This window comes from Pseudophryne corroboree, chromosome 4, assembly GCF_028390025.1.
Source record: "Pseudophryne corroboree isolate aPseCor3 chromosome 4, aPseCor3.hap2, whole genome shotgun sequence".
Classification (NCBI taxonomy): domain Eukaryota; kingdom Metazoa; phylum Chordata; class Amphibia; order Anura; family Myobatrachidae; genus Pseudophryne; species Pseudophryne corroboree.
This window is the reverse complement of record NC_086447.1, coordinates 169151908-169223996: the sequence shown is the minus strand read 5'-3', so window position 1 is coordinate 169223996 and position 72089 is coordinate 169151908. Positions and strand designations below refer to the sequence as shown.

Sequence of the window (72089 nt, the reverse complement as noted above, 5' to 3'; positions counted from 1 at the left end):
CCCAAGCAGCACATGATGCAAAGAAGAAAAAGAGGTGCAATTAGGTAGCTGGATGGCTAAACTAAGCGACACAAGTGTGTGGCACAAACACTGGTCTATCTAGGAGTGGCACTGTAATGGCAGACAGTATGGCACTTAAAAAAACTAGGCCCCAAACAGCACATCATGCAAAGAATAAAAGAGGTGCAGTGAGGTAGCTGTATGACTAAGCTAAGCAACACAAGTGTGCGTCACAAACACCTGACCTATCTAGGAGTGGCACTGCAGTTGCAAACAGGATGGCACTTAAAAAACTAGGCCCCAAACAGCACATGATGCCAAGAAGAAAAAGACGTGCAATGAGGTAGCTGTATGACTAAGCTAAGTGACACAAGTATGCGGCACAAACCACATGGGACGTGCTGGAAGTTGCCCAGATGTAATACACGCACAATATTGGTGGCACAGGAGAGCGTACCCCTAAACCACACACACACACACACACACACACACGGCAAAGCCTGTAAAATTAATTTGCATACTAATAACCCTTTTATTTGGAGCTATTATAATAATATGCAGCACAGGCGAGCGTACCCCTACACCACACATGGCAAACCCTGAAAAATTATTTGGATAATAATATAAGTAATGTATATTAGTCTTTTATTTGGAGTAAATAATATACAGCACAGGACACCACCACTGGACTTATGGAGGCACAAGACACCACCACTGGACTGATGCAGCACAAGACAGCAACACTGGACTGGACTTATTCGGCAGCACCCCTGGACTTATACGGCAGTACCCTTGGAGTGGTACAGCAGAGTCAGACAGGATGGCACTTTAAAAAAACAGTCCCCAAACAGCACATGACGTCACACAGCTGTTTTAAGACCGCGCCCACAAAACAGCATCCACTGTGCCGCCCCCTCCCGCCCAGCGACCGCCTTTGCCTGTCAATTAGGCAGAGGCCATCGCTGGTCTAGGACACCTGCCGGCTGTCTGGCATGCGCCGGCGAACTGCGGAGCCGGCGCATGCGCACTTCTGACCTAATCACTGTGCTGCTATGAACGGCAGCGTGTGATCAGGTCAGAATGACCCCCATGGTTTTGCCCATTTGCTTGCTTTTTTTCTTTGCGTGCAAACTAAAATCAATCCCATTGTTTGGAACCGTTGTTGGAAGATTTATTTTTGGGGAATGTCCTTTTTTGCAAATGGTAGCAGTTGTTTATCTGAGATATCAGTTGAAAAAAAAAACCTGAAAGAACACCAAACCTCACCCTCCAAACCAGAGCAGGGACCTATCCAATTTGGTACTCTAGGCTAAATTTTGACTGGTGCCCCCTTGCAGATACTGCCCCCCAGTACACAATATGCCACTCATTGTTGCCCCAGTAAATAGTATGGCACACATCCCCCAACACACAATGGCCCTCATTCCGAGTTGTTCGCTCGCAAGCTGCTTTTAGCAGCTTTACACACGCTAAGCCGCCGCCTACTGGGAGTGAATCTTTGCTTCTTAAAATTGCGAACGAAAGATTCTCAAAATTGCGACCACACACCTCTTAGCAGTTTCTGAGTAGCTCCAGACTTACTCGGCATCTGCGATCAGTTCAGTGCTTGTCGTTCCTGGTTTGACGTCACAAACACACCCAGCGTTCGCCCAGACACTCCTCCGTTTCTTCAGCCACTCCCGCGTTTTTCCCAGAAACGGTAGCGTTTTTTCGCACACACCCATAAAACGGCCTGTTTCCGCCCTGAAACACCCACTTCCTCTCAATCACATTACGAACACCAGAACGAAGAAAATACCTCGTAATGCCGTGAGTAAAATTCCCAACTGCATAGCAAATTTACTTGGCGCAGTCGCACTGCGGACATTGCGCATGCGCATTAGCGACTAATCGCTCCGTTGCGAGAAAAAAATAACGAGCGAACAACTCGGAATGACCCCCTATATACACTATCAGGGGTGTAGCGAGGGTGGCTCTGTTGGAGTACAAGCTCCGGGCGCCAAAAAAGTTAGAGGGCGCAGAGGGAGTCTAAACTGACTGAGACAGTCAGACTCGGAGAATAGGTGGGGAACAGGTCAGGCCAGAGGTGACAGCTGGAGACAATGACAGCCAGCACATGCCACAGCTCTGCGATCCTCTTTATATGTCTCACTGTTTGCTTGCTGCTGTGCAGCAGAATTACTTCTGCCCTGCAATGCCACTCTCTGCCCCTGCTGCTGCAGCAACTCTTTCTGCCCTAGCTGCTGCACCACCTCTCCCTACCCCGGCTGCTGCAGCTCCTCTCTCTGTCCCGTCAGCTGTAGTACCTCTCTCTGTCCCAGCTGTTGTAGCACGCCTCTCTGCCCCGGCTGCTATAGCACCTCTTTCTACATTGATGCTGCAGCACATCTCTCTGCCCCAGCTGCTGCTGTAGCACCTCTGTCTGCATTAGAAGCTACAACGTAACATGTATAAGTGACTCTACTATGGAATAATGTGTATAAACAACTCTTCTGTGGTGTAACGTGTATATGTGGCTATACTGTGTGGCACAACTTTTAGAAGTAGAGACCATTTTTTCACATTACACCAGACAGTAGTACCCCTTATACACATTGCGCCAAGCAGTAGAGCAGCTTATACATGTTATACCACAGTAGAGCCCCTTATAAAGGTTATGCCACACAGTACAGGTTATACAGTACCCTTATACAGGTTGTGCCACACGCGGGTGTGAGTTGATAGATTGATAGATAGATAGATAGATAGATAGATAGATAGACAGTGTCTAGTTAGACAGTCAATAGATAGACACCATATGATAGACAGACATTAGGTCGACAGGGTCAAAAGGTCGACGGTCAATAGGTCGACATGAAAATGGTCGACACAAAAAAAGGTAGACACAATGTTTTTTGCATTTTTGTGGTTTGTGTGGATAGTTTTGTCATCTGGAACCCCCAGTTGTAGAAAGGCTTCGCTCGCCACGCTTCAGGCTCGGAGGCTCGCTGCGTTCACCACAAGGTTTATAACCAACTCTATCCTAACATGGATAGAGAAGGCATGAAATAGTCCAAAAACATGTAAGAGTTAAAAAAAAATGTGTCTATCTTTTTTGTCAACCATTTTCATGTTGACCTTTTGACCCTGTCAACCTTTTGACCCTATCGACCTTTTGTACTGTCTACCTTTTCATGTCGACCTTTTGACCCTGTAGACCTTTTGACCCTGTCAACCAAATGTCTGTCTAATATATGGGGGTTTATTTACTAATATTCGTGTTTTTGCCGTTTTTTAAGGGTGTTTGAACTCGAATGGTATCGGGTGCATTTTACTGCAACTTTTTGAATCCTGATACGGTTATTCACTAAGCTGCCGAGTTTTGCACAATCGTTTTTTCCGATGTCGATGTGATTCGTAATATCAGGCAGTGTTTTACGGGAGTGATGAGTAAAACACTGCCTGACAAAACACAAGGAATCTCGGCCGGATCTGTGAGATCTGTGCAGGGCTTCATTGTGTACCTTAAAAAGTTCATTAAAGTCTAAAAAAATCTGAAAAAAATTGCGTGGGGTCCCCCCCTCCTAAGCACAACCAGCCTCGGGCTCTTTGAGCCGGTCCTGGTTGAAAAAATATGGGGGGGAAAATGACAGGGGTTCCCCCATATTTAATCAACCAGCACCGGGCTCTGCGCCTGGTCCTGGTTCCAAAAATACGGGGGACAAAAAGCGTAGGGGTCCCCGTATTTTTGAAACCAGCACCGGGCTCCACTAGCTGGGGAGATAATGCCACAGCCGGGGGACACTTTGATATCGGTCCCTGCGGCCGTGCCATTAAAACCCAAACTAGTCACCACTGGCCGGGGTACCCTGGAGGAGTGGGGACCCCTTCAATCAAGGGGTCCCCCCCTCCAGCCACCCAAGGGCCAGGGGTGAAGCCCGAGGCCGTCCCCCCATCTAAGGGCGGTGGATGGGGGGCTGATAGCCTTGTGAGAAATTGTGAATATTGTTTTTAGTAGCAGTACTACAAGTCCCAGCAAGCCTCCCCCGCAAGCTGGTACTTGGAGAACCACAAGTACCAGCATGCGGTGGAAAACCGGGCCCGCTGGTACCTGTAGTAGTACTACTACTAAAAAAAAACAAAAAAAACAGGACACACACACCGTGACAGTACAACTTTATTACATACATGCACACCAACATACACACATACTTACCTATGTTCCCACGAGGCTTGTTCCTCTTCTCCATGTAGAATCCTAGGGGTACCTGTGAAAAAAATTATACTCACATAATCCAGTGTACCTTCTGTTCTTTGTATAATCCACGTACGTGGCAAAATAATAAAACAGAAATCCGACCACGCACTGAAAGGGGCCCCATGTTTACACATGGGACCCCTTTCCCCGACTGCCAGGACCCCCCTGACTCCTGTCAAAGAGGGTCCCTTCAGCCAATCAGGGAGCGCCACGTCGTGGCACTCTCCTGATTGGCTGTGTGCTCCTGTAGCACACAGCCAATCAGGAGAGTTCCCACCATTGTAGCCAATGGTGGGAACTTTGTGGTCAGCGGTTGACCGAAAGTAACCTCACCGCTGACCGCAAAGTTCCCACCATTGGCTACAATGGAGCGCATAGGCGCTACATTGTATCTGTGCCGTGTGCTGCCTGACAGACACTACATGAGCACACAGCCAATCAGGAGAGTGCCAAGATGTAGTGCTCCCTGATTGGCTGAAGGGACCCTCTTTGACAGGAGTCAGGGGGGTCCTGGCAGTCGGGGAAAGGGGTCCCATGTGTAAACATGGGGCCCCTTTCAGTGCGTTGTCGGATTTCCGTTTTATTATTTTGCCAAGTACGTGGATTATACAAAGAACAGAAGGTACACTGGATTATGTGAGTATAATTTTTTTCACAGGTACCCCTAGGATTCTACATGGAGAAGAGGACCGAGCCTCGTGGGAACATAGGTAAGTATGTGTGTATGTTGGTGTGCATGTATGTAATAAAGTTGTACTGTCACGGTGTGTGTGTCTTGTTTTTATTGGGGTATTTTTTTAGTAGTAGTACTACAGGTACCAGCGGGCCCGGTTTTCCACCGCATGCTGGTACTTGTGGTTCTCCAAGTACCAGCATGCGGGGGAAGTTTGCTGGGACTTGTAGTACTGCTACTAAAAACAATATTCACAATTTCTCGCAAGGCTATCAGCCCCCCATCCGCCGCCCTTGGATGGGGGGACGGCATCGGGCTTCACCCCTGGCCCTTGGGTGGCTGGAGGGGGGGGGACCCCTTGATTGAAGGGGTCCCCACTCCTCCCGGGTACCCCAGCCAGGGGTGACTAGTTGGGGTTTTAATGGCACGGCCGCAGGGACCGATATCAAAGTGTCCCCCGGCTGTGGCATTATCTCCCCAGCTAGTGGAGCCCGGTGCTGGTTTAAAAAATACGGGGGACCCCTACGCTTTTTGTCCCCCGTATTTTTGGAACCAGGACCAGGCGCAGAGCCCGGTGCTGGTTGATTAAATATGGGGGAACCCCTGTCATTTTCCCCCCCATATTTTTTCAACCAGGACCGGCTCAAAGAGCCCGAGGCTGGTTGTGCTTAGGAGGGGGGACCCCACGCAATTTTTTTTTCAGATTTTACACTAAACAGACCCTTTCCCATAGATAACCATGCACAGATCTCACTGATCCGTGCATGGTTATCCAAACTCGACTGGAAAAAGCAGGTCTATTTTTTTGCTGCTTTTTTTAACAAATCGAAAAAAACCAGACCCGCACTTGAGCACTCAGAAACTAACACCCAAATACGAATGAATAGTGAATGCCCGTATTCTATGAAATAACAGCCGCGTTTGACCGATGGTCTATTCATTCGTATTTCTGAATGTTGTCATTCAAACCATTACGAATAGTCCAAACACTGCCGAGATTGGTGCTTAGTGAATTCCCGGATTGGGACTTAGAAATAAAAACACAAATCGGACAAACTCGGATTCTTAGTAAATACTGGCCATGGTGTCTATCTATTGACTGTCTATCAAGACATGGGCCAGTATTTACTAAAAATCCGAGTTTGGCCGATTTGTGGGATTTTTTCTAAGTCCCAATCTGGGAATTCACTAAGCACCAATCTCGGCAGTGTCTGGTCTATTCGTAATGGTTTGAATGACAACGTTCCGAAATACGAATGAATAGACCATCGGTCAAACGTGGCTGTTATTTCATAGAATACGGGCATTCACTATTCATTCGTATTTGGGTGTTAGTTTCTGAGTGCTCAAGTGCGGGTCTGTTTTTTTTCGATTCGTTAAAAAAAGCAGCAAAAAAATTGACCTGCTTTTTCCAGTCGAGTTTGGATAACCATGCACGGATCAGTGAGATCTGGGCATTGTTATCTATGCGAAAGGGTCTGTTTAGTGTAAAATCGGGAAAAAAATTGCGTGGGGTCCCCCCTCCTAAGCATAACCAGCCTCGGGCTCTTTGAGCCGGTCCTGGTAGAAAAAATATGGGGTAAAAAATTACAGAGGTTCCCCCATATTTAATCAACCAGCACCGGGCTCTGCCCCTGGTCCTGGTTCCAAAAATACGGGGGACAAAAAGCATAGGGGTCCCCCGTATTTTTGAAACCAGCACCGGGCTCCACTAGCCAGGTACATAATGTCACAGCCGGGGGACACTTTTATACTGGTCCCTGCGGCCCTGGCATTACATACTCAACTAGTCACCCCTGGCCGGGGTACCCGGGAGGAGTGGGGACCCCTTCAATCAAGGGGTCCCCCCCTCCAGCCACCCAAGGGCCAGGGGTGAAGCCAGAGGCTGTCCCCCCCATCCAAGGGCGGCGGATGGGGGGCTGATAGCCTTGTGAAAAATTGTGAATATTGTTTTTAGTAGCAGTACTACAAGTCCCAGCAAGCCTCCCCCGCAAGCTGGTACTTGGAGAACCACAAGTACCAGCATGCGGTGGAAAACCGGGCCCGCTGGTACCTGTAGTACTACTATTAAAAAAAAAACAGGACACACACACCGTGACAGTATAAGTTTATTACATACATGCACACCTCCATACATACATACATACATACATACTTACCTATGTTCCCACAAGGCTCGGTCCTCTTCTCCATGTAGAATCCAAGGGGTACCTGTGTTAAAAATTATACTCACATAATCCAGGGTAGAATCCGACCTTTGAATAATCCACGTACTTGGCACACAAAAAAAACGGAAACCCGACCACGCACTGAAAGGGGTCCCATGTTTACACATGGGACCCCTTTCCCCGACTGCCAGTACCCCCCCTGACTCCGGTCAAAGAGGGTCCCTTCAGCCAATCAGGGAGCGCCACGTTGTGGCACTCTCCTGATTGGCTGTGTGCTCCTGTAGTGTCTGTCAGGCAGCACACGGCACAGATACAATGTAGCGCCTATGCGCTCCATTGTAGCCAATGGTGGGAACTTTGCGGTCAGCGGTTGACCAAAAGTAACCTCACCGCTGACCGCAAAGTTCCCACCATTGGCTACAATGGAGCGCATAGGCGCTACATTGTATCTGTGCCGTGTGCTGCCTGACAGACACTACATGAGCACACAGCCAATCAGGAGAGTGCCACGACGTGGCGCTCCCTGATTGGCTGAAGGGACCCTCTTTGACAGGAGTCAGGGGGGGTCCTGGCAGTCGGGGAAAGGGGTCCCATGTGTAAACATGGGGCCCCTTTCAGTGCGTGGTCGGATTTCCGTTTTATTATTTTGCCAAGTACGTGGATTATACAAAGAACAGAAGGTACACTGGATTATGTGAGTATAATTTTTTTCACAGGTACCCCTAGGATTCTACATGGAGAAGAGGACCGAGCCTCGTGGGAACATAGGTAAGTATGTGTGTATGTTGGTGTGCATGTATGTAATAAAGTTGTACTGTCACGGTGTGTGTGTCCTGTTTTTATTGTTTATATGCGCTCCATTGTAGCCAATGGTGGGAACTTTGCGGTCAGCGGTGAGGTTACTTTCGGTCAACCTCTGACCGCTAAGTTCCCACCATTGGCTACAATGGAGCAAATAGGCGTTACATTGTATCTGTGCCGTGTGCTGCCTGACAGACACTACAGGAGCACACAGCCAATCAGGAGAGTGCCACGACGTGGCGCTCCCTAATTGGCTGAAGGGACCCTCTTTGACAGGAGTCAGGGGGGGTCCTGGCAGTCGGGGAAAGGGGTCCCATGTGTAAACATGGGACCCCTTTTAGTGCATGGTCGGGTTTCCGTTTTTTTTTTTTTTTGCCAAGTACGTGGATTATTCAAAGGTCGGATTCTACCCTGGATTATGTGAGTATAATTTTTAACACAGGTACCCCTAGGATTCTACATGGAGAAGAGGACCGAGCCTCGTGGGAACATAGGTAAGTATGTATGTATGGAGGTGTGCATGTATGTAATAAACTTATACTGTCACGGTGTGTGTGTCCTGTTTTTTTGGGGGTATTTTTTTAGTAGTAGTACTACTACAGGTACCAGCGGGCCCGGTTTTCCACCGCATGCTGGTACTTGTGGTTCTCCAAGTACCAGTTTGTGGGGAGGCTTGCTGGGACTTGTAGTACTGCTACTAAAAACAATATTCACAATTTTTCACAAGGCTATCAGCCCCCCATCCGCCGCCCTTGGATGGGGGGGACAGCCTCTGGCTTCACCCCTGGCCCTTGGGTGGCTGGAGGGGGGGACCCCTTGATTGAAGGGGTCCCCACTCCTCCAGGGTACCCCGGCCAGGGGTGACTAGTTGGGTATGTAATGCCAGGGCCGCAGGGACCAGTATAAAAGTGTCCCCCGGCTGTGGCATTATGTACCTGGCTAGTGGAGCCCGGTGCTGGTTTCAAAAATATGGGGGACCCCTACGCTTTTTGTCCCCCGTATTTTTGGAACCAGGCCCAGGCGCAGAGCCCGGTGCTGGTTGAAGAAATATGGGGGAACCCCTGTCATTTTTCCCCCCATATTTTTTCTACCAGGACCGGCTCAAAGAGCCCGAGGCTGGTTGTGCTTAGGAGGGGGGACCCCACGCAATTTTTTTCAGATTTTTTAAGACTTTAAACAACGTTTTAAGGTACACAATGAAGCCCTGCACGGATCTCACAGATGCGTCCGGGATTCCTTGTGTTTTGTCAGGCAGTGTTTTATTCATCACTCCCGTAAAACACTGCCTGATATTACGAATCACATCGACATCGGAAAAAAACGATTGTGCAAAACTCGGCAGCTTAGTGAATAACCGTATCAGGATTCAAAAAGTTGCAGTAAAATGCACCCGATACCATTCGAGTTCAAACACCCTTATAAACGGCAAAAACACGAATATTAGTAAATAAACCCCACAGTTTATCTATCAACCGGCAACCTGTGTGGGTGTAATGTGAATTGGTACTGTTCTGTGAATACACCCATTTCCCATGAAGCCGCATCCCCATATATTTGTTGCGTGCCTTCGGCATGCACTTTCCCTGTTTTAAACATGTGGGGCGCTCAGAGGAATCCCTTTTGCCCTGAGTGCAACAAGGTCAAAATCGTCCCTATTACCAATTAAGGATTTTTAAATATTTTTTCTTTCCAAATGTAACATGCCCCCAAATTCAGTACAGGGGTGGGCTCAACAAAACAGACCCTGGCTCCGGGCACCATGACACCTAGCTACACCTCTGTACACTATGTAGACAAAAGTGATTGGACACAAATAACTCAGTAAGTTCTTAATGATGTCAGTACTTTGTAGGTCCACCATGTGCTGTGATTACTGCAGACACCCTTCATGGCAAACTGTCCACAAGTTCCTGGACAGCAGCAGATGGTATGTTTTGCCATTTCACCTTAAGTACAGTGGAGTTCATTCAGACACTGCCGTTAATGCGGCCCACAGCACAGTTTTCCAGTGGAGGCAAACTGCGCATGCACAGCGGCCGCGCAGACTCACATATTGCAGCCACATGGCCGATGGATGCGACCATAATGTGATTGACAGCGGCAGGCATTTGCAGGGTGGTGATGCGGCATTGGGGGGCAGAGTGAGACTGTTTTTGGGGCAGCTGCATGACATCACACGCAGCCGCTCTGATTAAAAAAATAGTGGCCGACCGCGGACCTAATTGCAGATGCTTCGGAAGGCAGCATCACACATGCTGGGTGGCCGTGCCCTGAATGCAGATCTGGCTGCTTTTGCAACATCTGCATTCATCTCTGTATAAGGTCCTGTGTCCAACTGTGACACTGAAGAAGGTTAAGTTGGCCTAGAACGCACCCGTTGCTCCAATTTATCTCAGAGGTTTGCAGTGGGGTTAAGATCTGGACTCTGAACTGGTTTTGACAGACATATCAAGTATTACCACGAGAGCCTTATGTGTCATCTGGGTGAGCAGCTAGACACCTCCGACCTTAGAAAAAGGTGCCGACTGCGGAGGAGAGACAGTCCCCTCAAATTGAAACACTCATACCTCAATGTGTTCAGTTGTGAACAATGCTATAATTTTATATAATTATTATATAATTGCATTGGAACTTTTACTTATATTGGTTGTGAATGTTAATATGCTGTAGCTGGTTGCTTGTACAAAACATATCAGAAAATCCTATTTTGCCAGGCACAATAATGTAAATTATAATAATGGCAGAATGCCACACCATGATCTAAGGATTTCTAGCATGTTTAGAATACAAGCATCAATTATAATCAGTTTTAGTATTCCACACAAAGGCTTCTCGCATTAGACAATGATGCACAGCTTGCAAACATTCACTTGTTTTACATTTCAGAAGGGAATTTGAAGACCGACATTTACAAGTAAGGCTTCTGTTCAGCATTTTTCTGAATATAATATGCTAGGAGACTTAATTTTACTCACATACCGTGATTATTAAGTGAAGTGTGTACCAAGAAGAACAGCTAAGAAAAACAAGTAACATTCTACTAGAATACTATATTTAACATGTTATTAGTAGTGATGTGCACCGGAAATTTTTCGGGTTTTGTGTTTTGGTTTTGGGTTCGGTTCCGCGGCCGTGTTTTGGGTTCGGACGCGTTTTGGCAAAACCTCACCGGAAATTTTTTGTCGGATTCGGGTGTGTTTTGGATTTGGGTGTTTTTTTTTAAAAACACTAAAAAACAGCTTCAATCATAGAATTTGGGGGTCATTTTGATCCCATAGTATTATTAACCTCAATAACCATAATTTCCACTCATTTTCAGTCTATTCTGAACACCTCACACCTCACAATATTATTTTTAGTCCTAAAATTTGCACCGAGGTCGCTGGATGGCTAAGCTAAGCGACCCTAGTGGCCGACACAAACACCTGGCCCATCTAGGAGTGGCACTGCAGTGTCAGACAGGATGGCACTTGAAAAAAATAGTCCCCAAACAGCACATGATGCAAAGAAAAAAAGAGGCGCAATGAGGTAGCTGTGTGACTAAGCTCAGCGACCCAAGTGGCCGACACAAACACCTGGCCCATCTAGGAGTGGCACTGCAGTGTCAGACAGGGTGGCGCTTGAAAAAAATAGTCCCCAAACAGCACATGATGCAAAGAAAAAAAGAGGCGCAATGAGGTAGCTGTGTGACTAAGCTCAGCGACCCAAGTGGCCGACACAAACACCTGGCCCATCTAGAAGTGGCACTGCAGTGTCAGACAGGATGGCACTTGAAAAAAATAGTCCCCAAACAGCACATGATGCAAAGAAAAAAAGAGGCGCAATGAGGTAGCTGTGTGACTAAGCTAAGCGACCCTAGTGGCCGACACAAACACCTGGCCCATCTAGGAGTGGCACTGCAGTGTCAGACAGGATGGCACTTGAAAAAAATAGTCCCCAAACAGCACATGATGCAAAGAAAAAAAGAGGCGCAATGAGGTAGCTGTGTGACTAAGCTCAGCGACCCAAGTGGCCGACACAAACACCTGGCCCATCTAGGAGTGGCACTGCAGTGTCAGACAGGATGGCACTTTAAAAAAATAGTCCCCAAACAGCACATGATGCAAAGAAAAATTAAAGAAAAAAGAGGTGCAAGATGGAATTGTCCTTGGGCCCTGGGCCCTCCCACCCACCCTTATGTTGTATAAACAGGACATGCACACTTTAACGAACCCATCATTTCAGCGACAGGGTCAGCCACACGACTGTGACTGAAATTACTGGTTGGTTTATGACCCCACCAAAAAAGAAGCAATCAATCTCTCCTTGCACAAACTGGCTCTACAGAGGCAAGATGTCCACCTCATCATCATCGTCCGATTCATCACCCCTTTCACTGTGTACATCCCCCTCCTCACAGATTATTAATTCGTCCCCACTGGAATCCACCATCTCAGGTCCCCGTGTACTTTCTGGAGGCAATTGCTGCTGGTGAATGTCTCCACGGAGGAATTGATTATAATTCATTTTAATGAACATCATCTTCTCCACATTTTCTGGAAGTAACCTCGTACGCCTATTGCTGACAAGGTGAGCGGCTGCACTAAACACTCTTTCGGAGTACACACTGGAGGGAGGGCAACTTAGGTAGAATAAAGCCAGTTTCTGCAAGGGCCTCCAAATTGCCTCTTTTTCCTGCCAGTATACGTACAGACTGTCTGACGTGCCTACTTGGATGCGGTCACTCATATAATCTTCCACCATTCTTTCAATGGTGAGAGAATCATATGCAGTGACAGTAGACGACATGTCAGTAATCGTTGGCAGGTCCTTCAGTCCGGACCAGATGTCAGCACTCGCTCCAGACTGCCCTGCATCACCGCCAGCGGGTGGGCTCGGAATTCTTAGCCTTTTCCTCGCACCCCCAGTTGCGGGAGAATGTGAAGGAGGAGCTGTTGATGGGTCACGTTCCGCTTGACTTGACAATTTTCTCACCAGCAGGTCTTTGAACCCCTGCAGACTTGTGTCTGCCGGAAAGAGAGATACAACGTAGGTTTTAAATCTAGGATCGAGCACGGTAGCCAAAATGTAGTGCTCTGATTTCAACAGAATGACCACCCGTGAATCCTGGTTAAGCGAATGAAGGGCTCCATCCACAAGTCCCACATGCCTAGCGGAATCGCTCTGTTTTAGCTCCTCCTTCAATGTCTCCAGCTTCTTCTGCAAAAGCCTGATGAGGGGAATGACCTAACTCAGGCTGGCAGTGTCTGAACTGACTTCACGTGTGGCAAGTTCAAAGGGTTGCAGAACCGTGCACAACGTTGAAATCATTCTCCACTGCGCTTGAGACAGGTGCATTCCCCCTCCTTTGCCTATATCGTGGCCAGATGTATAGGCTTGAATGGCCTTTTGCTGCTCCTCCATCCTCTGAAGCATATAAAGGGTTGAATTCCACCTCGTTACCACCTCTTGCTTCAGATGATGGCAGGGCAGGTTCAGGTATTTTTGGTGGTGCTCCAGTCTTCTGTACGTGGTGCCTTAACGCCGAAAGTGGCCCGCAATTCTTCGGGCCACCGACAGCATCTCTTGCACGCCCCTGTCGTTTTTTAAATAATTCTGCACCACCAAATTCAAGGTATGGCAAAACATGGGACGTGCTGGAATTTGCCCATATGTAATGCACGCACAATATTGCTGGCGTTGTCCGATGTCACAAATCCCCAGGAGAGTCCAATTGGGGTAAGCCATTCTGCGATGATCTTCCTCAGTTGCCGTAAGAGGTTTTCAGCTGTGTGCGTATTCTGGAAAGCGGTGATACAAAGCGTAGCCTGCCTAGGAACGAGTTGGCGTTTGCGAGATGCTGCTACTGGTGCCGCCGCTGCTGTTCTTGCTGCGGGAGGCAATACATCTACCCAGTGGGCTGTCACAGTCATATAGTCCTGAGTCTGCCCAGCTTCACTTGTCCACATGTCCGTGGTTAAGTGGACATTGGGTACAACTGCATTTTTTAGGACACTGGTGAGTCTTTTTCTGAGGTCTGTGTACATTTTCGGTATCGCCTGCCTAGAGAAATGGAACCTAGATGGTATTTGGTACCGGGGACACAGTACCTCAATCAAGTCTCTAGTTGGCTCTGAATTAACAATGGATACCGGAACCACGTTTCTCACTGCCCAGGCTGCCAAGGCCTCAGTTATCCGCTTTGCAGCAGGATGACTGCTGTGATATTTCATCTTCCTCGCAAAGGACTGTTGGACAGTCAATTGCTTACTGGAAGTAGTACAAGTGGTCTTCCGACTTCCCTTCTGGGATGACGATCGACTCCCAGCAGCAACAACAGCAGCGCCAGCAGCAGTAGGCGTTACACTCAAGGATGCATCGGAGGAATCCCAGGCAGGAGAGGACTCGTCAGACTTGCCAGTGACATGGCCTGCAGGACTATTGGCTTTCCTGGGTAAGGAGGAAATTGACACTGAGGGAGTTGGTGGTGTGGTTTGCAGGAGCTTGGTTACAAGAGGAAGGGATTTAGTGGTCAGTGGACTGCTTCCGCTGTCACCCAAAGTTTTTGAACTTGTCAGTGACTTATGATGAATGCGCTGCAGGTGACGTATAAGGGAGGATGTTCCGAGGTGGTTAACGTCCTTACCCCTACTTATTACAGCTTGACAAAGGCAACACACGGCTCGACACCTGTTGTCCGCATTTGTGTTGAAATAATTCCACACCGAAGAGCTGATTTTTTTTGTATTTTGACCAGGCATGTCAAGGGCCATATTCCTCCCACGGACAACAGGTGTCTCCCCGGGTGCCTGACTTAAACAAACCACCTCACCATCAGAATCCTCCTTGTCAATTTCCTCCCCAGCGCCAGCAACACCCATATCCTCATCCTGGTGTACTTCAACAGTGACATCTTCAATTTGACTATCAGGAACTGGACTGCGGGTGCTCCTTCCAGCACTTGCAGGGGGCGTGCAAATGGTGGAATGCGCAAGCTCTTCCCGTCCAGTGTCGGGAAGGTCAGGCATCGCAACCGACACAATTGGACTCTCCTTGGGGATTTGTGATTTTGAAGAACGCACAGTTCTTTGCTGTGCTTTTGCCAGCTTAAGTCTTTTCTTTTTTCTAGCGAGAGGATGAGTGCTTCCATCCTCATTTGAAGCTGAACCACTAGCCATGAACATAGGCCAGGGCCTCAGCCGTTCCTTGCCACTCCGTGTCGTAAATGGCATATTGGCAAGTTTACGCTTCTCCTCAGACGCTTTTAATTTTGATTTTTGGGTCATTTTACTGAACTTTTGTGTTTTGGATTTTACATGCTCTCTACTATGACATTGGGCATCGGCCTTGGCAGACGACGTTGATGGCATTTCATCGTCTCGGCCATGACTAGTGGCAGCAGCTTCAGCACGAGGTGGAAGTGGATCTTGATCTTTCCCTTTAACCTCCACATTTTTGTTCTCCATTTTTTAATGTGTGGAATTATATGCCAGTATCAATAGCAATGGCCTACTACTATATTTACTGCGCACAACTAAAAGGCACCACAGGTATACAATGTAGATGGATGGATAGTATACTTTATGGATGACGAGTGACGACACAGAGGTAGGTACAGCAGTGGCCTACGGTACTGCTATATACAGTATAATGGACCTGGTGGACACTGTCAGCAGACTGCTAAACTACTAGTATAAAAAAAAAAGCCACCACAGGTATACAATGTAGATGGATGGATAGTATACTTTATGGATGACGAGTGATGACACAGAGGTAGGTACAGCAGTGGCCTACCGTACTGCTATATACAGTATAATGGACCTGGTGGACACTGTCAGCAGACTGCTAAACTACTAGTAAAAAAAAAAAGCCACCACAGGTATACAATGTAGATGGATGGATAGTATACTTTATGGATGACGAGTGACGACACAGAGGTAGGTACAGCAGTGGCCTACCGTACTGCTATATACAGTATAATGGACCTGGTGGACACTGTCAGCAGACTGCTAAACTACTAGTAAAAAAAAAAGCCACCACAGGTATACAATGTAGATGGATGGATAGTATACTTTATGGATGACGAGTGACGACACAGAGGTAGGTACAGCAGTGGCCTACCGTACTGCTATATACAGTATAATGGACCTGGTGGACACTGTCAGCAGACTGCTAAACTACTAGTATAAAAAAAAAGCCACCACAGGTATACAATGTAGATGGATGGATAGTATACTTTATGGATGACGAGTGACGTCACAGAGGTAGGTACAGCAGTGGCCTACCGTACTGCTATATACAGTATAATGGACCTGGTGGACACTGTCAGCAGACTGCTAAACTACTAGTATAAAAAAAAAGCCACTTCAGGTATACAATGTAGATGGATGGATAGTATACTTTAAGGATGACGAGTGACGACACAGAGGTAGGTACAGCAGTGGCCTACCGTACTGCTATATACAGTATAATGGACCTGGTGGACACTGTCAGCAGACTGCTAAACTACTAGTATAAAAAAAAGCCACCACAGGTATACAATGTAGATGGATGGATAGTATACTTTATGGATGACGAGTGACGACACAGAGGTAGGTACAGCAGTGGCCTACCGTACTGCTATATACAGTATAATGGACCTGGTGGACACTGTCAGCAGACTGCTAAACTACTAGTATAAAAAAAAAAAGCAACCACAGGTATACAATGTAGATGGATGGATAGTATACTTTATGGATGACGAGTGACGACACAGAGGTAGGTACAGCAGTGGCCTACCGTACTGCTATATACAGTATAATGGACCTGGTGGACACTGTCAGCAGACTGCTAAACTACTAGTATAAAAAAAAAAGCCACCACAGGTATACAATGTAGATGGATGGATAGTATACTTAATGGATGACGAGTGATGACACAGAGGTAGGTACAGCAGTGGCCTACCGTACTGCTATATACAGTATAATGGACCTGGTGGACACTGTCCGCAAACTGCTAAACTACTAGTATAAAAAAAAAGCCACAGGAGTGTTTTTCAGGCAGACAAACGTATACTGGTGGTCACTGTCAGCAAAACTCTGCACTGTACTCCTGCTATAGCTGCTCCCCAGTCCCCACAATTAAGCAGTGTGAGCACTCAGCACAGATATATCATGCAGCACACTGAGCACAGATATGGTATGGAGCGTTTTTTTCAGGCAGAGAAGAGAACGGATAAAAAACTGGTGGTCACTATCAGCAAAACTCTGCACTGTACTCCTCCTAACAGCTGCTCCCCAATCCTCCCCACAATAGTAAAATAAACAAGCAAAGAAAGCAATCAGATCAACTGTCTCGTATATAAACGGAGAGGACGCCAGCCACGTCCTCTCCCTATCAATCTCAATGCACGTGTGAAAATGGCGGCGACGCGCGGCTGCTTATATAGAATCCGAATCTCGCGAGAATCCGACAGCGGGATGATGACGTTCTGGCGCGCTCGGGTTAGCCGAGCAAGGCGGGAGGATCCGAGTCTGCTCGGACCCGTGTAAAAAAAGGTAAAGCTCGGGTGGGTTCGGTTTCTCGGAAACCGAACCCGCTCATCACTAGTTATTAGTACTTCAATGTTACCTTTTTAGGGCAAAACAAGCATTCAGAACTTGTTCTCCAAGCTCTCTTACAGCAAAGTGTACTTAGGGTATGATTTACTGATGGACCCAAATGCTGTCACAGCTGTGAATGTGTATGCAGATGTGGTCCAAAAATATGCAAATGTCGCTGCCACCGGAATTTGTATTGTAGCCCCCGCTGCATTCACAAACTATTACACCTTAGATACTGTATGATCGTCACAGGTTCGGTATGTGGTCCTGCTGCACGGGATGCCGAATGTCATTTTATCGGCATCGGCATACCAGGATCTAGTATTCCAGCAGGGGGCGAGCGCATCAAAGCTTGGTGGCTCTCTCTATGGGTTTCGTGGACACCCATAGAGGGGAAATCACCTAGTACTCCAGTCGGGATCCCGGCATCGGAATTGAGACAGTCAGGATCCAGACGGGCTGTAGTAACTAACCCTGTGTCTCAGTGACGTGCGGTGGGGTGAGGCAGGTGAGGCAGAGACTTTCCGGTCATACTTATGTTTAAACAAGAGTTTTGATTGAATAAAGTATATGAAAAATACTAATAATTTGTTTGAAATATCTTCTTTGCATTATTCTAATAATTTTTATAGCCAAACCTCTGGAGTAAAAAGTCTATGGCAGGTGAGGCAGTGCCACACCTGCTTATCTTTTCTGCACATCTCTGATCAAAACTCACCAAATTTCCAGGAGTTTATACTGCAGCACCTGTGTATAATGCCCAGATGTACCCTTTGGCTTATATACAGTAGTGTATGGAAATCTGGCTCTGGGGTTAGCCAGTGCCTCCTGAGCCATTTAGCTCACCGCACATCCCTGCTGTGTCTTACCTCAGCCTCTTGTCATACAGGCCTAGATTTATTGCAGTATCCGAGTTTACTCAGCCTTGCTTAATTCTCTGACTCCAGTATCTGCTGTGCCTACTAGTTTCCAAGCTGTAGCACCTTCCCAGGATGATTGCACAGGTGTACAGACTCCAGATTGCAGCAATGTTCTCAAACCAGCTGGTAACTATTTGTGTACCTGAGGTTTATTCAAGCAACTCAATCACAACCCTACTGTGACTGCTGAAGTCCTGCTACCTGAGTTACAGAATTTGCCATCTATGCAACAGGCTCTCACCGGTTCCAGTCCGGTTCTACAAGCCTCACTGGTTCCAGTACAGTTCTACAAGCCTTCCAGTTCCAGTCAGGTTCTACTAGTCTCACCGGTTTTACTAGCTTTACTTATTCCAGTTCAGTTCTACAAGTCTCACCGGTTACAGTCCGGTTCTACAAGTCTCACCATTTCCAGTATGGTTCTACAAGTCTCACCGATTCAGTCTTGTTTTCCAAGCCTCACCAGTTCCAGTCCGGTTCTACCAAGCTTCACTGGTTCCAGCCCGGTTTTACCAAAGCCTCACCGGTTCAGTCTGGAATTACCAGAGTTTCACCCCTCGGTTCCTTGGCTCATCCTGGTTCCAGTCTGGCATCCATTCTAAGTGTCATCAGCTGGGTACAAGCCCGGTCAACACCATAGTCCGGTATTATCCCAGTTCAGCTCGGAACCTCTTCACAAGTGATCCAACATCTTTAGTACTACCTACTGCAATATCTTACCAGAGATTCCTTGAGCTTAAACATTACAAGGTAGTTTTCACTGCCACCACCCATTCATGCAAAGAGCTATATTCTGCCTCCTCGTTTCATTCCAGTTCCGGTGTCCAAAAATCCATGCCGAATTCATCCACAGGTAAGCCTGAGACACAATTCATGACATGACGATGATGACTTATAGAAAACCATCTCATAGTACAGGTGATTATACACCCTCCCATGCACAATAAGACTTTCTCCAAACCTTCAGGCATTCCCTGAAAACTCATCTGGTTGGTTCAAATTCCAGAACCAATCACATAACTTCCCTAAGCCAACCTATTGTAATGGGGGTTATCCCAGCTAGATTTTGAATAACAGTATTGAATTATGCTAGTGCCTCCTCCAAAGCCTCAAAGGCTATATTCCCCAGGAGTAGGGTTGGGACAATACCCTGAAGTCAGATAATATACAATACCAATCGGTCTAGCAAGAGTCATGTAACAGCAGTTACATTAGTATAGGAATTCTTGCATACCTCCCAACATGACCCTCTCCAGGAGAGACACAATGCTCTGCTCCTGGACTGTTATCTTAATGTATGATTGTCTGCACCTGTGTTGAACAAGTTAATGGATAAGAAAGGTGTTTCAGCACATGTGATGACAATCATAAATTAAAAGGGAAGTCCAGGAGCAGAGCATTCTGTCCCTCCTGGAGAGGGTCATATTGGGAGGTATGTTATTGAAGTAAAAATAAAGTTTTATTTTCTCAGGAACCCTTCTTAGTCCTTGACTTCTTTAAATTAAATCAGAGATAAAAAATATAAAGTTACAGCAAATGAACAATAATATCCTTTATCACAGAACTGACTTTTGTACACAAAAGCATTACTTGCAGTTATTATTCTGTTGTTGACAAACCTTCTCGATCTTTGTCCCCTTTCTGACACTGAACCCTCTAGTAACCACTTTGGTGGTCATTCCGATTCGATCGCAGTCAGCAACTTTTAGCTGCTGCTGCGATCAACTAGTCCACGCCTATGGGGAGTGTATTTTATCTTAGCAGGGCTGCGATCGTTTGTGCAGCCCTGCTAAGCTAAAAAAAATTCAAGCAAAGCTAGACTAGCCCCATACATACTTACCCTGTGCGACGATCCCTGCGATGCTGGAGCCGGCTCTGATGTCAGAGACATCTGCCCTCCGTTCTGCTGGGCACGCCTGCGTTTTACTCACCACTCCCCGAAAACGGTCTTCAACGCTCCAGATCCACCCAGGTACGCCTTCTTCCTGTCAATCTTCTTAGCGGTCCGCTCTGCAACCGCTTTCTTCTCTAGACGCGACGTAACCCGGCAACCCCTGTCGCCGGGCAACATCGCGCATGCGCACTGCGCCCGCCGCACATGCGCATTCTGCACCTGTTCGCACCGCAGCGATAAATCGCTGCGTGCGAATGGGTCGGAATGACCCTCTTTGTCCCTTTCCTGAAGGTATTTCTCTTACGGTCACTTACAGGGCTACATACTGTACCTCCCAACATGACCCTCTCCAGGAGGGACAGAATGCTATGCTACTGGACTTCCCTCTTAATTTATGATTGCCGTCACCTGTGCTGAAACACCTTTCTTATCCATTCACCTTTTCAAAACAGGTGACAGCAATTATAAATTAAAAGAAAAGTCCAGAAGCAGAGCATTCTGTCCCTCCTGGAGAGAGTAATGTAGGGAGGTATGGGGCTGTCTAGCTACATGGCATCCATTTTGTAGCTTCTCTATACCTACGTCACCTCCCCCAACTCTCCACACTCACTCTTACACACACCCAATATTAGTTTTCTGACAATATAATTTAACAGAGTCATTATAATTCAAAATATTTGAGATCTCAAATTACCCCTGCAATTTAAATGTTGACTGAAGTCCGATCTGAGGATGTCCTGAAGAGTTAATGCAATGGATGATATGGTTATCAGTTACGTCAGGGATGGGGAACCTTCGGCTCTCCAGCTGTTGTTGAACTACACATCCCAACATGCCATGCAACAGTTTTAGCTGGGCTAAATAGCAAAACTGTAGCAAGGCATACTGGTATGTGTAGTTCAACAACAGCTGTAGGGCCAAAGGTTCCCCATCCCTGTGTTACGTCAAGGAAAATGATGGTTAGATGTCTATAATCCTGCTAATTAGCTGTATTTTATAGATGCTAGGAGTTTATACTCTATCAGCTCATAGAGAGTTATCATCTAAAATAAATACAATACATTCCTTAATCTTGGTTACTGGTTAGATAACTTAAGCCACTGATGAAGTGTGTTTTATTGCCTTGTGGAGAAGTTATAGGCCATCCACCTTTAGTGATATATATATAACCTGTATAACTCCTATAGTTCTCACAGGGATATTCAATTTGGCCTGGGGTGCCGGCTGATAAGTATCGGCCGGCGGGGGATATTTAATTGGCCCCGATAAGCCGGCGCGTGCAGCGGCTTTTCGGGGGTTTTGCTTCACCTGCCTCCGGCAGCCCAGTTTTCAACCGAAAACGGGGCTATTTCACCTGAAAACACACAGGTTTCACTGAACCTGTGTGTGTTCGGGTGTAAGAAGGCTCGTTACCGGCCGAGCGAATTAAATAGCCCGACCGCAGCACCCGAAGAAACATCGGGGTTTTTTACTCCCGATGTCTCTTCGGGCCAAATTGAATATCCCCCTCAGTCTCTAATATTTAAAGAGGGCGGATTAAGGTTATACTGTAGTTTGCGGGAGATGTGAAGCTGATGGCTGTAAGACTGTATATGAGTTTCCTCCTGTCTCAGTGCTCTCTGATCAAGAACAGTCAGGGGTGCTATTGGCGATGCCAGGTTTGTCATACAGAAACAATATCCAATAGTATTATCCAGATGATTTAGTGCTGCAGAAAAGGGTGACTTTCCCTGGTAGGTAGCAGTCTTGTATAATTACTAGTTTTACACAGCTGAGAAGCTTCCTCATTCAAGGTGAATTGTAGAATCAGCTGTTTCTATCCTCCCTTATGTGCTATACTTCTTCAAGGAATGCACTATCCAGCACGCATATAAACTGTGTATGGCTCTTTATGCTAGAGGAAGCCTTTTAGTATCACAATTAGTGAGGGGGGTTCTTTTTAACTTAGGATCCTTTCACTGGGAACCGCTCTATATATGTGAATTAACAGTCTGCATAGACATAGGGATGGCTAACAGTCTTGTTGGTAGAAGAGACAGCACTTTGGACTGCTGATAAACCCTAGTTAGTGTGCTTTGTTTTGAGGGTTACTTTAAAGATCCTCTTCTCGGGATACGTACTATTTGCCGGCAGATAGGATGCCGGCTGTCATGAGGCTGACAGTGGGATCCCGCCCCCCAGAATGCATACAGTATTTACATATATAATGTATATATTTTTTCTGAATGGAAACCTAACAGATTGATAAACTCATATAAGGTGTTACACTATGCAATTACTTCCCCTCTATACAGTCCACACTTAACTTCATAAACAGTACTATATTTCTATTTCTTTACTTTCACATCTTGCTGACCCTAGGCCAACATGTATCCCTATAGATATTTCCATATAGATTGCAAGCTTGTGAGCAAGTCCCTCTTACCTCTGTCTTTCTGTTATTACCCATCTTATTTTATTACTGTGTGCTCCCAATTGTAAGGTACAATGAATTTGCTGAAGCTATATAAGTAACTGTTTATAAAAAAACTATTATAAATCATTTTCCGTGCTTATTTGTAGCAATGTTGCCTGAATTTACTTAAACTCTGCATCATGCCCTTAGGGGGCCTATTTATTAAAGAATATTTGCGGGATAACTGCAAATATTAAGGATCCCCAGAATATAACTACAGGAGACATCTGAGATATCTGCTTCAATCCTCCGTTTTAAATCTCAAAATCAGCCCCATAGGATGCTGTGATTAAATGCAGAATTTAATTTTATTTATTATCAGATATTTATATAGCGCGCACATATTCCACAGCACTTTACAAAGACTTTTTGACCATTGACATCAGTCCCTGCATCAGTGGAGCTTACAATCTATGGGGGTCATTTCGAGTTCATCGCTCGCTAGCTAGTTTTAGCAGCCGTGCAAACGCTATGCCGCCGCCCACTGGGGAGTGTATTTTAGCTTAGCAAAAGTGTGAACGCATGTGCAGCCGTGCTCTGCAAAAACAGTTTGTGCAGTTTCAGAGTAGCTCTGAACCTACTCAGCGCTTGCGATCACTTCAGCCTATTCGTGTCCGAATTTGACGTCATACACCTGCCCAGCGAACGCCCAGCAATGCCTGTGGTTTTTCAGACACGCCTGCGTTTTTGTAAACACTCCCTGAAAACGGTCAGTTGACACCCAGAAACGTCCCCTTCCTGTCAATCTTCTTGCGGCCGCCAGTGCGAGGAAAAACTTTGCTAGAACCTGAGCACAACCACAAAGAGCTTTGTACCCGTACGTCGTGCGTGCGCATTGCGGGGCATACGCATGCACAGAAATGCCTTTTTTTCACCTGATTGGGAGCGAGCGATCAACTTGGAATGACCCCCTATATTCCCTACCACATGTGCACGCACACACATATACTATAGGGGTGTAGTACTGCTGACCGCCGGTCAGCTTACCGACGCCGGGATCCCGTCAGCATACCGACGCCGGGATCCCGGTGGGGAGGGGCTAGTGCAGCAAGCCCCTTGCGGGCTCGGTGGCGACCTGCGGTCGCCACGGGTTCCATTCCCACTTTATGGGTGTCGTGTACACCCACGAGTGGAAATAGTCCCTGTTGGTCGGCATGCCGACCATCGGGATAGTGAGCGGTCGGGCTGGTGGAGGAGGTCATGTGACTAAAAGTTTGTTTTGCACAAGTCAAGTCTCTGAGTGCCGCCTTTTATATCTGATATATATATATATATATATATATATATATATATACGTTGCAATGTAGCTTGGCACTCCGGACTCACGAAAGTTCAAATTAGGGGTGCCCTCCTACTTAAATTCATATTTACCAATGTCCTTACTTGAAAGAACGAGGCGGCACTCCCAAGTATATCCAAAAAACGTGTTGTATTCAATCAAACAGCATCATATGTCAACGTTTCAAAGCCCGCAGGCTTTTTCGTCAGGACGTGAACAGTGCATAAAACAAAGCATAAAACCATGCCTTACCCCATCATACCTTTATATGCTGTGTGCAGCTCCGTGACTAGACGCCCGCCGCTCCCGTCCGGTCGCTTCCACCCGGCCGCCAGTGCTACAGGATATCCGCTCTGACGTATCTCGAGTCAGAGCGGGTAAGGCATGGGGTAAGGCATGGTTTTATGCTTCGTTTTATGCACTGTTCACGTCCTGACGAAAAAGCCTGCGGGCTTTGAAAAGTTGACATATGATGCTGTTTGATTGAATACAACACGTTTTTTGGATATATTTGGGAGTGCCGCCTCGTTCTTTCAAGTAAGGACATTGGTAAATATATATATTAGTGATGTGCACCGGACTATTTTCGGGTTTTGTGTTTTGGTTTTGGATTCGGTTCCACGGCCGTGTTGTGGATTCGGACGCGTTTTGGCAAAACCTCCCTAAAAATTTTTTGTCGGATTCGGGTGTGTTTTGGATTCAGGTGTTTTTTTACAAAAAACCCTCAAAAACAGCTTAAATCATAGAATTTGGGGGTCATTTTGATCCCATAGTATTATTAACCTCAATAACCATAATTTCCACTCATTTCCTGTCTATTCTGAACACCTCACACCTCACAATATTATTTTTAGTCCTAAAATTTGCACCGAGGTCGCTGAATGACTAAGCTAAGAAACCCAAGTGGCCGGCACAAACACCTGGCCCATCTAGGAGTGGCACTGCAGTGTCAGACAGGATGGCACCAGGGGTGTATCTACCCATTGGCCAGGATGGCACTCGCCAGGGGCGCCAGGCAAGGAGGGGGCGCCGCCTGGCAGTGCCACCCGCGGCCAAAGGGTAGAAGAGTAGTACTGTCAGATTGTACCTGGTGAGAGTCTGTTACTGCCGGCACGGCACCGGTGTCCGTCAGCACCGCACTGCACTAGTGATCAGACTAGTGTCTGGCAGCACCACACTTGTAATCAGACTCAAAATAAACTACAGCTCCCAGCAGCCCTTGTGGGGGAAGGGGGTAATGACACTGCTATGTGGGAGTGGGAGACCTATGGGGAGTGGGGGAAGAGGGGTAATGACACTGCTATGTGGGAGTGGGAGACCTATGGGGAGTGGGGGAAGAGGGGTAATGACACTGCTATGTGGGAGTGGGAGACCTATGGGCATACCTCCCAACTTTGAATGTTCATAAATCGGGACACTCCGTGCGGCGTAGCCGTGCGCATCCCGAAAAGGGGGCGTGACCTCGTATGGGAGGGGCGTGGCTACAATCGAGTGGGCATGGCCACGCGCCGTGGGTCCGTTTTAGTCATTTTGGGGGCGTGCCCAGCGCTCCCTGAGCAGCTGGGCAGCCCCCGGCTCACTCCCTGCACTGAATAGATGCTGTGCGCGTGCGCACAGCATCTATTTAGAGATCACTCGCTGCTTTGCATAGCAGAGCAGCGGGTGATCAAAGCCTCCCCAACTGCCCCCCCGCCCGCGGGACACTGTGACCCGCGGGAGGGACAGCGGGACAGTGTCTGAATAGCGGGACTGTCCCGCTGAAATCGGGACAGTTGGGAGGTATGCTATGGGGAGTGAGGGAAGAGGGGTAATGACACTGCTATGTGGGAGTGGGAGACCTATGGGGAGTGGGGGAAATGACACTGCTATGTGGGAGTGGGGGGAGGGGGTAATGACAGTGCTATGTGGGAGTGGGGGAAGGGGGTAATGACACTGCTATGTGGGAGTGGGAGACCTATGGGGAGTGGGGGAAGAGGTGTAATGACACTGCTATGTGGGAGTGGTAGACCTATGGGGAGTGAGGGAAGAGGGGTAATGACACTGCTATGTGGGAGTTGGAGACCTATGGGGAGTGGGGACAGAGGGGTAATGACACTGCTATGTGGGAGTGGGAGACCAATAGGGAGTGGGGGAAGGGGGTAATGACACTGCTATGTGGGAGTGGGAGACCTATGGGGAGTGAGGGAAGAGGGGTAATGACACTGCTATGTGGGAGTGGGAGACCTATGGGGAGTGGAGAAAGAGGGGTAATGACACTGCTATGTGGGGGTGGGAGAGGGCGACCAATGGGAAGTGGGGGAAGGGAGTAATGACACTGCTATGAGGGGGAGAACTATGGAAAGTGGGGGCACTCCCCTGTGCCCTCACTTTCCATAGTTCTCCCCCTCATATGACACTGTTATTGGGGGGGAGACATGGGGGTGTAGGAGCAGCTGATAACACTGCTATTAGGGGGTAGGGCATGAGGCAGAGAGGGGGGGGCTTGGGGGGCTAATTGCTCTGCTATGGGGGAGGGGGCATAGGCATGCACACGGTGGGTGGCATGTGTGCACAGGCACACCCTGATGTTGGGCACCTCCCACATGCCTAGTCAGACACTGCACAAATATTTAATATAGAACCAACCCTGGCCAGTACTTGCTGACTAATTACACATAATACACACTATGCAGTCACAATGTGCAGGTACCATCTCTTCCCGGCTCCCATTGTGAAACTGTCCACCGTGATTCCTAACCTGCCAGTGGAGCGGACACCGCATACCAGTAGAAGGTTCTGTGTGAGCTGTACTGGCTGATAAGGGAAGATTAGTCTCAGGGGGACGGGGGATTCTTCTATATTGGGAGGAGGAGCTATTCTGTGCTAAGGGAGATAATGTGTCCGAGAGGAAGGGGGATCCCTGTACTAGGGGCAAATAATCTGAGGGAGCAAGGTGCAGATGTGAGAGATGGAAAGTGGGAGTGAGGTGCAGGGGAGATGGAAGCTGGGACCAAGGTACAGGTGTGAGACATGGAAGGTGGGAGTGAGGTGCAGGGGAGACGGAAGGTGGTAGTGAGGTGCAGGGGAGACGGAAGGTGGTAGTGAAGAAGAGGTGTGAGAGATGGAAGGTGGGAGCGAGGTGCAGGGGAGATGGAAGGTGGGAGCAAGGTGCAGGGGAGACAGAAGGTGGGAGTGAAAACAAGGTTTGAGAAATGGAAGGTGGGAGTGAGGTGCAGGGGAGACGGAAGGTGGGAGTGAAGAAGAGGTGTGGGAGATGGAAGGTGGGAGTGAGGTACAGGTGTGATGTGAGAGATGGAAGTAGAGAGTGAGGTACATGGGTGATAGAGGGAGGGAGTGAGAGGTGCGGGGGAGATGGAAGGTAGGAGTGAAGAAGAGGTGTGAGAGATGGAAGGTGGGAGCGGGGTGCAGGGGAGATGGAAGGTGGGAGCGAGGTGTGCAGGGGAGACGGAAGGTGGGAGTGAAGTACATGGGTGATAGAGGGAGGGAGTGAGAGGTGCGGGGGGGGGCGAGACAGAGATGAAAAGAGGGAGTGAAAACTACAGGGCTAAAGAGGAACAGGGGGCATGAGAGGTGCAAGGGGGTAAGTAAGGGAAGGAGGAAGTTCAGGCAGGGGTGACATATGAGACATTAAGGCGTTTGGCATCCTGGTGGTCGGAAAGCTGACGCCAGCATCCAGAAACTGCTCGGAATGCTGATACTGGCATCCCAACATAGATAGCGATGCAGAAAGCCAAAAACAGGATTGAGTTGGTGCCAAAGTCTCCACTGACAAGCCATGTGGGAGGGTTAGGGTTAGGCTGTGAGGGTGGGAGGGTTAGGGTTAGGCTGAAGGGAGGGAGATTAGGAAGGGTGGGTTAGGGTAAGGCACCACTGAAGAGGCTGTGAGGGTGGGAGGGTTAGGGTTAGGCTGAAGGGAGGGAGATTAGGAAGGGTGGGTTAGGGTAAGGCACCACTGAAGAGGCTGAGGGGGGGGTGTTAGGGTCAGGCTGTGGGAAAGGTGGGTTAGGGGGGAGGGATGGTGTAACGTGAATACAAGACACTACTGTACGGTGTAATGTGAATAAGGGACACTACTGTGTGGCATAATTTCAATTGGAAGTACTATTGTGTCCACGCCCTTCCCCCACAAGACCATGCCCCATTTCCAATACTCACACCTTATTTCAAATGTGTGTAGGGGGTGGGGTGGGGGAGCCAGACCCTTACTTTGCCAGGGGCGCTTGGACCCCTAGAAACACCCCTGGATGGCACTTCAAAAAATAGTCCCCAAACAGCACATGATGCAAAGAAAAAAAGAGGTGCACCAAGGTCGCTGTGTGACTAAGCTAAGCGACCCAAGTGGCCGACACAAACACCTGGCCCATCTAGGAGTGTCACTGCAGTGTCAGACAGGATGTCAGATTTAAAAAATAGTCCCCAAACAGCACATGATGCAAAGAAAAAAAGAGGTGCAATGAGGTAGCTGTGTGGCTAAGCTAAGCGACACAAGTGGCCGACACAAACAACTGGCCCATCTAGGAGTGGCACTGCAGTGTCAGACAGGATGGCAGATTTAAAAAATAGTCCCCAAACAGCACATGATGCAAAGATAAATTAAAGAAAAAAAGAGGTCCAAGATGGAATTGTCCTTGGGCCCTCCCACCCACCCTTATGTTGTATAAACAGGACAAGCACACTTTAACAAACCCATCATTTCAGCGACAGGGTCTGCCACACGACTGTGACTGAAATGACTGGTTGGTTTGGGCCCCCACCAAAAAAGAAGCAATCAATCTCTCCTTGCACAAACTGGCTCTACAGAGGCAAGATGTCTACCTCCTCCTCATTGTCCGATTCCTCACCCCTTTCACTGTGTACATCCTCTCCTCACAGATTATTAATTCGTCCCCACTGGAATCCACCATCTCAGGTCCCTGTGTACTTTCTGGAGGCAATTGCTGGTGAATGTCTCCACAGAGGAATTGATTATAATTCATTTTGATGAACATCATCTTCTCCACATTTTATAGAAGTAACCTCGTACGCCGATTGCTGACAAGGTGAGCGGCTGCACTAAACACTCTTTCGGAGTACACACTGGAGGGGGGGCAACTTAGATAAAATAAAGCCAGTTTGTGCAAGGGCCTCCAAATTGCCTCTTTTTCCTGCCAGTATACGTACGGACTGTTTGACGTGCCTACTTGGATGCGGTCACTCATATAATCCTCCACCATTCTTTCAATGGTGACAGAATCATATGCAGTGACAGTAGATGACATGAAAGTAATCGTTGGCAGGTCCTTCAGTCCGGACCAGATGTCAGCACTCGCTCCAGACTGCCCTGCATCACCGCCAGCGGGTGGGCTCGGAATTCTTAGACTTTTCCTCGCAGCCCCAGTTGCGGGAGAATGTGAAGGAGGAGCTGTTGACGGGTCACGTTCCGCTTAACTTGACAATTTTCTCACCAGCAGGTCTTTGAACCTCTGCAGACTTGTGTCTGCCGGAAAGAGAGATCCAACGTAGGTTTTAAATCTAGGATCGAGCACGTTGGCCAAAATGTAGTGCTCTGATTTCAACAGATTGACCACCCGTGAATCCTGGTTAAGTGAATTAAGGGCTCCATCCACAAGTCCCACATGCCTAGCGGAATCGCTCTGTTTTAGCTCCTCCTTAAATCTCTCCAGCTTCTTCTGCAAAAGCCTGATGATGGGAATGACCTGACTCAGGCTGGCAGTGTCTGAACTGACTTCACGTGTGGCAAGTTCAAAGGGTTGTAGAACTTTGCACAACGTTGAAATCATTCTCCACTGCGCTTGAGTCAGGTGCATTCCTCCTCCTTTGCCTATATCGTAGGTAGCTGTATAGGCTTGAATGGCCTTTTGCTGCTCCTCCATCCTCTGAAGCATATAGAGGGTTGAATTCCACCTCGTTACCACCTCTGGCTTCAGATGATGGCGGGGCAGGTTTAGGAGTGTTTGCTGGTGCTCCAGTCTTCGGCAAGTGGTGGCTGAATGCCGAAAGTGGCCCGCAATTCTTCGGGCCACCGACAGCATCTCTTGCATGCCCCTGTCATTTTTTAAATAATTCTACACCACCAAATTCAATGTATGTGCAAAACATGGGACGTGCTGGAATTTGCCCACATGTAATGCACGCACAATATTGGTGGCGTTGTCCGATGTCACAAATCCCCAGGAGAGTCCAACTGGGGTAAGCCATTCTGCGATGATGTTCCTCAGTTTCCGTAAGAGGTTGTCAGCTGCGTGCCTCTTCTGGAAAGCGGTGATACAAAGCGTAGCCTGCCTAGGAATGAGTTGGCATTTCCAAGATGCTGCTACTGGTGCCGCCGCTGCTGTTCTTGCTGCGGGAGGCAATACATCTACCCAGTGGGCTGTCACAGTCATATAGTCCTTAGTCTGCCCTGCTCCACTTGTCCACATGTCTGTGGTTAAGTGGACATTGGGTACAACTGCATTTTTTAGGACACTGGTGACTCTTTTTCTGAGGTCTGTGTACATTCTCGGTATCGCCTGCCTAGAGAAATGGAACCTAGATGGTATTTGGTACCAGGGACACAGTACCTCAAGCAAATCTCTAGTTTCCTGTGAATTAACGGAGGATACCAGAAACACATTTAACACCGCCCAGGCTGCCAAGGCCTGAGTTATCCACTTTGCAGCAGGATGACTGCTGTGATATTTCATCTTCCTCGCAAAGGACTGTTGGGCAGTCAATTGCTTACTGGAAGTAGTACAAGTGGTCTTCCGACTTCCCCTCTGGGATGACGATCGACTCCCAGCAGCAACAACAGCAGTGCCAGCAGCAGTAGGCGTTACACTCAAGGATGCATCGGAGGAATCCCAGGCAGGAGAGGACTCGTCAGACTTGACAGTGACATGGCCTGCAGGACTATTGGCGTTCCTGTCTAAGGAGGAAATTGACACTGAGGGAGTTGGTGGTGTGGTTTGCAGGAGCTTGGTTACAAGAGGAAGGGATTTAGTTGTCAGTGGACTGCTTCCGCTGTCACCCAAAGTTTTTGAACTTGTCAATGACATCTGATGAATGCGCTACAGTTCTTTGCTGTGCTTTTGCCAGCTTAAGTCTTTTCATTTTTCTAGTGGGAGGATGAGTGCTTCCATCCTCATGTGAAGCTGACCCACTAGTCATGAGGAACATATGAGAGGGCCTCAGCCGTTCCTTGCCACTCCGTGTCGTAAATGGCATATTGGCAAGTTTACGCTTCTCCTCAGATGCTTTTAATTTAGATTTTTGGGTCATTTTACTGAACTTTTGTTTTTTGGATTTTACATGCTCTCTACTATGACATTGGGCATCGGCCTTGGCAGACGACGTTGATGGCATTTCATTGTCTCGGCCATGACTAGTGGCAGCAGCTTCAGCACGAGGTGGAAGTGGATCTTGATCTTTCCCTATTTTACCCTCCACATTGTTGTACTCCATTTTTTAATGTGTGGAATTATATGCCAGTAATATATCAATAGCAACGGCCTACTGTACCGTACTGCTATATATTATATACTGGTGGTCAGCAAAATTATGCACTGTCCTCCTACTACTGCGCACAACAACTAAAATGCACCACAGGTATGGATGGATAGTATACTTGACAACACAGAGGTAGGTAGAGCAGTGGACTACTGTACCGTACTGATATATATTATATACTGGTGGTCAGCAAAATTATGCACTGTCCTCCTACTACTGCGCACAACAACTAAAATGCACCACAGGTATGGATGGATAGTATACTTGACAACACAGAAGTAGGTAGAGCAGTGGACTACTGTACCGTACTGATATAATACTGGTGGTCACTGGTCAGCAAAATTCTGCACTGTCCTCCTACTATATACTACAATGCAGCACAGATATGGAGCATTTTTCAGGCAGAGAACGTATAATACTGGTGGTCACTGGTCAGCAAAACTCTGCACTGTCCTCCTACTATATAATACTGGTGGTCCCCAGTCCCCACAATAAAGCACACTGAGCACAGATATTTGCAGCACACTGAGCACAGATATGGAGCGTTTTTCAGGCAGAGAACGTAGATATTTTCAGCACACTGAGCACAGATAATTGCAAGCACACTGAGCACAGATATTTGCAGCACACTGAGCACAGATATTTGCAGCACACTGAACACAATTGAGAGAACGCTGCACACGTCCTCTCTCTATCATCTCCAATGCACGAAGTGAAAATGGCGGCACGCGCGGCTCCTTATATAGAATACGAATCTCGCGAGAATCTGACAGCGGGATGATGACGTTCGGGCGCGCTCGGGTTAACCGAGTAAGGCGGGAGGATCCGAGTCTGCCTCGGACCCGTGTAAAATGGGTTAAGTTCGGGGGGGTTTGGATTCTGAGGAACCGAACCCGCTCATCTCTAATATATATATGCACTGCTCAAAAAAATAAAGGGAACACTAAAAAAACACATCCTAGATCTGAATGAATGAAATATTCTTATTAAATACTTTGTTCTTTACATAGTTGAATGTGCTGACAACAAAATCACACAAAAATTATCAATGGAAATCAAATTTATTAACCCGTGGAGGTCTGGATTTGGAGTCACCCTCAAAATGAAAGTGGAAAAACACACTACAGGCTGATCCAACTTTGATGTAATGTCCTTAAAACAAGTCAAAATGAGGCTCAGTAGTGTGTGTGGCCTCCACGTGCCTGTATGACCTCCCTACAACCCACACAAGTGGCTCAGGTAGTGCAGCTCATCCAGGATGGCACATCAATGCGAGCTGTGGCAAGAAGGTTTGCTGTGTTTGTCAGCGTAGTGTCCAGAGCATGGAGGCGCTACCAGGAGAATGGCCAGTACATCAGGAGATGTGGAGGAGGCCGTAGGAGGGCAACAACCCAGCAGCAGGACCGCTACCTCCACCTTTGTGCAAGAAGGAACAGGAGGAGCACTGCCAGAGCCCTGCAAAATGACCTCCAGCAAGCCACAAATGTGCATGTGTCTACTCAAACGATCAGAAACAGACTCCATGAGGGTGGTATGAGGGCCCGACGTCCACAGGTGGGGGTTGTGCTTACAGCCCAACACCGTGCAAGATGTTTGGCATTTGCCAGAGAAAACCAAGATTGGCAAATTCGCCACTGGCGCCCTGTGCTCTTCACAGATGAAAGCAGGTTCTCACTGAGCACATGTGACAGACGTGACACAGTCTGGAGACGCCAAGGAGAATGTTCTGCTGCCTGCAACATCCTCCAGCATGACCGGTTTGGCAGTGGGTCAGTAATGGTGTGGGGTGGCATTTCTTTGGTGGGCTGCACAGCCCTCCATGTGCTCGCCAGAGGTAGCCTGACTGCCATTAGGTACCGAGATGAGATCCTCAGACCCATTGTGAGACCATATCCTGGTGCGGTTGGCCCTGGGTTCCTCCTAATGCAAGACAATGCTAGACCTCATGTGGCTGGAGTGTGTCAGCAGTTCCTGCAAGACGAAGGCATTGATGCTATGGACTGGCCCGCCCGTTCCCCAGACCTGAATCCAATTGAGCACATCTGGGACATCATGTCTCGCTCCATCCACTAACGCCACGTTGCACCACAGACTGTCCAGGAGTTGGCAGATGCTTTAGTCCAGGTCTGGGAGGAGATCCCTCAGAAGACCATCCGCCACCTCATCAGGAGCATGCCCAGGCACTGTAGGGAGGTCATACAGGCACGTGGAGGCCACACACACTACTGAGCCTCATTTTGACTTGTTTTAAGGACATTACATCAAAGTTGGACCAGCCTGTAGTGTGTTTTTCCACTTTCATTTTGAGGGTGACTCCAAATCCAGACCTCCATGGGTTAATAAATTGGATTTCCATTGATAATTTTTGTGGGATTTTGTTGTCAGCACATTCAGCTATGTAAAGAACAAAGTATTTAATAAGAATATTTAATTCATTCAGATCTAGGATGTGTTATTTTAGTGTTCCCTTTATTTTTTTGAGCAGTGTATATATATATATATATATATATATATATATGCATCCTGGATCCTGCGCCTTGTTGGGGGACAAGCCAATTCAATATAGGACTTCAATACATTAATAAGCCATGCTGCGACCACAGCAATTGTGTTCTAACTAGAGATGTGCACTTGAAATTTTTCGGGTTTTGTGTTTTGGTTTTGGGTTCGGTTCCGCGGCCGTGTTTTGGGTTCGAGCGCGTTTTGGCAAAACCTCACCGAATTTTTTTTGTCGAATTCGGGTGTGTTTTGGATTCGGGTGTTTTTTTCAAAAAACACTAAAAAACAGCTTAAATCATAGAATTTGGGGGTCATTTTGATCCCAAAGTATTATTAACCTCAAAAACCATAATTTCCTCTCATTTTCAGTCTATTCTGAACACCTCACACCTCACAATATTATTTTTAGTCCTAAAATTTGCACCGAGGTCGCTGGATGACTAAGCTAAGCGACCCTAGTGACCGACACAAACACCTGGCCCATCTAGGAGTGGCACTGCAGTGTCATGCAGGATGGCCCTTCCAAAAAACACTCCCCAAACAGCACATGACGCAAAGAAAAAAAGAGGCGCAATGAGGTAGCTGTGTGAGTAAGCTAAGCGACCCTAGTGGCCGACACAAACACCTGGCCCATCTAGGAGTGGCACTGCAGTGTCACGCAGGATGGCCCTTCCAAAAAACACTCCCCAAACAGCACATGACGCAAAGAAAAAAAGAGGCGCAATGAGGTAGCTGTGTGAGTAAGATAAGCGACCCTAGTGGCCGACACAAACACCTGGCCCATCTAGGAGTGGCACTGCAGTGTCACGCAGGATGGCCCTTCCAAAAAACACTCCCCAAACAGCACATGACGCAAAGAAAAAAAGAGGCGCAATGAGGTAGCTGTGTGAGTAAGATAAGCGACCCTAGTGGCCGACACAAACACCTGGCCCATCTAGGAGTGGCACTGCAGTGTCACGCAGGATGGCCCTTCCAAAAAACACTCCCAAAACAGCACATGACGCAAATTAAAAAAGAGGCGCAATGAGGTAGCTGTGTGAGTAAGATAAGCGACCCTAGTGGCCGACACAAACACCTGGCCCATCTAGGAGTGGCACTGCAGTGTCACGCAGGATGGTCCTTCCAAAAAACACTCCCCAAACAGCACATGACGCAAAGAAAAATGAAAGAAAAAAGAGGTGCAAGATGGAATTGTCCTTGGGCCCTCCCACCCACCCTTATGTTGTATAAACAGGACATGCACACTTTAACCAACCCATCATTTCAGTGACTGGGTCTGCCACACGACTGTGACTTAAATGACGGGTTGGTTTGGACCCCCACCAAAAAAGAAGCAATTAATCTCTCCTTGCACAAACTGGCTCTACAGAGGCAAGATGTCTACCTTATCATCATCCTCCGATATATCACCGTGTACATCCCCCTCCTCACAGATTATCAATTCGTCCCCACTGGAATCCACCATCTCAGCTCCCTGTGTACTTTGTGGAGGCAATTGCTGCTGGTCAATGTCTCCACGGAGGAATTGATTATAATTCATTTTAATGAACATCATCTTCTCCACATTTTCTGGAAGTAACCTCGTACGCCGATTGCTGACAAGGTGAGCGGCGGCACTAAACACTCTTTCGGAGTACATACTTGTGGGAGGGCAACTTAGGTAGAATAAAGCCAGTTTGTGCAAGGGCCTCCAAATTGCCTCTTTTTCCTGCCAGTATAAGTACGGACTGTCTGACGTGCCTACTTGGATGCGGTCACTCATATAATCCTCCACCATTCTTTCAATGGGGAGAGAATCATATGCAGTGCCAGTAGACGACATGTCCGTATCCGTAATCATTGGCAGGTCCTTCAGTCCGGACCAGATGTCAGCATCAGCAGTCGCTCCAGACTGCCCTGCATCACCGCCAGCGGGTGGGCTCGGAATTCTGAGCCTTTTCCTCGCACCCCCAGTTGCGGGAGAATGTGAAGGAGGAGATGTTGACAGGTCGCGTTCCGCTTGACTTGACAATTTTCTCACCAGCAGGTCTTTGAACCCCAGCAGACTTGTGTGTGCCGGAAAGAGAGATCCAAGGAAGGTTTTAAATCTAGGATCGAGCACGGTGGCCAAAATGTAGTGCTCTGATTTCAACAGATTGACCACCCGTGAATCCTTGTTAAGCGAATTAAGGGCTCCATCCACAAGTCCCACATGCCTAGCGGAATCGCTCTGTGTTAGCTCCTCCTTCAATGTCTCCAGCTTCTTCTGCAAAAGCCTGATGAGGGGAATGACCTGACTCAGGCTGGCAGTGTCTGAACTGACTTCACGTGTGGCAAGTTCAAAGGGCAGCAGAACCTTGCACAACGTTGAAATCATTCTCCACTGCGCTTGAGACAGGTGCATTCCTCCTCCTATATCGTGCTCAATTGTATAGGCTTGTATGGCCTTTTGCTGCTCCTCCAACCTCTGAAGCATATAGAGGGTTGAATTCCACCTCGTTACCACTTCTTGCTTCAGATGATGGTAGGGCAGGTTCAGGCGTTTTTGGTGGTGCTCCAGTCTTCTGTACGTGGTGCCTGTACGCCGAAAGTGTCCCACAATTCTTCTGGCCACCGACAGCATCTCTTGCACGCCCCTCTCGTTTTTTAAATAATTCTGCACCACCAAATTCAAGGTATGTGCAAAACATGGGACGTGCTGGAATTTGCCCATATTTAATGCACACACAATATTGCTGGCGTTGTCCGATGCCACAAATCCACAGGAGAGTCCAATTGGGGTAAGCCATTCCGCGATGATCTTCCTCAGTTGCCGTAAGAGGTTTTCAGCTGTGTGCGTATTCTGGAAACCGGTGATACAAAGCGTAGCCTGCCTAGGAAAGAGTTGGCGTTTGCGAGATGCTGCTACTGGTGCCGCCGCTGCTGTTCTTGCGGCGGGAGTCCATACATCTACCCAGTGGGCTGTCACAGTCATATAGTCCTGACCCTGCCCTGCTCCACTTGTCCACATGTCCGTGGTTAAGTGGACATTGGGTACAACTGCATTTTTTAGGACACTGGTGAGTCTTTTTCTGACGTCCGTGTACATTCTCGGTATCGCCTGCCTAGAGAAGTGGAACCTAGATGGTATTTGGTAACGGGGGCACACTACCTCAAGAAATTGTCTAGTTCCCTGTGAACTAACGGCGGATACCGGACGCACGTCTAACACCAACATAGTGGTCAAAGCCTCAGTTATCCGCTTTGCAACAGGATGACTGCTGTGATATTTCATCTTCCTCGCAAAGGACTGTTGGACAGTCAATTGCTTACTGGAAGTAGTACAAGTGGTCTTCCGACTTCCCCTCTGGGATGACCATCGACTCCCAGCAGCAACAACAGCAGCGCCAGCAGCAGTAGGCGTTACATGCAAGGATGCATCGGAGGAATCCCAGGCAGGAGAGGACTCGTCAGAATTGCCAGTGACATGGCCTGCAGGACTATTGGCATTCCTGGGGAAGGAGGAAATTGACACTGAGGGAGTTGGTGGGGTGGTTTGCGTGAGCTTGGTTACAAGAGGAAGGGATTTAGTGGTCAGTGGACTGCTTCCGCTGTCGCCCAAAGTTTTTGAACTTGTCACTGACTTATTATGAATGCGCTGCAGGTGACGTATAAGGGAGGATGTTCCGAGGTGGTTAACGTCCTTACCCCTACTTATTACAGCTTGACAAAGGCAACACACGGCTTGACAAATGTTGTCCACATTTCTGTTGAAATACTTCCACACCGAAGAGCTGATTTTTTTGGTATTTTCACCAGGCATGTCAATGGCCATATTCCTCCCACGGACAACAGGTGTCTCCCCGGGTGCCTGACTTAAACAAACCACCTCACCATCTGAATCCTCCTTGTCAATTTCCTCCGCAGCTCCAGCAACACCCATATCCTCCTCATCCTGGTGTACTTCAACACTGACATCTTCAATCTGACTATCAGGAACTGGACTGCGGGTGCTCCTTCCAGCACTTGCAGGGGGCGTGCAAATGGTGGAAGGCGCATGCTCTTCACGTCCAGTGTTGGGAAGGTCAGGCATCGCAACCGACACAATTGGACTCTCCTTGTGGATTTGGGATTTCGAAGAACGCACAGTTCTTTGCTGTGCTTTTGCCAGCTTGAGTCTTTTCATTTTTCTAGCGAGAGGCTGAGTGCTTCCATCCTCATGTGAAGCTGAACCACTAGCCATGAACATAGGCCAGGGCCTCAGCCGTTCCTTGCCACTCCGTGTGGTAAATGGCATATTGGCAAGTTTACGCTTCTCCTCCGACAATTTTATTTTAGATTTTTGAGTCCTTTTTTTACTGATATTTGGTGTTTTGGATTTTACATGCTCTGTACTATGACATTGGGCATCGGCCTTGGCAGACGACGTTGCTGGCATTTCATCGTCTCGGCCATGACTAGTGGCAGCAGCTTCAGCACGAGGTGGAAGTCGATCTTGATCTTTCCCTATTTTTGGAACCTCAGCATTTTTGTTCTCCATATTTTAATAGGCACAACTAAAAGGCACCTCAGGTAAACAATGGAGATGGATGGATACTAGTATACTTATGGATGACGAGCGACTGCCGACACATAGGTAGCTACAGCCGTGGACTACCGTACTGTGTCTGCTGCTAATATAGACTGGATGATAATGAGATAAAATTAAAATATATATATATATATCACACTAGTACTGCAGCCGGACAGGTATATATTATGTAATGACGGACCTGCTGGACACTGTCTGTCAGACTCAGCACTGCAGACTCCTAAAGTAAGCTACTAGTATCAAGAAGATAGAAAAAAAAAAAACACGGGTAGGTGGTATACAATTATGGATGGACGAGCGACTGCCGACACAGAGGTAGCTACAGCCGTGGACTACCGTACTGTGTCTGCTGCTAATATAGACTGGATGATAATGAGATAAAATTAAAATATATATATATATATATCACACTAGTACTGCAGCCGGACAGGTATATATTATGTAATGACGGACCTGCTGGACACTGTCTGTCAGCACTGCAGACTCCTAAAGTAAGCTACTAGTATCAAGAAGATAGAAAGAAAAAAAAACCACGGGTAGGTGGTATACAATTATGGATGGACGAGCGACTGCCGACACAGAGGTAGCTACAGCCGTGGACTACCGTACTGTGTCTGCTGCTAATATAGACTGGATGATAATGAGATAAAATTAAAATATATATATATATATCACACTAGTACTGCAGCCGGACAGGTATATATTATGTAATGACGGACCTGCTGGACACTGTCTGTCAGCACTGCAGACTCCTAAAGTAAGCTACTAGTATCAAGAAGATAGAAAGAAAAAAAAACACGGGTAGGTGGTATACAATTATGGATGGACGAGCGACTGCCGACACAGAGGTAGCTACAGCCGTGGACTACCGTACTGTGTCTGCTGCTAATATAGACTGGATGATAATGAGATAAAATTAAAATATATATATATATCACACTAGTACTGCAGCCGGACAGGTATATATTATGTAATGACGGACCTGCTGGACACTGTCTGTCAGCACTGCAGACTCCTAAAGTAAGCTACTAGTATCAAGAAGATAGAAAAAAAAAAAACCACGGGTAGGTGGTATACAATTATGGATGGACGAGCGACTGCCGACACAGAGGTAGCTACAGCCGTGGACTACCGTACTGTGTCTGCTGCTAATATAGACTGGATGATAATGAGATAAAATTAAAATATATATATATATCACACTAGTACTGCAGCCGGACAGGTATATATTATGTAATGACGGACCTGCTGGACACTGTCTGTCAGCACTGCAGACTCCTAAAGTAAGCTACTAGTATCAAGAAGATAGAAAAAAAAACCCCACGGGTAGGTGGTATACAATTATGGATGGACGAGCGACTGCCGACACAGAGGTAGCTACAGCCGTGGACTACCGTACTGTGTCTGCTGCTAATATAGACTGGATGATAATGAGATAAAATTAAAATATATATATATATCACACTAGTACTGCAGCCGGACAGGTATATATTATGTAATGACAGACCTGCTGGACACTGTCTGTCAGCACTGCAGACTCCTAAAGTAAGCTACTAGTATCAAGAAGAAAGATAAAAAAAAAACCACGGGTAGGTGGTATACAATTATGGATGGACGAGCGACTGCCGACACAGAGGTAGCTACAGCCGTGGACTACCGTACTGTGTCTGCTGCTAATATAGACTGGATGATAATGAGATAAAATTAAAATATATATATATATATATCACACTAGTACTGCAGCCGGACAGGTATATATTATGTAATGACGGACCTGCTGGACACTGTCTGTCAGCACTGCAGACTCCTAAAGTAAGCTACTAGTATCAAGAAGATAGAGAAAAAAAAAAACCACGGGTAGGTGGTATACAATTATGGATGGACGAGCGACTGCCGACACAGAGGTAGCTACAGCCGTGGACTACCGTACTGTGTCTGCTGCTAATATAGACTGGATGATAATGAGATAAAATTAAAATATATATATATATCACACTAGTACTGCAGCCGGACAGGTATATATTATGTAATGACGGACCTGCTGGACACTGTCTGCAGAATGTTTTTATAAAAACACCACACAACGAGTGTTTAACTTTTTCAGGCAGACAATCACAATATACTGGTGGTCAGCAGACAATCACAATACTGGTGGTCAGTGGTCACTGGTCAGTCACACTGGCAGTGGCACTCTGGCAGCAAAAGTGTGCACTGTACTTAAAATATGTACTCCTGCTATAACTGCTCCCCAGTCTCCCCCACAATTAAGCTGTGTGAGCAGTGAGCACTCAGCACAGTCAGATAATGATATACAGTATTACATATGATGCAGCACACTGGGCTGAGCACAGATATGGTATGTGACTGTGTCACACTGTGTATCGTTTTTTATCAGGCAGAGAACGGATTAATTAAACTGGTGGTCACTGGTCACACTATCAGCAGCAAGTAGTACTCCTAATAATATGCTCCCCAAAATTTGTGTCTCTCTCTAGTACTCTAGTCTAAACGGAGAGGACGCCAGCCACGTCCTCTCCCTATCAATCTCAATGCACGTGTGAAAATGGCGGCGACGCGCGGCTCCTTATATAGAATCTGAGTCTCGCGATAGAATACGAGCCTCGCGAGAATCCGACAGCGGGATGATGACGTTCGGGCGCGCTCGGGTTAACCGAGCAAGGCGGGAAGATCCGAGTCGCTCGGCCCCGTGTAAAAAAACCTGAAGTTCGGGCGGGTTCGGATTCCGAGGAACCGAACCCGCTCATCTCTAGTTCTAACATTTCCGAATTTTATTACTTCAGGCTCTCTGAAGAAGGAATAAAATTCTGAAATGTTACACATTTGCTGTAATCGCAGTATGGCTTAATAATGTATTGAAGTCCATTTAAATGCCGCCTCCCTGAATATTACTATTATTTAATTATCTTTGGATGGCACCGGGGCACCTTTAACCGTGACGGATTCATTGGATCATATACATGTAGATAAGAATAAAAACATAAGGAATTGTGAAGAAGGGAGCATCGGTCTGTAACAATTTGAACCTATGGACTCTAGCACCTACATATAGTATTGATTTTTATGTGTGAACACTTTTCCTTGTGTGCGGCTTTTAATAGCTTCAAGGGCTGGCTTATGAGCCCGGTGGCTGAAATTTATTTGTATATATATATATATATATATACATACACGCACACACACATATGTGTGTGTATATATATGTATACTGTGTAAGCACTACTATGTGGCATAAGATGAATAAGGGGTACTACTGTGTACAATAATGTTAATAAGGGGCTCTAGTGTGTGTCGTAATGTGTGTAATGGGTACTACTGTGGGGATGCGGTCAACATCCCACGGATGGAATCCCGGCGGTCGAAATAATGACGCCGGAATCCCGACCGGCACAATCCCGACATATTCTTCCTCAGTGGGTGTCCACGACACCCATAGAGGGAGAATATAATAGTGTGCCGAGCGTAGCGAAGCACCGTGCCCGCAAGGGGCAGCGTTCCGCTCGCCACCCCTGTCGGGATTGTGTGGTCGGGATTCCGGCGTCGGTATTTCGACCGCCGGGATCCCGTCCAGCGGGATTACATACTGATCCCCTACTGTGTGGCATAATGTGAATAATGGATACTACTGTGCAGTGTAATGTGAATAAGTATAAGTTCCAATACTGTGGTTAATTTGTTTCAGGGGTACTATTGTGTGGCCAGTGGCCACACCCCTTTTTCAGCACAAGCACCTTCCCCATTTCAAATATGGGGGGGCACTAGTCCCTTACTTTGCCAGGGCGCTCGGACTCCTAGATACACCCCTACGAATCGGTATCGCAAGCTGCCTAACACCATGAGATGTGCACTAACTTTCCTTAAGATTTTGACTATATAGTCAAAATCTTACAGATTTATCTCACCGTGTGTACACACCTTTATTCTCTACTTGCACATACACAGTCATCACACCACACATGCAGAAGCATGGCTGATCAAGAAACTGAGCGATCACTTAACCTTTACAAACTGCAGGAACAGTATTCAAATCAATGGGGGTGACTCCGCAACAGTCTAGAATAAATCCAAATTATTATGGATAGAGAGAAACCAGCATTTACTAATTTATGTGGCTAGGTAGTCACTATCAATCCTGCTGGTGGCACACCAAAAAGTCAGTATACAATTTAAAGTACAAGGAAAGAAGAAGAAAGAAGACTTTTGGTTGGTGCACTCTTAGGAAAGGGACGTATGTCAATGTGTATTGTAGTGGAGGTATAAGAATTAACTTTTATTCATTATTAGTTAAAATATAGTCCCCTAACAAAATTAAAACACATTGATGAATATCTGTATAAAAATAAGCAGCAGTAGTGATGGGAATGATTAACCCGTATTGACAATCCTAGATTGGATTGTTTTGCGCAGCCTGTATGAGCTTGTGCTACCCTATAATGTTGGCTCACTTATGCCTCACACTGTATCTGCTTAGCCACATGCAGAATGTGGGTCTGATTGCATCCGAGAGTGAAGGTGATGGTCCTTATCTTCCAAACGATATGTGGTAAGATGGCATCTGGGTTATCCGCCAGAGGTTAGTAATGGGAAAAGGTATAGTAACAGAGTGAAGCTTGCTGTCAATGTTAGACCGGAGTGTCCCCGAGTCTCCAACCTACTACACCAGGTATTCCCAGGTGGTCTCCCGCCAGGTACTGACACGGACCTATACTGTATAGCTTCCAAGATCGGACGAGATTGGGCACATGCAACTATGGTGTGGTAGTAGGTCACAGGAGTCCTAAATCACCTCTTCTCCAGAATCATTGATGAGAGTTCATGGAAAATATCCAGATAGAAGATATAAGATATAGAGCGGGATCTGATGTTGGTGTTAGGCAGTAGGATAAACCTACCAGTTGGAAAACTGCCGTAGGTGAAGGTTCTGGATCACCAATGAGAGTCTATGATGGTGAAGAGGGAATATGAGTGGTTTTATTCTCTTTTCCAACCTGTTGGCGGTGAAAATACCATTACCTGACCTATAACCAAACTAAAGGTAAATTGAATAAACAGTGTGAAACATATGACAATTTTTATACAATTATACCTGTGGATAAGAATTCCACCTGCGGGCAAGCATGTAGTAGCTACGGATAGAAGCCCATAAGAGTGTAACTAACAAGCTACACAGTCCTATACTATGATATGGTCATAACACATAAGGCAATAAAGAGTTTGAACAGCACTTGTGTGTAAACACAGAGGTATAGCGTCACCGCGGTGAGTTATAAACATTTATACAGTTAACCTGTGGATAAGCAGCTGTACCTGTGGATAAACAGCTGTAACAGTTACACCTGTGGATAAGTAGCTGTAATTGCACCTATGATATGATCATAACACATAAGGCAGTAAAGAGTTTAAACAGCACTTGTGTGTATACACAGAGGTATAGAGTCACCGTGGTGAGCTCAAAGCATTTATACAGTTACACCTGTGGATAAGCAGCTGTAATTACACCTATAGATAGCGTGTACTGTCTGCAGACAGAAGCCTCAAAAAGGTAGAACAGCCAGTGGGCTACAAGGTGTTATGAATTACACCTATGGTTAAGTATGTGGGATTACACCTGTGGATAAGCATATAATATCTGCAGACAGAGGCCCTCAGAGTTTATGACCACCGGGATACACAATCCTGCTGAATGATGTGATCAAAACGGATAAGGTTGTTAGAAAGTTAAACAGCTTATATTGCTGTTGTTGTGAAACTAACTTATAGGGTTCTGGGTTAGCCTCCTCTGATTATCAGGCTACCTATGAATAGTGTGCCCAGGCTGACACCCAAGCACGGTCCTACTGTGTTGGGTGAAATCGGTTAGCCCACCCTTGGCTCCTGCTGGTAGGCTCCGTTTTTCTCTCCTGGTCCCTGCAATGAATTATACATGGAGTGTGTGGTGTATGGCCGAACCCCCCCGAACTTCACCTATTTTACACGGGTCAGAGGCAGCCTCGGATCTTCCCGCCTTGCTCGGTTAACCCGAACGAGGACGAACGTCATCATCCCGCTGTCGGATTCTTGCGAGATTCGTATTCCATATAAAGAGCCGCGCGTCGCCGCCATTTCACTCGTGCATTGGAGATTGAACGGAGAGGACGTGGCTACGTTCTCTCCCTGAAAAGCTCCGTATCTGTGCTCAGTGTGCTGCAAATATCTGTGCTCAGTGTGCTGCAAATATCCGTGCTCAGTGTGCTGCAAATATTTACACACAAGTGCTGTTCAAACTCTTTATTGCCTTATGTGTTATGACTAGAGATAAGCGGGTTCGGTTTGTTGAGATCCGAACCCCCCCGAACTTCACCTATTTTACACGGGTCCGAGGCAGCCTCGGATCTTTCCGCCTTGCTCGGTTAACCAGAACGAGGACGAACGTCATCATCCCGCTGTCGGATTCTCGCGAGATTCGTATTCCATATAAAGAGCCGTGCGTCGCCGCCATTTTCACTCATGCATTGGAGATTGAACGGAGAGGACGTGGCTACGTTCTCTCCCTGAAAAGCTCCATATCTGTGCTCAGTGTGCTGCAAATATCTGTGCTCAGTTCTAGACAGTATCCTGATCATCAGTGCTCAATATCTGCTGCATTGTTGTATGACCAGTATAATATATATATATATATATATATATATATATATAGTACAGTGCAGCATTTTGGTGACCACCAGTATAGTAGTACAGTACAGTAGTCCATTGCTGTATCTCGTAGCTCCGTGTCACTTCAAGTATCCATATCTGTGCTGCATTGTTGTGAGCAGTATATAGTAGTACAGTGCAGCATTTTGGTGACCAACAGTATATAGTTGTACAGTACAGTAGTCCATTGCTGTATCTTGCAGCTCCATATCACTTCAAGTATCCATATCTGTGCTGTATTGTTGTGAGCAGTATATAGTAGGACAGTAAGAGTAGGCCATTGCTATTGATATAATAATATTACTGGCATATAATTCCACACATTAATAAATGGAGAACAAAAATGTGGAGGGTAAAATAGGGAAAGATCAAGATCCACTTCCACCTAGTGCTGAAGCTGCTGTCACTAGTCATGGATGAGACGATGAAATGCCATCAACGCCGTCTGCCAAGGTCGATGCCCAATGTCATAGTAGAGAGCGTGTGAAATCCAAAAAGCAAAAGTTCAGTAAAATGATGACCCACAAATCTAAATTAAAAGCGTCTAAGGAGAAGCGTAAACTAAACATGCCAATGTGCCATTTACGACACGGAGTGGCAAGGAACGGCTGAGGCCCTGGCCTGTGTTCATGGCTAGTGGTTCAGCTTCACATGAGGATGGAAGCACTCATCCTCCTGCTAGAAAAATGAAAAGAGTTAACCTGGCAAAAGCACAGCAAAGAACTGTGCATTCTTCTAAATCACAAATCCCTAAGGAGAGTCCAATTGTGTCGGTTGCGATGCCTGACCTTCCCAACACTGGACGGGAAGAGGTGGCTCCTTCCACCATTTGCACGCCCCCTGCAAGTGCTGGAAGGAGCACCCACAGTCCAGTTCCTGATAGTCAAATGAAGATGTCACTGTTGAAGTACACCAGGATGAGGATATGGGTGTTGCTGGCGCTGAGGAGGAAATTGACAAGGAGGATTCTGATGGTGAGGTGGTTTGTTTAAGTAAGGCACCCGGGGAGACACCTGTTGTCCGTGGGATGAATAAGGCCATTGGCATGCCTGCTCAAAATACCAAAAAAATCACCTCTTCGGTGTGGAATTATTTCAACAGAAATGCGGACAACTGGTGTCAAGCCGTGTGTTGCCTTTGGGGGTAATTCTGAGTTGATCGCAGCAGGATCTTTGTTAGCAGTTGGGCAAAACCATGTGCACTGCAGCGGAGGCAGATATAACATGTGCAGAGAGAGTTAGAATTGGGTGTGTTGTGTTCAATCTGCAATCTAAATTGCAGTGTAAAATAAAGCAGCCAGTATTTACACTGCACAGAAACAAAATAACCCACCCAAATCTAACTCTCTGTTATATCTGCCTCCCCTGCAGTGCACATGGTTTTGCCCAACTGCTAACAAAAATCCTGCTGCAATCAACTCAGAATTACCCCCTTTGTCAAGCTGTAATAAGTAGGGGTAAGGACGTTAACCACCTAGGAACATCCTCCCTTATATGTCACCTGGAGCACATTCATCAGAAATCATTGACAAGTTCAAAAACTTTGAGTGACAGCGGAAGCAGTCCACTGGCAACTAAATCCCTTCCTCTTGTACCCAAGCTCCTACAAACCACACCACCTACTCCCTCAGTGTAAATTTCCTCCTTAGACAGGAAAGCAAACAGTCCTGCAGGCCATGTCACTGGCAAGTCTGACGAGTTTTCTCCTGACTGGGATTCCTCCGATGGATCCTTGAGTGTAACGTCTACTGCTGCTGGCGCTGCTGTTGTTGCTGCTGGGAGTCGATCATCATCCCAGAGGGGAAGTCGGAAGACCACTTGTACTACTTCCAGTAAGCAACTGACTGTCCAACAGTCCTTTGCGAGGAAGATGAAATATCACAGCAGTCATCCTGTTGCAAAGCGGATAACTCAGGCCTTGGCAGCTGTGTTGGTGTTAGACGTGCATCCGATATCTGGCGTTAGTTCACAGGGACTTAGAGAATTTCTTTAGGTTGTGTGTCCCCGGTACCAAATACCATCTAGGTTCCACTTCTCTAGCCAGGCGATACCGAGAATGTACACAGACGTCAGAAAAAGACTCACCAGTGTCCTAAAAAATGCAGTTGTACCCAATGTCCACTTATTCACGGACATGTGGACAAGTGGAGTAGGGAAGACTCAGGACTATATGACTGTGAAAGACCACTGGGTAGATATATTGCCTCCCGCAGCAAGAACAGCAGCGGCGGCACCAGTAAAAGCATCTCGCAAACGGATTTGTGGCATCGGACAACGCCACCAATATTGTGCGTGCATTACATGTGGGCAGATTCCAGCATGTCCCATGTTTTGCACATACATTGAATTTGGTGATGTAGAATTTTTTTAAAAATGACAGGGGAGTGCAAGAGATGCTGTCGGTGGCCCGAAGAATTGTGGGCCACTTTCGGCATTCAGCCACCGTGTGCCGAAGACTGGAGCACCAGCAAACACTTCTGAACCTGCCCCGCCATCATCTGAAGCAAGTGGTGGTAACAAGGTGGAATTCAACCCTCTATATGCTTCAGAGTATGGAGGAGCAGCAAAAGGCCATTCAAGCCTATACATTTGCCTATGATATAGGCAAAGGAGGGGGAATGCACCTGACTCAAGCGCAGTGGAGAATGATTTCAATATTGTGCAAGGTTCTGCAACCCTTTGAACTTGCCACACGTGAAGTCAGTTCAGACACTGCCAGCCTGAGTCAGGTCATTCCCCTCATCAGGCTTTTTGCAGAAGCAGCTGGAGAGATTGAAGGAGGAGCTAAAACGGAGCGATTCCGCTAGGCATGTGGGACTTCTGGATGGAGCCCTTCATTCGCTTAACCAGGATTCACGAGTGGTCAATCTGTTGAAATCAGAGTACTACATTTTGGCAACCGTGCTTGATCCTAGGTTTAATGCCTACGTTGTATCTCTCTTGCACATGTTCAAAGACCTGCTGGTGATACACTTGTCAAGTCAAGCGGAACTTGACCCGCCAACAGCTCCTCCTTCACATTCTTCCGCCACTGGAGCTGCCAGGAAAAGGATCAGATTTCCAAAACCACCCGCTGGCGGTGATGCAGGGCAGTCAGGAGCGAAAACTGACATCTGGTCCGGACTGAAGGACCTGCCAACGATTACTGACATGTCGTCTACTGTCACTGCATATGATTCTGTCACCATTGAAAGAATGGTGGAAGATTATATGAGTGACAGCATCCAAGTAGGCACGTCAGACAGTCCGTACGTATACTGGCAGAAAAAAGAGGCAATTTGGAGGCCCTTGCACAAACTGGCTTTATTTTACCTAAGTTGCCCCCCCTCCAGTGTGTACTTCGAAAGAGTGTTTAGTGCAGCTGGTCAACTTGTCAGCGATCGGCGTACGAGGTTACTTACAGAAAATGTGGAGAAGATGATGTTCATCAAAATGAACTATAATCAATTCCTCCGTGGAGACATTCACCAGTAATTGCCTCCAGAAAGTACATAGGGACCTGAGATGGTGGATTCCACTGGGGACGAATTAATAATCTGTGAGGAGGGGGATGTACACAGTGAAAGGGGTGAGGAATCAGAGGATGATGATGAGGTCGACATCTTGCCTCTATAGAGCCAGTTTGAGCAAGGAGAGATTGATAGCTTCTTTTTTTGGTGGGGGCCCAAACCAACCAGTCATTTCAGTCACAGTCGTGTGGCAGACCCTGTCGCTGAAATGATGGGTTTGTTAAAGTGTGCATGTCCTGTTTATACAACATAAGGGTGGGTGGGAGGGCCCAAGGACAATTCCATCTTGCAGCTCTTTTTTTATTTATTTATCTTTGCATCATGTGATGTTTGGGGACAATTTTTTTAAGTCCCATCCTGTCTGATACTGCAGTGCGACTCCTAGATGGGCCAGGTGTTTTTGCCGCCCACTTGTGTCGCTTAGCTTAGTCATCCAGCTACCTCATTGCACCCTTTTTTTCCTTTGCATTATGTGTTCTTTGGGGCCTAGTTTTTAAAACTGCCATCCTGTCTGACACTGCAGTGCCACTTCTAGATGGGCCAGGTGTTTGTGCCGCCCTCTTGGGTCGCTTAGCTTAGTCATCCAGCGACCTCGGTGCAAATTTTAGGACTAAAAATAATATTGTGAGGTGTTCAGAATAGACTGGAAATGAGTGGAAATGATGGTTATTGGGGTTAATAATACTATAGGATCAAAATTACCCCCAAATTCTATGATTTAAGCTGTTTTTGAGGGGTTTTTGAAAAAAAAACACCCGAATCCAAAACACACCCGAATCCGACAAAAAGTTTTAAGGGAGGTTTTGCCAAAATGCGTCCAAATCCAAAACACGACCGCGGAACCGAATCCAAAACCAAAACACAAAACACGAAAAATTTCCATATCATAGTATTGGACTGTGTAGCTTGTAATAGGCCCTACATACACACTGGCCGATTTTTTGAAAGATATGAACGATCTCGTTCATAAATGAACGAGAACTCGTTCATATCTTTCAGTGTGGAGGCTCCAGCGATGAACGATGCGCGGTCCCGCGCTCGTTCATCGCTGGTCCCCCGTCGGCTGTGCATGCAGGCCAATATGGACGATCTCGTCCATATTTGCCTGCAGTTCTATGGAGCCGCGTGACGGGGGGAGTGAAGAAACTTCACTCCCCCCGTCACTGCCCCCCCGCCGCCGGGTCGCTCGTCGGCCGTATTCGCCGTCGGGCAGCTCGGCGGCGGGTCGGCCAGTGAGTAGGGCCCTTTAGTTACACTCTTATGACCTTCTATCCGTAGATACTACATGCTTACCCACAGGTGGAATACTTATCCACAGGTATAATTGTGTAAAAATTGGCATATATCTCACACTGTTTATTCAATTTACCTTTAGTTTGGTTATAGGTCAGGTAATGGTATTTTCACCGCCAATAGGTTGGTAAAGAGAGTAACCCCACTCATATTCCCTCTTCACCATCAGGGACTCTCATTGGTGATCCAGTACCTTCACCTACGGCAGTTTTCCAACTGGTAGGTTTATCCTACTGCCTAACACCAACATCAGATCCCGCTCTATGGGGGTCATTCCGAGTTGATCGCTCACTAGTAACTTTTTGCAGCGCTGCGATCAGGTTAAATCTCGGCAAAACTGCGCATGCGTATGCACTGCAATGCGCAGGTGCGTCGTACAGGTACAAAGAGGATCGGTGCTGGGCGATGGATTTAACGAAGAATCCATTTACACAGCCGATCGCAAGGTGATTGACAGAAAGAGGGCGTTTGTGGGTGTCAACTGACCGTTTTCTGGGAGTGTTTGGAAAAACGTAGGCGTGTCCAAGCATTTGCAGGGCGGGTGTCTGACATCAATTATGGGACTAAAAAGACTGAACTGATCACAGCGGCTGAGTAAGTCCAGAGCTACTCAGAAACTGCTGCAACAGCGTTCGCACACTTGCAAAGCGAAAATATACTCCCCCATAGGCGGCGACTATCTGATTGCAGCACTGCAAAAAGTTCCTAGCGAGCGAAAAACTCAGAATTACTCCTTATATCTTATATCTTCTATCTGGATATTTTCCATAAACTCTCATCAATGATTCTGGAGAAGAGGTGATTTAGGACTCCTGTGACCTACTACCAAACCATACTGCATGTGCCCAATCTCGTCCGATCATGGAAGCTATACAGTATAGGGCCGTGTCAGTACCAGGCGGGAGACCACCTGGGAATACCTGGTGTAGTAGGTTGAAGACAGCAGATTTACTCTGTTACTATACCTTTTCCCATTACTAACCTGTGGCGGATAACCCAGATGCCATCTTACCACATATCGTTTGGCAGATAAGGACCATCACCTTGACTCTCGGATGTAATCAGACCCACATTCTGCATGTGGCTAAGCAGATACAGTATGAGGCATAAGTGAGCCAACATTATAGGATAGCACAAGCTCATACAGGCTGCGCAGAACAATCCAATCTAGGATTGTCTATATGGGGTAATCATTCCCGTCACTACTGCTGCTTATTTTTATACTGATATTCATCAGTGTGTTTTAATTTTGTTAGGGCACTATATTTTAACTAATAATGAATAAAAGTTAATTCTTATACCTCCACTACAATACACATTGACACACGTCCCTTTCCTAAGAGTGCACCAACCAAAAGTCTTCTTTCTTCTTCTTTCCTTGTACTTCAAACTGCAGGAACGGGCCACATGGATGTGATAATTTTCAAATCCTAACAATACTGTACATTAATTCTTATTGCCGTAATAAGCAAACATTAAAAATGATAATTATTGGGTCTAAAACACAATAATTACAGTAATAAAAAGACCCCTTAATGAGCAGTTCTGTAGAGCTTGTGCTGAGTGTTATATTTTATGAGCACTATTGCAGACCATGGGCCTAATTCAGACGTGATCACTGTTGTGCGAATTTGCACATCGGCCAATTATCGAATGACTGTGCATGCGTGTGCACCGCAATGCGCAGGTGCGAGCACAAACAGCGACAGAATGTTGTGAAAATTTTGATCGCTAGGCGAACGCAAGGTGATTGACAGGAAGCGGATGTTTGTGGGTGGTAACTTTACGTTTTCTGGGAGTGTCATGTCCGCTACGGCCCCGATCAGCCTGTTTGTATCGCGCTGTAGGAGTAAGTCCTGGACTACGCACAGACTGGAAAAATCGTTCGCTGGTGAGTGGGTTGCGAATGAATTTGCAGATGTCCGTTGTCTGGTGAAGTTTTCGTGCGGCGTACGCATGCATTCGCACACTTGCACTGAGCTGGTTTTCACTCCCTATGGGCGGCGACTATCTGATCGCAGCCCTCTGAAAATTTGCAGAGGAGCAATCAGGTCTGAATTATGCCCCATGTTGAAACTTATGCAAAGTGAATGGGTGTAAAAAAAGTTAAATATATTTTTAACTTCTATTGGGCCTAATTCTGAGTTGATCGCAGCAGCAAATTTGTTAGCAATTGGTCAAAACCATGTGCAGTGCAGGTGGGGCAGATATAACATGTGCAGAGAGAGTTAGATTTGGGTGGGGTGTATTCAAATTGAAATCTAAATTGCAGTGTAAAAATAAAGCAGCCAGTATTTACCCTGCACAGAAACAAAATAACCCACCCAGCAGTGGCAAACGCAGGATTTGCATGGGGGGGTTTCCAGAACTGGGCGGAGCCAATCACGGGGGTGGGGACTGAGGTGACCCAGTATATGCTGGGTCCGTAAAACTAGTGTGTCTGTGTGTGTGTGTGTGTGTGTGTGTGTGTGTGTATATATATATAAATACTGTACATATATCTACACATATATATGTATATATATACATGTATATATATATATACACATGAGCCCGGTGGCTGAAATTTATTTGTATATATATATATATATATATATATACATACACGCACACACACATATGTGTGTGTATATATATGTATACTGTGTAAGCACTACTATGTGGCATAAGATGAATAAGGGGTACTACTGTGTACAATAATGTTAATAAGGGGCTCTAGTGTGTGTCGTAATGTGTGTAATGGGTACTACTGTGGGGATGCGGTCAACATCCCACGGATGGAATCCCGGCGGTCGAAATAATGACGCCGGAATCCCGACCGGCACAATCCCGACATATTCTTCCTCAGTGGGTGTCCACGACACCCATAGAGGGAGAATATAATAGTGTGCCGAGCGTAGCGAAGCACCGTGCCCGCAAGGGGCAGCGTTCCGCTCGCCACCCCTGTCGGGATTGTGTGGTCGGGATTCCGGCGTCGGTATTTCGACCGCCGGGATCCCGTCCAGCGGGATTACATACTGATCCCCTACTGTGTGGCATAATGTGAATAATGGATACTACTGTGCAGTGTAATGTGAATAAGTATAAGTTCCAATACTGTGGTTAATTTGTTTCAGGGGTACTATTGTGTGGCCAGTGGCCACACCCCTTTTTCAGCACAAGCACCTTCCCCATTTCAAATATGGGGGGGCACTAGTCCCTTACTTTGCCAGGGCGCTCGGACTCCTAGATACACCCCTACGAATCGGTATCGCAAGCTGCCTAACACCATGAGATGTGCACTAACTTTCCTTAAGATTTTGACTATATAGTCAAAATCTTACAGATTTATCTCACCGTGTGTACACACCTTTATTCTCTACTTGCACATACACAGTCATCAGACCACACATGCAGAAGCATGGCTGATCAAGAAACTGAGCGATCACTTAACCTTTACAAACTGCAGGAACAGTATTCAAATCAATGGGGGTGACTCCGCAACAGTCTAGAATAAATCCAAATTATTATGGATAGAGAGAAACCAGCATTTACTAATTTATGTGGCTAGGTAGTCACTATCAATCCTGCTGGTGGCACACCAAAAAGTCAGTATACAATTTAAAGTACAAGGAAAGAAGAAGAAAGAAGACTTTTGGTTGGTGCACTCTTAGGAAAGGGACGTATGTCAATGTGTATTGTAGTGGAGGTATAAGAATTAACTTTTATTCATTATTAGTTAAAATATAGTCCCCTAACAAAATTAAAACACATTGATGAATATCTGTATAAAAATAAGCAGCAGTAGTGATGGGAATGATTAACCCGTATTGACAATCCTAGATTGGATTGTTTTGCGCAGCCTGTATGAGCTTGTGCTACCCTATAATGTTGGCTCACTTATGCCTCACACTGTATCTGCTTAGCCACATGCAGAATGTGGGTCTGATTGCATCCGAGAGTGAAGGTGATGGTCCTTATCTTCCAAACGATATGTGGTAAGATGGCATCTGGGTTATCCGCCAGAGGTTAGTAATGGGAAAAGGTATAGTAACAGAGTGAAGCTTGCTGTCAATGTTAGACCGGAGTGTCCCCGAGTCTCCAACCTACTACACCAGGTATTCCCAGGTGGTCTCCCGCCAGGTACTGACACGGACCTATACTGTATAGCTTCCAAGATCGGACGAGATTGGGCACATGCAACTATGGTGTGGTAGTAGGTCACAGGAGTCCTAAATCACCTCTTCTCCAGAATCATTGATGAGAGTTCATGGAAAATATCCAGATAGAAGATATAAGATATAGAGCGGGATCTGATGTTGGTGTTAGGCAGTAGGATAAACCTACCAGTTGGAAAACTGCCGTAGGTGAAGGTTCTGGATCACCAATGAGAGTCTATGATGGTGAAGAGGGAATATGAGTGGTTTTATTCTCTTTTCCAACCTGTTGGCGGTGAAAATACCATTACCTGACCTATAACCAAACTAAAGGTAAATTGAATAAACAGTGTGAAACATATGACAATTTTTATACAATTATACCTGTGGATAAGAATTCCACCTGCGGGCAAGCATGTAGTAGCTACGGATAGAAGCCCATAAGAGTGTAACTAACAAGCTACACAGTCCTATACTATGATATGGTCATAACACATAAGGCAATAAAGAGTTTGAACAGCACTTGTGTGTAAACACAGAGGTATAGCGTCACCGCGGTGAGTTATAAACATTTATACAGTTAACCTGTGGATAAGCAGCTGTACCTGTGGATAAACAGCTGTAACAGTTACACCTGTGGATAAGTAGCTGTAATTGCACCTATGATATGATCATAACACATAAGGCAGTAAAGAGTTTAAACAGCACTTGTGTGTATACACAGAGGTATAGAGTCACCGTGGTGAGCTCAAAGCATTTATACAGTTACACCTGTGGATAAGCAGCTGTAATTACACCTATAGATAGCGTGTACTGTCTGCAGACAGAAGCCTCAAAAAGGTAGAACAGCCAGTGGGCTACATGGTGTTATGAATTACACCTATGGTTAAGTATGTGGGATTACACCTGTGGATAAGCATATAATATCTGCAGACAGAGGCCCTCAGAGTTTATGACCACCGGGATACACAATCCTGCTGAATGATGTGATCAAAACGGATAAGGTTGTTAGAAAGTTAAACAGCTTATATTGCTGTTGTTGTGAAACTAACTTATAGGGTTCTGGGTTAGCCTCCTCTGATTATCAGGCTACCTATGAATAGTGTGCCCAGGCTGACACCCAAGCACGGTCCTACTGTGTTGGGTGAAATCGGTTAGCCCACCCTTGGCTCCTGCTGGTAGGCTCCGTTTTTCTCTCCTGGTCCCTGCAATGAATTATACATGGAGTGTGTGGTGTATGGCCGAACCCCCCCGAACTTCACCTATTTTACACGGGTCAGAGGCAGCCTCGGATCTTCCCGCCTTGCTCGGTTAACCCGAACGAGGACGAACGTCATCATCCCGCTGTCGGATTCTTGCGAGATTCGTATTCCATATAAAGAGCCGCGCGTCGCCGCCATTTCACTCGTGCATTGGAGATTGAACGGAGAGGACGTGGCTACGTTCTCTCCCTGAAAAGCTCCGTATCTGTGCTCAGTGTGCTGCAAATATCTGTGCTCAGTGTGCTGCAAATATCCGTGCTCAGTGTGCTGCAAATATTTACACACAAGTGCTGTTCAAACTCTTTATTGCCTTATGTGTTATGAGTAGAGATAAGCGGGTTCGGTTTGTTGAGATCCGAACCCCCCCGAACTTCACCTATTTTACACGGGTCCGAGGCAGCCTCGGATCTTTCCGCCTTGCTCGGTTAACCAGAACGAGGACGAACGTCATCATCCCGCTGTCGGATTCTCGCGAGATTCGTATTCCATATAAAGAGCCGTGCGTCGCCGCCATTTTCACTCATGCATTGGAGATTGAACGGAGAGGACGTGGCTACGTTCTCTCCCTGAAAAGCTCCATATCTGTGCTCAGTGTGCTGCAAATATCTGTGCTCAGTTCTAGACAGTATCCTGATCATCAGTGCTCAATATCTGCTGCATTGTTGTATGACCAGTATAATATATATATATATATATATATATATATATATATAGTACAGTGCAGCATTTTGGTGACCACCAGTATAGTAGTACAGTACAGTAGTCCATTGCTGTATCTCGTAGCTCCGTGTCACTTCAAGTATCCATATCTGTGCTGCATTGTTGTGAGCAGTATATAGTAGTACAGTGCAGCATTTTGGTGACCAACAGTATATAGTTGTACAGTACAGTAGTCCATTGCTGTATCTTGCAGCTCCATATCACTTCAAGTATCCATATCTGTGCTGTATTGTTGTGAGCAGTATATAGTAGGACAGTAAGAGTAGGCCATTGCTATTGATATAATAATATTACTGGCATATAATTCCACACATTAATAAATGGAGAACAAAAATGTGGAGGGTAAAATAGGGAAAGATCAAGATCCACTTCCACCTAGTGCTGAAGCTGCTGTCACTAGTCATGGATGAGACGATGAAATGCCATCAACGCCGTCTGCCAAGGTCGATGCCCAATGTCATAGTAGAGAGCGTGTGAAATCCAAAAAGCAAAAGTTCAGTAAAATGATGACCCACAAATCTAAATTAAAAGCGTCTAAGGAGAAGCGTAAACTAAACATGCCAATGTGCCATTTACGACACGGAGTGGCAAGGAACGGCAGAGGCCCTGGCCTGCGTTCATGGCTAGTGGTTCAGCTTCACATGAGGATGGAAGCACTCATCCTCCTGCTAGAAAAATGAAAAGAGTTAACCTGGCAAAAGCACAGCAAAGAACTGTGCATTCTTCTAAATCACAAATCCCTAAGGAGAGTCCAATTGTGTCGGTTGCGATGCCTGACCTTCCCAACACTGGACGGGAAGAGGTGGCTCCTTCCACCATTTGCACGCCCCCTGCAAGTGCTGGAAGGAGCACCCACAGTCCAGTTCCTGATAGTCAAATGAAGATGTCACTGTTGAAGTACACCAGGATGAGGATATGGGTGTTGCTGGCGCTGAGGAGGAAATTGACAAGGAGGATTCTGATGGTGAGGTGGTTTGTTTAAGTAAGGCACCCGGGGAGACACCTGTTGTCCGTGGGATGAATAAGGCCATTGGCATGCCTGCTCAAAATACCAAAAAAATCACCTCTTCGGTGTGGAATTATTTCAACAGAAATGCGGACAACTGGTGTCAAGCCGTGTGTTGCCTTTGGGGGTAATTCTGAGTTGATCGCAGCAGGATCTTTGTTAGCAGTTGGGCAAAACCATGTGCACTGCAGCGGAGGCAGATATAACATGTGCAGAGAGAGTTAGAATCAGGTGTGTTGTGTTCAATCTGCACTCTAAATTGCAGTGTAAAATAAAGCAGCCAGTATTTACACTGCACAGAAACAAAATAACCCACCCAAATCTAACTCTCTGTTATATCTGCCTCCCCTGCAGTGCACATGGTTTTGCCCAACTGCTAACAAAAATCCTGCTGCAATCAACTCAGAATTACCCCCTTTGTCAAGCTGTAATAAGTAGGGGTAAGGACGTTAACCACCTAGGAACATCCTCCCTTATATGTCACCTGGAGCACATTCATCAGAAATCATTGACAAGTTCAAAAACTTTGAGTGACAGCGGAAGCAGTCCACTGGCAACTAAATCCCTTCCTCTTGTACCCAAGCTCCTGCAAACCACACCACCTACTCCCTCAGTGTAAATTTCCTCCTTAGACAGGAAAGCAAACAGTCCTGCAGGCCATGTCACTGGCAAGTCTGACGAGTTTTCTCCTGACTGGGATTCCTCCGATGGATCCTTGAGTGTAACGTCTACTGCTGCTGGCGCTGCTGTTGTTGCTGCTGGGAGTCGATCATCATCCCAGAGGGGAAGTCGGAAGACCACTTGTACTACTTCCAGTAAGCAACTGACTGTCCAACAGTCCTTTGCGAGGAAGATGAAATATCACAGCAGTCATCCTGTTGCAAAGCGGATAACTCAGGCCTTGGCAGCTGTGTTGGTGTTAGACGTGCATCCGATATCTGGCGTTAGTTCACAGGGACTTAGAGAATTTCTTTAGGTTGTGTGTCCCCGGTACCAAATACCATCTAGGTTCCACTTCTCTAGCCAGGCGATACCGAGAATGTACACAGACGTCAGAAAAAGACTCACCAGTGTCCTAAAAAATGCAGTTGTACCCAATGTCCACTTATTCACGGACATGTGGACAAGTGGAGTAGGGAAGACTCAGGACTATATGACTGTGAAAGACCACTGGGTAGATATATTGCCTCCCGCAGCAAGAACAGCAGCGGCGGCACCAGTAAAAGCATTTCGCAAACGGATTTGTGACATCGGACAACGCCACCAATATTGTGCGTGCATTACATGTGGGCAGATTCCAGCATGTCCCATGTTTTGCACATACATTGAATTTGGTGATGTAGAATTTTTTTAAAAATGACAGGGGAGTGCAAGAGATGCTGTCGGTGGCCCGAAGAATTGTGGGCCACTTTCGGCATTCAGCCACCGTGTGCCGAAGACTGGAGCACCAGCAAACACTTCTGAACCTGCCCCGCCATCATCTGAAGCAAGTGGTGGTAACAAGGTGGAATTCAACCCTCTATATGCTTCAGAGTATGGAGGAGCAGCAAAAGGCCATTCAAGCCTATACATTTGCCTATGATATAGGCAAAGGAGGGGGAATGCACCTGACTCAAGCGCAGTGGAGAATGATTTCAATATTGTGCAAGGTTCTGCAACCCTTTGAACTTGCCACACGTGAAGTCAGTTCAGACACTGCCAGCCTGAGTCAGGTCATTCCCCTCATCAGGCTTTTTGCAGAAGCAGCTGGAGAGATTGAAGGAGGAGCTAAAACGGAGCGATTCCGCTAGGCATGTGGGACTTCTGGATGGAGCCCTTCATTCGCTTAACCAGGATTCACGAGTGGTCAATCTGTTGAAATCAGAGTACTACATTTTGGCAACCGTGCTTGATCCTAGGTTTAATGCCTACGTTGTATCTCTCTTGCACATGTTCAAAGACCTGCTGGTGATACACTTGTCAAGTCAAGCGGAACTTGACCCGCCAACAGCTCCTCCTTCACATTCTTCCGCCACTGGAGCTGCCAGGAAAAGGATCAGATTTCCAAAACCACCCGCTGGCGGTGATGCAGGGCAGTCAGGAGCGAAAACTGACATCTGGTCCGGACTGAAGGACCTGCCAACGATTACTGACATGTCGTCTACTGTCACTGCATATGATTCTGTCACCATTGAAAGAATGGTGGAAGATTATATGAGTGACAGCATCCAAGTAGGCACGTCAGACAGTCCGTACGTATACTGGCAGAAAAAAGAGGCAATTTGGAGGCCCTTGCACAAACTGGCTTTATTTTACCTAAGTTGCCCCCCCTCCAGTGTGTACTTCGAAAGAGTGTTTAGTGCAGCTGGTCAACTTGTCAGCGATCGGCGTACGAGGTTACTTACAGAAAATGTGGAGAAGATGATGTTCATCAAAATGAACTATAATCAATTCCTCCGTGGAGACATTCACCAGTAATTGCCTCCAGAAAGTACATAGGGACCTGAGATGGTGGATTCCACTGGGGACGAATTAATAATCTGTGAGGAGGGGGATGTACACAGTGAAAGGGGTGAGGAATCAGAGGATGATGATGAGGTCGACATCTTGCCTCTATAGAGCCAGTTTGAGCAAGGAGAGATTGATAGCTTCTTTTTTTGGTGGGGGCCCAAACCAACCAGTCATTTCAGTCACAGTCGTGTGGCAGACCCTGTCGCTGAAATGATGGGTTTGTTAAAGTGTGCATGTCCTGTTTATACAACATAAGGGTGGGTGGGAGGGCCCAAGGACAATTCCATCTTGCAGCTCTTTTTTTATTTATTTATCTTTGCATCATGTGATGTTTGGGGACAATTTTTTTAAGTCCCATCCTGTCTGATACTGCAGTGCGACTCCTAGATGGGCCAGGTGTTTTTGCCGCCCACTTGTGTCGCTTAGCTTAGTCATCCAGCTACCTCATTGCACCCTTTTTTTCCTTTGCATTATGTGTTCTTTGGGGCCTAGTTTTTAAAACTGCCATCCTGTCTGACACTGCAGTGCCACTTCTAGATGGGCCAGGTGTTTGTGCCGCCCTCTTGGGTCGCTTAGCTTAGTCATCCAGCGACCTCGGTGCAAATTTTAGGACTAAAAATAATATTGTGAGGTGTTCAGAATAGACTGGAAATGAGTGGAAATGATGGTTATTGGGGTTAATAATACTATAGGATCAAAATTACCCCCAAATTCTATGATTTAAGCTGTTTTTGAGGGGTTTTTGAAAAAAAAACACCCGAATCCAAAACACACCCGAATCCGACAAAAAGTTTTAAGGGAGGTTTTGCCAAAATGCGTCCAAATCCAAAACACGACCGCGGAACCGAATCCAAAACCAAAACACAAAACACGAAAAATTTCCATATCATAGTATTGGACTGTGTAGCTTGTAATAGGCCCTACATACACACTGGCCGATTTTTTGAAAGATATGAACGATCTCGTTCATAAATGAACGAGAACTCGTTCATATCTTTCAGTGTGGAGGCTCCAGCGATGAACGATGCGCGGTCCCGCGCTCGTTCATCGCTGGTCCCCCGTCGGCTGTGCATGCAGGCCAATATGGACGATCTCGTCCATATTTGCCTGCAGTTCTATGGAGCCGCGTGACGGGGGGAGTGAAGAAACTTCACTCCCCCCGTCACTGCCCCCCCGCCGCCGGGTCGCTCGTCGGCCGTATTCGCCGTCGGGCAGCTCGGCGGCGGGTCGGCCAGTGAGTAGGGCCCTTTAGTTACACTCTTATGACCTTCTATCCGTAGATACTACATGCTTACCCACAGGTGGAATACTTATCCACAGGTATAATTGTGTAAAAATTGGCATATATCTCACACTGTTTATTCAATTTACCTTTAGTTTGGTTATAGGTCAGGTAATGGTATTTTCACCGCCAATAGGTTGGTAAAGAGAGTAACCCCACTCATATTCCCTCTTCACCATCAGGGACTCTCATTGGTGATCCAGTACCTTCACCTACGGCAGTTTTCCAACTGGTAGGTTTATCCTACTGCCTAACACCAACATCAGATCCCGCTCTATGGGGGTCATTCCGAGTTGATCGCTCACTAGTAACTTTTTGCAGCGCTGCGATCAGGTTAAATCTCGGCAAAACTGCGCATGCGTATGCACTGCAATGCGCAGGTGCGTCGTACAGGTACAAAGAGGATCGGTGCTGGGCGATGGATTTAACGAAGAATCCATTTACACAGCCGATCGCAAGGTGATTGACAGAAAGAGGGCGTTTGTGGGTGTCAACTGACCGTTTTCTGGGAGTGTTTGGAAAAACGTAGGCGTGTCCAAGCATTTGCAGGGCGGGTGTCTGACATCAATTATGGGACTAAAAAGACTGAACTGATCACAGCGGCTGAGTAAGTCCAGAGCTACTCAGAAACTGCTGCAACAGCGTTCGCACACTTGCAAAGCGAAAATATACTCCCCCATAGGCGGCGACTATCTGATTGCAGCACTGCAAAAAGTTCCTAGCGAGCGAAAAACTCAGAATTACTCCCTATATCTTATATCTTCTATCTGGATATTTTCCATAAACTCTCATCAATGATTCTGGAGAAGAGGTGATTTAGGACTCCTGTGACCTACTACCAAACCATACTGCATGTGCCCAATCTCGTCCGATCATGGAAGCTATACAGTATAGGGCCGTGTCAGTACCAGGCGGGAGACCACCTGGGAATACCTGGTGTAGTAGGTTGAAGACAGCAGATTTACTCTGTTACTATACCTTTTCCCATTACTAACCTGTGGCGGATAACCCAGATGCCATCTTACCACATATCGTTTGGCAGATAAGGACCATCACCTTGACTCTCGGATGTAATCAGACCCACATTCTGCATGTGGCTAAGCAGATACAGTATGAGGCATAAGTGAGCCAACATTATAGGATAGCACAAGCTCATACAGGCTGCGCAGAACAATCCAATCTAGGATTGTCTATATGGGGTAATCATTCCCGTCACTACTGCTGCTTATTTTTATACTGATATTCATCAGTGTGTTTTAATTTTGTTAGGGCACTATATTTTAACTAATAATGAATAAAAGTTAATTCTTATACCTCCACTACAATACACATTGACACACGTCCCTTTCCTAAGAGTGCACCAACCAAAAGTCTTCTTTCTTCTTCTTTCCTTGTACTTCAAACTGCAGGAACGGGCCACATGGATGTGATAATTTTCAAATCCTAACAATACTGTACATTAATTCTTATTGCCGTAATAAGCAAACATTAAAAATGATAATTATTTGGTCTAAAACACAATAATTACAGTAATAAAAAGACCCCTTAATGAGCAGTTCTGTAGAGCTTGTGCTGAGTGTTATATTTTATGAGCACTATTGCAGACCATGGGCCTAATTCAGACGTGATCACTGTTGTGCGAATTTGCACATCGGCCAATTATCGAATGACTGTGCATGCGTGTGCACCGCAATGCGCAGGTGCGAGCACAAACAGCGACAGAATGTTGTGAAAATTTTGATCGCTAGGCGAACGCAAGGTGATTGACAGGAAGCGGATGTTTGTGGGTGGTAACTTTACGTTTTCTGGGAGTGTCATGTCCGCTACGGCCCCGATCAGCCTGTTTGTATCGCGCTGTAGGAGTAAGTCCTGGACTACGCACAGACTGGAAAAATCGTTCGCTGGTGAGTGGGTTGCGAATGAATTTGCAGATGTCCGTTGTCTGGTGAAGTTTTCGTGCGGCGTACGCATGCATTCGCACACTTGCACTGAGCTGGTTTTCACTCCCTATGGGCGGCGACTATCTGATCGCAGCCCTCTGAAAATTTGCAGAGGAGCAATCAGGTCTGAATTATGCCCCATGTTGAAACTTATGCAAAGTGAATGGGTGTAAAAAAAGTTAAATATATTTTTAACTTCTATTGGGCCTAATTCTGAGTTGATCGCAGCAGCAAATTTGTTAGCAATTGGTCAAAACCATGTGCAGTGCAGGTGGGGCAGATATAACATGTGCAGAGAGAGTTAGATTTGGGTGGGGTGTATTCAAATTGAAATCTAAATTGCAGTGTAAAAATAAAGCAGCCAGTATTTACCCTGCACAGAAACAAAATAACCCACCCAGCAGTGGCAAACGCAGGATTTGCATGGGGGGGTTTCCAGAACTGGGCGGAGCCAATCACGGGGGTGGGGACTGAGGTGACCCAGTATATGCTGGGTCCGTAAAACTAGTGTGTCTGTGTGTGTGTGTGTGTGTGTGTGTGTGTGTGTGTGTGTGTGTGTGTATATATATATAAATACTGTACATATATCTACACATATATATGTATATATATACATGTATATATATATATATATATACATACACACACACACACACACACACACACATACATATACACATATACATAGCATATTAAACATGCATACATTTATATATATATATATATGTACAGTACACATATATATATATACACGTGTATATATATATATATATATATATATATATCATGTGTGTGTGTGTGTGTGTGTGTGTGTGTGTGTGTGTTTATATGTATGTATGTATATATACATGTGTATATATGTATGCACATGGATATCTATGTACTATAATTAAAATAAAGTAAACTTTTATTGCACTTACAAGTGCCACCAGGAAGACAGCAGGCTGCAGAGGACGCTAGACAGCCATTAATAATACTCTTGCAGCTAAAAAAAAAAAAAAAAACTTTTTTTTTTTTTTAGTCGAGGGGGGTTTCTGGGTGCTCGGAAACCCCCCTGGGTGCGCCACTGGCCAAATCTAACTCTCTCTGCACATGTTATATCTGCCCCCCCCCCCCCTGCAGTGCACATGGTTTTGCCCAATTGCTAACAAACTTGCTGCTGCGATTAACTCAGAATTACCCCCATTGTCATTAAGGTAAATTCATCGCAAAAGCACAATGAACACTTATCCTACATGTATGAGCCCTTAACCAGTTAAAACATCATTTACACATACTGATATAGCCACACTCATCATGACTATATTTAGGAGTGAATGCTCCTCATTTGCTGCGCCCGCACTGACTGGTTGGAGCACCATTTATCATTCGTAACAAGTGATTACAAGAATATCAATCGTTGCTAAATTTATCCTGTATGCAGGGCCGGATTTAGGTCCACATGGGCCTGGGGCTGAAAATATTCAAAGGTATATTATGAGTAAAAGGGGAGGTGTGATCAGTGCTGTGCGTGTGTGTGGCCAGAGCCATCTGGGCTTGTACACCCCCTTCCCTATAAACCCCAGTGTCTCCCTAAATTTGTAAAAATATAAAAAAAATTGCATAATTTTGTGAGAAAATTGGAAATGCAATCTTAATGGTTATGATTTATGGCCAGCTGGTGGCTAGTGATCATCATGCTGCCATGATGATGGGCCTATTTTTATGTAGAGGCCTGGATCTGTATCTCAATCCGCCCCATTGATAATCTGGCCCTGCCTATATGTAGAGAAGAATGGAGTGGAAATGAGAAAGAGAAAGAGTGCTCATGGAAATTGAAGTAAAAGGGGCAGAAAAGACTTTGAAATACTGTACAAAGATTGAGAATGTAGTATAGTTTACTGCAATAGATCTGGCATTCCATGGAACACAGAAGTATTAGGGGTCTATGTACTATGCTTTGGAGAGTGATAATGTGGATAGAGACATAGTTACCTACTTTGCTGCCTCCTCCTCCGGGAGGAGGCAGCGTTGTAGGTGTATGGGGGGCGTGGCCGGCACAGGATAGGCGGTCCGGGGGCGTGGCCTGCAGCAGGATGGGCGGTCCGGGGGCGTAACATCAGGGTCGCGTCATCGTGACTCCGCCCCCCGCTGTGCTGTGCCGAGAAACGAGCCGCTGCATAGCGGGGGGCGGAACTATGATGACGCGATTCAGCGCAAATCGCGTCATCGGACCCCCTCGGGCCGCCCGCTTGTTCTCTGCTGCGGGCGGCCAAGGGGGAAAGCGGGAGGCTTGCCCACCTTTCCGGGGGGCCGGGAGGGTCATCCGATTTTCGGGAGCCTCCCGGCCATTCCGGGAGGGTAGGCAAGTATGATGGAGATAGAGAACCAACCAGCTCCTGTCATTTTTTAAACCCAGCCTGTAACATGGCAGTTAGGAGCTGATTGGATGATACTTTATCTCCTTTATCTCTCTCCAAGGCTTAGTACATATACCCCTTAGAGAGAGGAAAGTTAGGTGAGAAGATTAGCTGGATTGCTGATGTCAGGGAGGGGGAGATTTGGATTGAGGGAATGTATAAAACAGGGCCCATAGTTATGAGAGACTAGCCATATAGTCTCAACCTCCTTTCTCTGACGTCCTAGCGGATGCTGGGAACTCCATAAGGACCATGGGGAATAGACGGGCTCCGCAGGAGACTGGGCACTCTAAAAGAAAGATTAGGTACTATCTGGTGTGCACTGGCTCCTCCCTCTATGCCCCTCCTCCAGACCTCAGTTAGAATCTGTGCCCGGCCAGAGCTGGGTGCTCCTAGTGGGCTCTCCTGAGCTTGCTGGAAAAGAAAGTACTTGTTAGGTTTTTTATTTTCAGTGAGATCTGCTGACAACAGACTCACTGCTACGTGGGACTGAGGGGAGAGAAGCAAACCTACCTGCTTGCAGCTAGCTTGTGCTTCTTAGGCTACTGGACACCATTAGCTCCAGAGGGTTCGAACACAGGGCCTGACCTCGATCGTCCGTCCCCGGAGCCGCGCCGCCGTCCCCCTTGCAGAGCCAGAAGACAGAAGAGAAGCGATGAAATTGGCGTCAGAAGACTCCTGTCTTCAATAAGGTAGCGCACAGCACCGCAGCTGTGCGCCATTGCTCCCACAGCACACCACACACTCCGGTCACTGTAGGGTGCAGGGCGCTGGGGGGGGGGCGCCCTGGGCAGCAATAAAAATACCTTTGGCATAAAAATACACATAATACAGTCTGTGACTGTATATGTGTAAAACCCCCGCCATTTTTGTCAGAAACAGGACAAAAGCCCGCCGCTGAGGGGGCGGGGCCATCTTCCTCAGCACACCAGCGCCATTTTCTCTTCACAGCTCCGCTGGAAGGAAGCTCCCCAGGCTCTCCCCTGCAGTATCCTGGTACACAAAGGGTGAAAAGAGAGGGGGGGGGGGGGCACATAAATTTAGGCGCAAAAATTGTATATACAGCAGCTACTGGGTAAACACTGAGTTGTAGTGTAATCCCTGGGTTATATAGCGCTGGGGTGTGTGCTGGCATACTCTCTCTCTGTCTCTCCAAAGGGCCTTGTGGGGGAACTGTCCTCAAATAGAGCATCCCCTGTGTGTGTGGTGTGTCGGTACGCGTGTGTCGACATGTCTGAGGTAAAAGGCTCCTCTAAGGAGGTGATAGAGCGGATATGTGTGTGAGAGGGTGTCTCCGTCGACAACGCCGACACCTGTTTGGATATGTGTAAGTGCTAAGGTGAATTTATTGCACAAATGGTTAGGGAACAGAAAGGAAATCTACCCATGTCTGTCCCTATGTCACAGAGACCTTCAGAGTCTCACAATGCTCACTATCCAAAATAACAAACACTGGTATCGACATGGAGTTTAACTCCACTGTCGACTACGATAATGCAAAGTTACAGCCAAGATGGCTAGAAGGTATTCAATATATGATTATTGAAATAAAAGATGATTTGCATATCACTGATGACTCATCTGTCCCTGACACGAGAGTACACATGTTTAAGGGGAAGAATGCTGAGGTAAATTTCCCTCATCTCATGAGGAAAAAGAGCGGGAATCTCCAGACAAGTGACGGCAGCTTCCCACAAGAGAATTCTCAGGCTGTATCCTTTCCCCACTAGGGCCAGGATGTGTTGAGAATCTTCCCCTAGGGTGTCCTGTTTGCACAGACGGTAGCACTTGCTATTCTCAGGGATCCTGCAGATAGCGCGCACATTCTAGTATACTACCCAGACCGGCGATTGTGTCGGCATGGGTTTATAGCGCTGTGGCAGCGTGGACAGGTACCTTATCAGCAGAGATTGAGACCCTAGTAAATATATTAAAGATGCTGTCTTAAGTGATAGATATATAGTTATAAAGCATGCCCAAAGAGACATGAGTATACTGGGTCCTAGAGTCAAAGCTATGTCGATCTCTGCTTGACGTGTCCTGTAGAATATGCATTCGACAGATGATGCCGACTTAAGAGGCATATGGAAGGCTGAGGATTGTGTGGAGAAGGGTTCTCGGGCCTGGTCTCCACAGCTATAGCTGGTAATTCTGCTAGTTTGCCTTATATTCCTGCATAGCCTAAGAAAGCACGACATTATTAAATGCAGCCTTTCGAATAAAGAAACAAGAAAGTCTGAGGTGCGTCCTTTCTTGTCGGAGCCGGGATCAAGACAGCTAGTTCCTAGGAACAGAAGTCCTCCCCGGCCACTACAAAAATCCACCTATGCCGCTGGGGCTCCACAGGCGGAGCTAGGCCCGGTGGGGACACGACTTCGTAAGTTCAGCCACAAGTGGGTTCACTCCCTGTTAGGTCCCTGGGCACTAGATATTGTGTCTCAGGGATACAAGCTGGACTGTGAGAAGATGCCCCCTCACCGACGGCCCTGCGGGCTTCCCCCCAAGAGAGGGAGCCAGTGTTAACTGCAATTCACAAATTGTATCTTTAACAGGTGGTGGTCAAGGGTCCCCTCCTTCAACAAGAGGGTGTTATTATTCGACCATGTTGTAATCCCGAAACCAGACGGTTCGGTCAGACCCATATTGAATTAAAATTCCCTGAACATATACCTGAGAAGGTTCAAGTTCAAGATGGAATCGCTAAGAGCGGTCAGGGCAAGCCTAAAAAGAGGGAGACTTTATCGTGAATCGGGTCATAAGGGATGCATACCTTCATGTCCCCATTTATCCACCTCATTAGGCGTACCTCAGAATTGCGGTACGGGATTGTCATAACCAAGGTAATGGCGGATATGATTGTGCTTCTGCGGAAGCAAGGTGTCACTATTATCACGTACTTGGACGATCTCCTCATACAAGCGAGATCAAGAGAGCAGTTGCTGAACAGCATATCACTTTCTCTGGAAGTGTAACGGCAACACGGCTGGATTCTATATATTCCAAAGTCGCAGTTGGTTCCTACAGCTCATCTGCCTCTCCTAGGCACGATCCTAGACACAGACCAGAAAAGGGTTTATCTCCCGATAGAGAGAGCTCAGGAGCTCATGACACTGGTCAGGAATCTATTAAAACCAAAACAGGTGTCAGTGCATCACTGCACTCGAGTCCAGGGAAGGATGGTGGCATCATACGAGGCCATCCCCTTAGGCAGGTTCCATGCGAGGACCTTCCAATGGGACTTACTGGACAAGTGGTCCGGATCACCTCTTCAGATGCATCGGTTAATCACCCTATCCCCCAGGGCCAGGGTGTCTCTCCTGTGGTGGCTGCAGAGTGCTCACCTTCTCGAGGGCCGCAGATTCGGCATTCAGGACTGGATCCTGGTGACCACGGATGCAAGCCTCCGAGGGTGGGGGGCAGTTACACAGGGAAGAAATTTCCAAGGTCTGTGGTCAAGTCAACAGACTTGCCTTCACATCAATATCCTGGATCTAAGGGCCGTATACAACGCCCTAAGTCAAGCGGAGATCCTGCTTCGCGACCAACCGGTTCTGATCCAGTCAGACCGCAGGGGTTCATGTAAACTGCCAAGGCGGCACAAGGAGCAGGGTGGCGAGGGTAGAAGCCGCCAGAATTCTTCGCTGGGCGGAGAATCAAGTAAGCGCACTGTCAGCAGTGTTCATTCCGGGAGTGGATAACTGGGAAGCAGACTTCCTCAGCAAGCACGACCTCCACCCGGGAAAGTGGGGACTTCATCAGGAAGTCTTCACGCAGTTTGCAAATTGATGGGAACTGCCTCAGGTGGACTAGATGGCGTCCCACCTCAATAAAAAGCTAAAAAAAGGTTTTACGCCGGGTGACCCTCAGGTGATAGCTGTGGTCGCACTAGTAACACCGTGGGTGTTCCAGTCGGTCTATGTATTCCCTCCTCTTCCTCTCATACCCAAGGGCTGAGAATTGTAATAAAAGGAGGAGTGAGAACAATATTCTTTGCTCCGAATTGGCCAAGAAGGACTCGGTACCCGGAGCTGCAAGAAATGCTCTCAGAGGACTCAGGGCTTCTGCCCCTCAGACAGGACATGTTGCAACAGGGGCCCTGTCTGTTCCAAGACTTACCGCGGCTGCATTTGACGGCATGGCGGTTGAACGCCGGATCATAGCGGAAAAGGGCATTCCGGATGCAGTTATTCCTACGCTGATAAAGGCTAGGAAAGACGTGACAGCAAGACTTTTTCACTGTATATAGCGAAAATAGGTTGCTTGGTGTGAGGCCGGGAAGGCCCTACAGAGGAATTCCAGCGGGGTCGATTCCTGCACTTCCTACAGTTAGAAGTGACTATGGGCCTAAAATTAGGATCCATAAAGGTCAAGATTTCGGCCCTATCCATTTTCTCTCAAAAAGAACTGGCTTCACTGCCTGAAGTTCAGACGTTGTTCCGGGGGTGCTGCATATTCAGCCTTCTTTTGTGCCACCGGTGGCACCTTGGGATCTTAACGTTGTGTTGGATTTCCTGAAATCCCACTGGTTTGAGCCACTTAAGACCGTGGAGCTAAAATATCTCACATGGAAAGTGGTCATGCTATTGGCCTTAGCTTCGGCTAGGCGTGTGTCAGATTTGGCGGTTTTGTCATGTAAAAGCCCTTATCTGATCTTCCATATGGACAGGGCAGAATTGAGGACTCGTCCCCAATTTCTCCCTAGGGTGGTATCATTGTTTAATTTGAACCAGCCTATTGTGGTGCCTGCGGCTACTAGGGACTTGGAGGATTCCAAGTTGCTGGACGTAGTCCGGGTTTTGAAAATTTATGTTTCCAGAACGGCGGGAGTCAGAAAGTCTGACTCGCTGTTTATTCTGTATGCAGCCACAAGGTTGGCGCTCCTGCTTCAAAGCAGACTATTGCTCGCTGGATCTATAGCACGATTCAGCTGGTTCACTCTGCGGCTGGATTGCCGCATCCAAAATCGGTGAAAGCCCATTCCACAAGGAAGGTGGACTCTTCTTGGGCGGCTGCCCGAGGGGTCTCGGCTTTACAGCTTTGCCGAGCTGCTACTTGGTCGGGGTCAAACAAGTTTGCTAAGTTCTACAAGTTTGATACCCTGGCTGAGGAGGACCTTGAGTTTGCTCATGCGGTGCTGCAGAGTCATCCGCTCTCTCCCGCCCATTTGGGAGCTTTGGTATAATCCCCATGGTCCTTACGGAGTTCCCAGCATCCACTAGGACGTCAGAGAAAATAAGAATTTACTCACCGGTAATTCTATTTCTTGTAGTCCATAGTGGATGCTGGGCGTCCGTCCCAAGTGCGGACTCTCTGCAATACATGTATGTAGTTATTGCTTAACTAAAGGGTTATTGTTATGAGCCATCCGTTAAATGATGCTCAGTTGTTGTTCATACTGTTAACTGGGTATGGTTATCACAAGTTGTACGGTGTGATTGGTGTGGCTGGTATGAGTCTTACCCTGGATTCAAATTTCCTTTCCTTGTTGTGTCAGCTCTTCCGGGCACAGTTTCCCTAACTGAGGTCTGGAGGAGGGGCATAGAGGGAGGAGCCAGTGCACACCAGATAGTACCTAATCTTTCTTTTAGAGTGCCCAGTCTCCTGCGGAGCCCGTCTATTCCCCATGGTCCTTACGGAGTTCCCAGCATCCACTACGGACTACGAGAAATAGAATTACCGGTGAGTAAATTCTTATTTTTGTCTATGTTTCTTTTGCATGTGTCTCCTCTTCATCCTTATCTGTCACCCTCCCCATCTCTCTTATCTCTGCTTCCCCATCTCACTTTCATTTCTGTCCTCTCTATCTCCCTCTGTCTCTAATTACTGTACCACCTCGACTTGCCAGCTCCAAGCAATGACAGGTGTCTCCCCTCGCCTTCTCATCTCTGACCAATCCCCCCCCCCCACCTCATCTGTTTATATAATCTCTTTCACTCCTTTCCCCCTCTTCCTGTCTGTCTCTTTCAGCTCTGCATCCCTTCTCTCTCTTATCTGTCTCCCTCCCCATCTTTTATCTCTGTAACACTCCCCTCCCTCTCTTGCTTTCATCTCTGCCCCCCTCCTCACCTCAAGAGTGTGTGTGGTGGTTTGTTGGCTCCAATTGCTGGCAGTGCTGGCTGGGGGTGGGAGGAGGGATTGAAGCTGTGACTATGTCTAACAGCCAACCAGTGAAAGCTATGACAGGACGCAGGGTGTGGAGCCTTCCTGCGGCTTTCTACTGATTATGCTCTAGACTCGAAGAACAGTATCAGCATTGCTGTATATAGTAAATATTACTGCCACTCTGGCAAAATGAGCAATGCAGGGAAGGAGATGGAAGTGAGGGACTAATAGGGATAGAAGTCAGTGACAGAAGACAATGGTAAGAATGGCAAGAACATAATATAGGGGTATATTCAATTAAGGTCGAAACTGCCATCTTGCCGAAAAGACTGCAGTTTTCGACTTTTTCAGGTCGGAAGTAGAGATGAGCGGGTTCGGTTTCTCTGAATCCGAACCCGCCCGAACTTCATGTTTTTTTTCACGGGTCCGAGCGACTCGGATCTTCCCGCCTTGCTCGGTTAAACCGAGCGCGCCCGAACGTCATCATGACGCTGTCGGATTCTCGCGAGACTCGGATTCTATATAAGGAGCCGCGCGTCGCCGCCATTTTCACACGTGCATTGAGATTGATAGGGAGAGGACGTGGCTGGCGTCCTCTCCATTTAGATTAGGGTTGAGAGAGAGAGAGAGAGATTGACCTGAGGCTGTGATACTGTAGAAGAGAGTGCAGAGTTTAGTGACTGACGACCACAGTGACCACCAGACAGTGCAGTTGTTTGTTTTATTTAATATATCCGTTCTCTG

At 46.9% G+C, this 72089-nt stretch overlaps 4 pseudogenes; 2 read left to right on the top strand and 2 right to left on the bottom strand.

Annotated features, from left to right (window-relative positions):
* Positions 1–43183: 43183 nt before the first annotated feature.
* LOC134913029 (5S ribosomal RNA) lies at positions 43184–43302 on the bottom strand (annotated as a pseudogene).
* A 7523-nt stretch (positions 43303–50825) lies between these two features.
* Positions 50826–50943, top strand: LOC134912259 (5S ribosomal RNA; annotated as a pseudogene).
* Positions 50944–54090: 3147 nt separating this feature from the next.
* Positions 54091–54209, bottom strand: LOC134913027 (5S ribosomal RNA; annotated as a pseudogene).
* A 7525-nt stretch (positions 54210–61734) lies between these two features.
* On the top strand, positions 61735–61852 carry LOC134912257 (5S ribosomal RNA; annotated as a pseudogene).
* Positions 61853–72089: the final 10237 nt, after the last annotated feature.